This window comes from Pleurodeles waltl, chromosome 5 (genome assembly GCF_031143425.1).
Source record: "Pleurodeles waltl isolate 20211129_DDA chromosome 5, aPleWal1.hap1.20221129, whole genome shotgun sequence".
Taxonomy (NCBI): Eukaryota; Metazoa; Chordata; class Amphibia; order Caudata; family Salamandridae; genus Pleurodeles; species Pleurodeles waltl.
In genome coordinates, this window is record NC_090444.1 from 1,185,757,204 (window position 1) to 1,185,829,292 (window position 72,089).

Genomic DNA, 72,089 nt, shown 5'->3' on the forward strand with positions numbered 1-72,089 from the left:
TGGCCAAAGGCCATGGACAGTGTGAGGTTGGGTGGTTAGGTGCCCTGCAGCCAACTGCCACCACACATGGCAGAAGGCAGTGCACGGCAGTGGTTGGCTTAACATGTATTAATAAACATTACTTTACGTTAAAAAAAAAAACATTTTAAACATACAAAACCATAGAAATTCACCTGTTGTAGTTGGAGTTATCTCAAGTAAATAAAACTCGTGCCCTAATGTAACTATAACTGGTGTCTCCCCCATACACGGTTTTCTCATCAATCATTTTACTGCAAATGTTGTAGTGATAATATCAATGATGTCATAGAAATGTTTATGAGCGATGAAAAATGTGGGGTAATTAGCAATGCATGGCATGGGCACGAGTTATAGTTCAATTAGGACATGAGTTATAGTTACCTGAGATAACTTTAAATGCTCAGTTTTTTATGGTCTTGGGTGTGTAAAATCTGTTCATTCATTGAAAAAGACTTAAGGTTGAAATGCATCGCTCTTACGTACGCCACTGCACTGTAAGCTATTCCACTCTACGCCACTCCACTCCACTCTACTCTTCTACTGTCTGCCACTCCACTATACATGACTACACTATAATTGAATGCCATTCTACACTAGTCCATTGAATGCCATTTCACTCAAGTCCACTCTACTGCGTTGTATTCCACTCCACCACTGCCCCACTGTATGCCACTGCAGTCAATGCCACTCCACTGAATGCTATTCCACTCTACGCTATTACACTCTCAGCTATTTTAGTCTACGCCACTCCACTCTACACTATGCCACTGTGCACCACTACACTAATAAAATATACACAACTTCAGTCTTCACCACTGCAACTCTGCTGTATGGTATTCCACTCTACTGCACTCTACCCCACTCCACTGTACGCCACTTCATTCTACACTATTTCATTGGATGTCACTCCAATGTTTGCCAATCTACTGTCTATTACACTCTACTCCACTCCACTGTGTACCACTCCAATGTACACTCCTCCACTTTATGCTACCACACCATACGCTATTACGCTCTATGCCACTTCACTGTACAACACTCCATTGTACACCACTCTACTGTACGCCACTCCATTCTATGCCACTCCAGTCTATGCTACTCTACTGTACACCACCCCACGTTATTCCACTGTTTGCCACTCCACTCCACGCTACTCCACTCTGCACCACTCCAGTTTACTCTTCTCTACTCTATATAACTCTGCTTTACAAAACTGTATGCAACTCTACTAGACTCTACTCCACTCTATCCCTGTAAACTCCACCTGCCAAATGTCATGCAAACTCCTCAACTGGAGCCAAAGCTACAAGGAAATCAAATTAACATTTTAGTGGAAATGGCAGCTTGGGGGGGGGGCAAAGCTTGCCGTCAAGGATAATGATGGCACCCGTTTGAGGCTCTGAGGAAGGATGCGAGGCCAGAGCCGTTCTCTGGTTTCTTCATGCATGTGACCATTAAGACATCCGGGATACGCTGATCAGAAACCAAATAGGACACATAGCAAGAAAAAAATGTATTGGAACTATGATGATTAAGCCACAATACTAACTTTACGTCTACATTTAAGGCACATGCCTATAAGCAATTCCAAGACATTATTCACTTATGATGTGGATAGTCAATATATAAAGTAATGTTCATTCATTAGATAACACTTAAGCTCCAGATCCAAAATCCAATTGGCTTGATTCAATTCGGACTATCACAAATTGAAACTCCAGTGCAGTTCAGTCAATTTTAACCGGTTGCAAATCAGCCTCAGATCAGCCAACACATGTTTTGTCCTGGGAAATATCCCACCTACTTCGTCAGGGCTGGTAATCAATGAAATCCCAATAGAGTACATGTCTCTTTAAAAGTCTAAAGTAACTTAGTATCAGCACTCCCCAAGGGAAGTAAATCTCCATGTGCTGCGAGTACGCTGCGATAATATCTATTCAAAAAAATGACTTTTCCTCTGTGACACGCCATGAGGAAACAAAGTGTGCACTCCGAGTGGCTTAGTGCCTATGTATTCCCCGAAAGGAGGCACCAGTATCTCCCCCCTGAAGCCTGTGAACCTTCTTTAACAGGTACTTGCTGAGAACAGCTAAATATATTTAAATTCAGCATATTGTAGGGGCTCATCGAAGATCTGCTCCTTTGTTCTTGATTGTTTTGGGGAACACACCTCTCCCTGCTTCTAATGGACACATGGCGCATGCACGGAGGCATCATTTTGGTATCTATGCAGATGGTTTGTTAAGAGTCCTCCATTCACTTACACAAGCCTTTATAGTGGAGTCCCTCACTTTTGGAACTTGTGATTGTTAAAGTTGTCCAGTTAATCCTCGTGCCATCAGATAGACGGTTGCTGTTGAGAGAGCGTAATCTAAATATTATCTATTTTAGATGTGAAATGCTTATACTTAACAATGCTGCATTAATAGTCATAAAATATTATTCATTTGAATTGTATTCTAACGTATTTATAATAGAAGAAAATTATTGTACACATACTAATGTCAACTATAAGAAAATTGTTTGCATTTATCGAATATGTTAACACCTACGAAGATTGCATTTATTAGAATCCATAAGCCTTAAGTTAGCGTGAGCTGAAGAATTAGTTGTGTAACTCTCATATTAAAGCATATTTTTCTGTTTCTCCAGTGTGCTGACTCGCAAAAGGCCATGACCCAGCATGTGTTCTCTTCTTTGTTTTATGTAACAAACTTAGGTTTCTTCCCATCCGCATGCTAGCTGCTTTAGTATAAGTTTTATATGTTTTTGCAAAAAAATTTGAAACATCCAAGGACAATCTACCATGGAAAAGAGAACTTTTGACCCGAAGAACGTGCCAGAAAATGAAGTAACCCCGGATGTGCCACCTACGAAAGACGTAAATTATGAAGACCAATCAAAGTGTTATAAATGATCTCAGGGTGAAAATTGTATGGCCTAATGTATAATTTGATAGGTTAAAGATAGTGGGGTGTAGCGACTATCCAATACAATTTTGGGGGAAGGTATTGCGAAAAAGGGATAAAAACCCATGACACAGAAGACTCGAGGGAACTAGGTAGGGAATGATATCAATTGCATCCAGAAACTCTGTCACTCTGTTTGGTGATTTGAGACTTAAAATAAATTATCCATAGACTGCCCCATTACACTTCTCCTCCTTATGAGGGAAGTGTCCCCTATTCCTTAGACGAGATAGACTGACGGCGATCTAACTGATGTCCTGAAGATGAAGACTGATCCTGTATGCTGACTTGACCTGAGGAGGGTAATTATGACAATTGCCATCGTAATTTGTCTATATGCTTTTTCTTTCTAGGTACCAACTGCTGAACGTTTGGATAGAGTCCCTAGTTAGATGTTTTCTAAATTAGTGTTCTAAACTGTTTTGCATGAAGTCCAACATGCTAATGCTAATTAGTGGTTAGATTAGGTGTTCACTCTGACTGATGTAAACTGACATGACTGACATCGTGCTATGCTGAACTGAGACGTATATAATGTTCTATGTACTCTGATCTGTGTATATCATATGTTAGTGTTTTAATGTATGTCATCTTCGAATTATCAAAATCTTATCACTGTTGCCATATCGTGACTATGCTCTTTTTGCTTCTTGGTTTTGAGATTAATACATCTGCTATTAGATTGTAATCAATAGGGAATAAAATTCATAAAACTTCTAATAAAGGTGTGGTTATTTGTGACTAAAAGGTCATGGTTGCGCCGATAGTTTAACCAATGTCTAAAGTGAAGTATATTGTGGTGGTATATGTTGATAATATCATTGATATATTGCTTGACATATTGATCAGTTATCTCGTTCTACGGTGTCTCACCACTGGGTCAAAAGATTCATCGGCCTAAAACGAGTCCTAATGTGTATAAATTGACATAGAAGGACGCGTTATCACTGTCATTTGGTATAAAGAAGTTTACTGGAAAGGTTTAATGGCATGACCTGGGGGAAGTGGTGGAGGAATAATGTGAGGAAAAAAAGACGTGAATGGAGTTCACCCTGGCACTTACCTTAATATGACAGTGACAATAATTACTGTTCAATTAGCTTTTATAAATGGATCACATGTTCTCCACCTTTACGAATGACTTTACTGAGGTATGAGTCTAGCATATGTGAAGAACTTCTACATTTTATTTTTGGCCAGTTACATCTATATGTTAAATGTAAGCACATTAGACAACTGACAGATAGCGAGGCTTTTACAGCTGGCCCATCCAAGGAGCCCCACCCTTTCAATAATGCAGAATCTGAAGATATTTCCACAACAGCTATGGATACTTTACTTAAAGAACTTTTAGACATTAAGAATTCAATAACGTTGGTAAATAATGCGGAATCAGCGAATATAATAAGGGGTGAGGTAGCCAAATTTCATTCCAATATGCAGCTAGGAGAAGGTCACTTTGCTGAGGATGAATCACGAACTGATAAATTACCTGAGCATGGTCATAATGGTCCCTCCAACAGAAGACAATTGACATGGAAGATTGCAGTATGAGGGACAATATTAGAATTACTGGTCTTCCAGAACAGTTGGAGAAGAACAACATGTTACAATTTCTCACAACCCTGATTCCCAACTTGATGAAGCTTACTTTCTCGCCACAACTCAAATTCCAATGTGCTCATCAAGTACTTTCCAAATATTTTGCTCACAACTCCCAACCCCATCATATTCTAGCTTGCTGCCCTTGTCATCAACAGGATCGCCAAATCATATCGGCAGCAAGGAAACGTGGTCCATACAACTATGTGGTGCACAGATTATCTTTACTGCTGACTTTTTCTGCCCCTACTAACATCAAAAGGAAACAGTTCTTGGTCTTACGTCCTAGGTTAAAGAAAAGAGAAATTAAATATGCTCTTTTTGAACCGGCGAGTAAGATCATAATGTACCAAGGACAGGCTAAGGAGTCCTTTGATCCTCATGTTCTGGAGTCTTTTCTAAACAAACTAGAAGAAGATGATTCACGGATGGAGCATAAGTCTACACCCTCTTCAGCTTCTCATGAACTGAGTAGCAGTATCTCTTCAGATCCACTTGATCATGGCGGAATTAGAAACGGTGTCACGTAAATGGAATTCTCACAGTAAATTTAAAACTGGGAAGGGCTCACAACAAACAGATAAATCAAGATCACCACTGAAAACCTGATCATGTTCTTTATCAATATCGTTTTACAATAATGCCCTCTGCCTTGAATATATTTTTCTTCTCCTTCTTGCTTCATCTTTTTCTTCAACCCCTTTTACTTCACTCTTGACTTTCCACCCTTCTATTTCCTAATTCTGAAGGCTACTTTATTTTTTTTTGTATTTTGTAACCATTATCATGACGCACACTCTTTCATTGTTTTGTCACTGTTTTGTATGTAAAGTTTGAATAAAATTGGCTTGCCATGTACTCCTAATTAACACATGTTTAATGTACCAGTTTTTACACTGAATATTGACATTTTATCTTTGTCAGGCTGATGGTCTTGCATTCCTCCCTCTCATGCCTCCTTATATTCTCCACCCCAGTTAAATGTTTATAGGTTTGTACTTTATTGTGTGAACACTTGCTGTTAGACTTGTTTTTGATCATTATTTGTATATTTTGTCTTAGAACAAGCTTAACACCATGCCAATTTTTGAATTACTTTGACATTGGTCTTTATTGCTTCATATTCAATTTTGTATTTGTATTAACATTACTTTAAAGGTACATCTATTTACAATTTCATATTATTTATCATTCTTAACTCATATTCAATTTTGCAATGCATTCAATCAAAACCACTGAAAATTGTCTCTTTAAATGTACATGGTTTAATTCACTTTTTTAAAGAAAGAAATATTGACTTTTATTGGCCACAACAAACTGGATGTTGTTTTAATACAAGAAACATATCTCACCTCTATAGAAAGCTAAAAGTTAAAATGTTTATTGGGTAGGTCTAGTAATCCACACAAGCACTGCCCCCAAGTCTTCTGATGATACCCTAAGAAATGTGGAGTTGCTATTCTCTTTAAAAATCATCTACCCTACAAAATATTTCAAGCATGGGAAGATACTAAGAACGATATATTTTTGTCAAACTTCATATCCGTATATCAATATATGTCCCTACAGATTCTAAATGTACCTTCATATCCCAACTCAGTAGATTATTAGCAGTGTTTTCGGGACCACATGAATGCTGTTTGGAGGAGATTGGTATGTCACTTTCAACCCATTTATTGATAGATCTGGTAAACCCAATACTCATCATAATAAGGATAGATATATGCTAATGGATTTCATTAACAATTAGTCATTGCAGGAACGTTGGAGATCGTTGCACCCAAATGAAAGGGACTACACTTTTACTTCTTGTCCCTATTCAATACATACAAGAATTGATTATTTCTTGATCTCCTCTTCTTCTCTACAACTGGTGACACACACAAACATTGTTCCATGCAGTATGACGGATCATGACCTTATTTATATTAGCATTGACCTAGGGATTTCATGATCCCCAAAATCCCCTTGGAGACTCAATCTTTTATCATATAAATCTCCAGAAGAGAAACAGTAATTATGCTCATATGTGAAACATTTTTTAAAAGACAATGAACATCTGGTTTCTTATGCGCATACACTTCAGTGTGCTGGGAAGGCAGTACTGAGAAGATTGATAATGAGAGAGGCTGCACTTGCTAAAAAATATATAAACACTGCTAGAATTGATCTCGAGAAAGAAACCTTACGTCTTACTTCCACCTATTCTCAAACACAATGCCCAGTAGTGTTACTGAAGCTGTTATTGGCAAATTTCGCTCTTAATAATCTTTATACTTATCAGGCAGAAATATCCACACCATTACGACGCAAGAAGAGAGAAATTAATTAAAGGGAGAGGTCACAATCGATTAGGTATTTAGGGCAATTGACTCTTTGGCCTCTGGTAAAGCAGTGGGGTAAGATGGGCTTCTGACTGAATTCTATAAAATTACCAAAACCTTTACTGCACCAATATTGGTTTCTGTTTTCAATGAGGCTTTATGTCTGGGACAGTTAACTTCTGATTGTTTGCGGGCTCGTATAACGGTTATTCCTAATTCAGGTAAAGATCCTTTAGAATTTTCTAGCTATAGACCAATTTTGTAATAAACTCTTATGTTAAAATTTTAGCCAAAGTTCTGGCACATTGTCATTGTTCGAATATTCCTCCTTAATACACTCCTCTCAAGTTGGGTTTGTCCCAGGTTGCTCATCTACTAATTCTCTTCGCACCCTCTCGCATTTATTATGACAATTACTTAATGACAAAAAGAGGATGATATTTTTTCACTAGATGCGGAAAAAGCCTTCAGTAGAGTTGAATGGGTTTATTCATTCCGTACAAAGGAAAAGATAGCTTTTGGTAAAAACTTTCTCACCTTATGTAGAGGCTTGTATTACTCAACCAATGAGTCAGTCTCTTTCAGTGGATTTATGTCCCCATTTTTAGGTTGAGCTCGTAAGCGCTCTGACGTGTTGTAATCTATCTGTGGGCTTTTAACCACACCCACCACTATCACTTGTTTGTGTGCTTGCCTTTCAAAAATCCTTTGTTATCATTGGTAAATGATTTACATTTGTTTCTCGTTGGGGCAGTTTTGTTATCACCTTGGCCATCGACCCTGTTACATGGATAATTCCATGTTTGCCGAAATGTTTGATTGCGAGCAAACTTATTTTTCTTTTTGTATCTCTCCTTCATGCTCATGCTCATGGTGGCCCTGGCGCTTTGAATTGGCTTGCTTATGTCAAATGTTTTGCTTTTCAGTTTCAATTTATGTGGCAAGAAAAGTCCAGTTAGGAATTTACAGCGCTAATAGCTTCAACTCGAGGAAATGTGAGACCCATTGCATTGTAAATGCTTGTTTAACATTTACTGCTTTACCGGGCAAGGTTCTCTACTTCCCCACTACTGTTCCTATTGGCTTTGGAACCTGTAGCTGTATATATACAGTCTAATGCTGATATTAAGGGCATCAACACTACTGGTGGGGAAATTAAAGCCTTTTTCTTTGTATACAATATCCTTTTGGCTCATTCACACCCAAAATCATCATCAAATGCCTTAATCTCTCAAATATGTTCTACATTTGTTTTCTGGCTATAAAAATAGTTGGACTAAATGTGACGCCCTACCCAGTACTCCTGTTACTACTGTAACCTCTATCGATGGTCTTCCATTTAAATGGCTACACTCAAAATTAAAATATTTAGGGATTTTCCTTTATAGCAGCTATAAGGATATGATTACAGATAATTTAACTCCTCTAATTAAACAGACCTAAATAGCTGGTAGGGCGCAGATTATAAAAATAAATATAACTCCTGAACTCAATTACATTTTTGGATTGACTCCACTTTCCATCCGAGATCTTTCTTTAAATATTATTTCCCAGTTAGTGTTGGGTAGAGATAGACCTTGTTTAAGTGGTTCCAAATTACATTCCTCATTAATAAAAGGGGCTTACATCTTCTCCATATAGAATCTTATTGGATTGCGCAACAACTGGCCCATTCCTTCTATATGTTACTCACACATAGGGATACACCATTATGGGCTATATTGGAACGATCTATACTTCAATCTGACATGGAATTAGCAATCTATTATACAAAACATTTGAAATTTACAAATTCCACTAATCCTATCATTTATTCATTGCAGTTAGCATGGCAGAAGGCACATAAACTTATGAATACTCATATTCATCTTCTTTCTGAAGCCTCACTATGGAATAATGCAGATATCTTATATCAAAGGGCAGTCTTAACTTTTACCTTTTTTGCTCAATTATTAGACAGTGTAACAATTAAAGGACATAGAAGATATGCTGTCATTAGCACGTGTAAAAGTCTAGCTATTACATTTTGGCTCACAGTAGTCTTCACAGTATTTAGCCAGGAGGGACTAGAATGTAGCTTGTGTGGTTAAATCAGGTTTAGTAGGGTGCAGTGTCATGGGTGTAGGTCAAAGAAGCAGAGTTTGACTCTGCTGATCCCTCGGTAATTGTGGTCATTGCTTATTTAGTTAGGTCCCCCTGCTGCCAGTGTGTTGGGACAATTGCTAGAATACTGGTAATGAAGATTTAGATTGTGCCCCGAATAATGTTGTGAAGATTTATTGTGCCACAAGTTGCAGACTGAGCTAGTTGAATGAGAATAATCAGTGTATTGTTGTAATCACTTATAAAAGTCTTATCACCATGTGTTGATACCAGTGCAGATTATGACCTGCATTATTCTGAATTAAGTCTGCTTTTGATAAAGCAAAGTCTGTCTCATGCCATTGTATAACTTGGTTATACGTAAGAAAGTCATTGAGTACGGCTGCGTAGGCCATTTTATGGATGGGCTTGTTGGCTGATGGGTCACATAATAAATACTTTAGAATTATTTTTGTCTCTATTGATGTGGTAACCAATGGCATTAAAGCAGTATGCTGTATCCAGGTGCTTTAACCTTAAATGCAATTCTTATCTCAAACAGATTCGTAAAAGCAGGTTTTACGTTTCTAGGTTAATGTCGAGATTTGATAATACATTTAGTTCAACTGGATAAGTTTGACCTGAGGCCATGTGGGTCTTAGGACAGGCCTGGGAGATTGTGTTTTCCATCTGCCAGCTATGGCGTTGCTTGGCTACATCAAAAGAGCTGCGGAGGGTATTACTTGATGTGCTCGGAACTTGGTGGCAGTGTGTGTAAATTTGTTTTGGTTGTTTGCTGGGAGGTGGTGAATGAAGTGAGGTATTTTAAAGGTGGTAGGTTCTATCGTATCGAATGTTTTGGTGCAGTAATTTAACGGGATGTTGTTGTGGGTGTTATAATATGATTTTGTGTTCCCTTGACGAAAGGTAGTCATTTGGAAGTCTGTGGTGTTCACCAGTCCATGAAAAAGGTGGACAATGTGTTGGTTTGCTGGTTGGGGTCAAGATGATGTAAAGGGGAGTGTACTAGATTGCCGTGTGGAAGAATTTAAGAAGTGTTTTGTGTGATGGGGTCTTTTAGAATTCTGTAACTATTTAGTGAAGTTTGTGGATTTGTGTGTTTTCGTGTCTTTTGTGGCTCTTTATATTTATTGGAGGATTATTGTCCTACAGGAATGGAAGAATGGCTACAGCATGAGAAGATGATGAGTGAGATGTTGCACAGTTGCTAACAACTGTTTGTGAGGGATGATGTGGTGTTTCTGCTTGTGAGGTGTTGTCTGAACCTAGGTTGCACGCTTTTATAGCTGTCGCCAAATACAAACACAATTAAAGCTTTCTAGTCAAGTAAAAAAGCTAACTGTTGCTATGCCATAGCTATGCATACAATACAATGAGTGCACAAAGTTTGTGTTTTGTAAGGAATATTTGTGTCGCAGGTTTAATTGAAACACAATAATTTCCTGGCAATCCATTGGTAGTGAGAGATACAATAAATTGACTTAAACTGACAACCCATCCTGAATATACAAAACACGACTGGGTCTGGAACTGCATCTAGGACCATTTTCTAGTCCTGCTTTGGAATACCAGTTCAGGACAAAGGTATTCCAGTATCTGAAGAAGCATCAGGTAACACTATTATTGGTGTTATTGCGGCTATTGTAGTTTTACAATGCAAAGGGTTCTATAATCCCTGTATAAACACCAATATCTAATTCATATTTGATGACTTGTGAAACATCCAGTCGCCGATTATTAGTTATTATTGTTAAGTTCTAACATCAAAATGCCTGTGCCAGGCAACGAGGTGAACGGCAGATGAGGTCATGGAGCATAATTGAAGCAGCTGTTTAAAGCAACAAAAACGGAACATGACTTTTCTTTCCTCTATTCTGTTTTCTAGCTTTCTGTGACAAGCAGAGAGCATGTTTATTTTTTTGCACACCTTTAAAACAAAAAAGCTGGAATTTTTATGTATGTTTCTACACATTCTGAGCTACTGCAGCTTTTTTTTCTTTTTTTTTTAAGACTTCTCTTGAATTGTTTCTAATATCGGTTTGCAACAAATAACGAACAGATTTTTGGTGTGTTTAATTGTGCACTAGAGGTTTTATTATTATTCTTTATGTTTGCAATTATGCTTGGTCTTTCAAATGAAACAGCTACACATGAATGTTTTTAGTGATTTTTGGGAAAAGTGATGGTGTGACCATGTGTTATTTAAGATAAAGTACCCCCTAGGTTCATAATAAGGATATTGCAAGTCATCTCAGACTTCCATAAACTTATAAAGAAACTGCATCTTTGATCTTGTTCCTCTTCATGGTTATGGAATTCGTCAGTGACTGGCAGTATCCCTTTAATGAATGGCTGAGGGTACTTTATCCCTTATATACTCATAACCATTTTACATAGTGTAGGAGGCTGGTCTGGCTTATAGTGAGTACTTTGTGATACTTACACCCTGTGCCAGGTCCAGTTATCCCTTATTAGTAGAAAAGAGATGTTTCTAGCAGCTTCGGCTGATAGAAGGTAGCTATGGCAAATCAGCTTAGGCTGAACTAGGAGACATGCAAAGCTCCTAGTATACCACTTATATCATATGCACAATATCATAAGAAAACTCAATACTCAGATTTACTAAAAATAAAGGTACTTTATTTTTATGACAATAGGCCATAAGTATCTCAGAGAGTACCCTCAGTAAGAAGGTAAGTAATATACACAAGTTATATGTACACAAACCCAAAACAGGTAAGTAAGAGTTAGAAAAGTAATGCAAACAGTGTAGAATTACAATAGGATGCAATAGGCAAACATAGGTCTAGGGGCAACACAAACCATATACTCCAAAAGTGGAATGCGAATCACGAATGAGCCCCAGACCTATGGGAGCTTGTAGAGGGTCGCTGGGACTGTAAGAAAACAGTCAGGGTGTCCAAGATACCCCACCCCAAGACCCTGAAAAGTAGGAGTGAATTACACCTACTACCCCAAAAGAACACAATAGTCGTGATAGGGGGATTCTGCAAGAACCACAAACACCATCAAAGCACTGAAGATGGATTCCTGGACCTGAGGACCTGCAAGGCAAGGGGACCAAGTCCAAGAGTTGCGATAGTGTCCGGGGGGCAGGAGCCCAGGAAACCCCGGATGAAGGTGCAAGAAGGTTGCCTCTGGATTGAAGAAACCTAGGATTCTGCAACAACTAAAAGAGCTAGGAACTTCTCCTTTGGATGGAAGATGTCCCACGGTGTGCTGAAGATTGTAGAAGTGTTCCCATGCAGAAATACCCCAAACAAGCCGTGCTAGCTGCAAGGGTCGCGGTCAAGATTTTTGGGTGCTGCTGGAGACCAGGAAGGACCAGGATGTCGCCCCTTGGAAGGTGAGACAGAGGGGGTGCTCAGCAACTCAGAGAGCCCCCACAGAAGCAGGCAGCACCCGCAGAAGTACCGGAGCAGGCACTTAGAAGATTTGTGAACGGGAGCTGGCTCAGAGTCACAAAGGAGGGTCCCATGACGCCCGAGGCCAACTCAGAGGGTTGAGCACTGCAGGACGGAGTGCTGGGGACCCAGGCTAGGCTGTGCACGAAGGAAATCCTGGAAGAGTGCACAGGAACCGGAGCAGCTGCAAATCACGCAGTACACAGGTTTGCAGTCTAGCGTGGGGAGGCAAGGACTTACCTCCACCAAACTTGGACTGAAGGATCACTGGACTTAGAGGGACCACACTTGTCAGGATGAGAGGGGACTCAGAGGACCGGTGATGCAGTCTTTCGGTGCCTGCGTTAGCAGGGGGAAGATTCCGTCGACCCACGGGAGATTTCTTCTTGGCTTCCAGTGCAGGGTGAAGGCAGACGATCCCCAGAGCATGCACCACCAGGAAACACTTGAGAAAGCTGGCAGGATGAGGCGCTACAATGTTGCAGGTAGTCGTCTTGCTACTTCGTTGTGGTTTTGCAGGCGTCCTGGAGCAGTCAGCGGTCGATCCTTGGCAGAAGTCGAAGAGAGAAGTGCAGAGGAACTCTGATGAGCTCTTGCATTCGTTATCTGAAGAATTCCCCAGAGGAGAGACCCTCAATAGCCACAAAAGGAGGTTTGGCTACCAAGAAAGGAGGATTGGCTACCAAGAAAGGTAAGAGCCTATCAGAGGGGGTCTCTGATGTCACCTGCTGGCACTGGCCACTCAGAGCAGTCCAGTGTGCCCCCAACACCTCTGTTTCTAAGATGGCAGAGGTCTGGGACACACTGGAGGAGCTCTGGGCACCTCCCCTGGGAGGTACTGGTCAGGGGAGTGGTCACTCCCCTTTCCTTTGTCCAGTTTCGTGCCAGAGCAGGGCTGGGGGATCCCTGAACCGGTGTAGACTGCCTTATGCAGAGATGGGCACCATCTGTGCCCATCAAAGCATTTCCAGAGGCTGGGGGAGGCTACTCCTCCCCAGGCCTTCACACCTATTTCCAAAGGGAGAGGGTGTAACACCCTCTCTCAGAGGAAATCCTTTGTTCTGCCTTCCTGGGCCAGGGCTGCCTGGACCCCAGGAGGGCAGAATCCTGTCTGAGGGGTTGGCAGCAGCAGCAGCTGCAGTGGAAACCCCGGAAAGGCAGTTTGGCAGTACCTGGGTTCTGTGCTAGAGACCCAGGGGATCATGGAATTGTCACCCCAATACCAGAATGGTATTGGGTTGACAATTCCATGATCTTAGACATGTTACATGGCCATGTTCGGAGTTACCATTGTGACGCCATACATAGGTAGTGACCTATGTATAGTGCACGCGTGTAATGGTGTCCCCACACTCACAAAGTCCGGGGAATTTGCCCTGAACAATGTGGGGGCACCTTGGCTAGTGCCAAGGTGCCCACACACTAAGTAACTTGGCACCCAACCTTCACCAGGAGAAGGTTAGACATATAGATGACTTATAAGTTACTTATGTGCAGTGAAAAATGGCTGTGAAATAACGTGAACGTTTTTTCACTCAGGCTGCAGTGGCAGGCCTGTGTAAGAATTGTCTGAGCTCCCTATGGGTGGCAAAAGAAATGCTGCAGCCCATAGGGATCTCCTGGAACCCCAATACCCTGGGTACCTAAGTACCATATACAAGGGCATTATATGGGTGTACCAGTGTGCCAATGAGAATTGGTAAATTTACTCACTAGCCTACAGCGACAAATTTAGAAAGCAGAGATAGCATAAACACTGAGGTTCTGGTTAGCAGAGCCTCAGTGATACAGTTATGCACCACACAGGGAACACATACAGGGTACATACAATGAGCACTGGGGTCTAAAGGACTAAAGGACTAAAACAACATACATACAGTGAAAAATGGGGGTAACATGCCAGGCAAGATGGTACTTTCCTACACATAGTGCTTCCTAGAGCAGATTTTGCCTTTTAATGTGACTGTAAATAGGAGGTGCTACTTTTACACATCTTGTGGGTATCATCCTCCTTCTCATCTCCCTAATCCTTCTCTTCATCCTTCTCTTCATCATCCTCATCCTTCTTCTCATCCTCCTCCTTCTCATCATCCTCCTCTTCTACCTCATTCTCCTCCTCATCCCACTCCTCATCCTCTTCAGTGCTAAGTTATTATTGCTATTATTATTGATTTTGTTATCATCATAATTATAGTTAACAAAACGCAACTTGCCTTGAATGCTGATCATTAATTCTTTATTTCTTGTTTTACTTTCTCTTTTAGATCATTCAGTTACTTGCTGGTGGTCAGTTTGTAGGGTGAGTAGGAGTACACAACGCCACAGTATGCAACTCAACCTTTGGTGTGCAGTAGTTTTCTTACATTGTACATATGCAAATACACAATCATTTTCTTAGTGCGATCCGCTTGTTTAGCTGGGGGCCGCTAGGATTATTTGGAAGAAAAATAGGAAACTAGCAGACCATAAATGTTAAGGGGACAGCGAGAAAACAAAAGTGCAGGTGCTATAGAGGGGACTTTGCAAAGATGTATCTAGAATTGCCAAGTGTTATCTCAAGTTTAGCATTCTTTCCTAAACAATCACCAAATGTTGCATGTTATAACACTGCATAATATGAACACTTTCACACAATGATTACTAAGGCACCGTTGACAAATAATTGATGCGTATTATTGCTTAACTCAGTCCTACTCATGTTATTGACGTAAGAAAACAGACTGAATAGACCACACCGGGTTTCGAACACTGGAGCTAACACAGATACCTGAAGTAGATGGATTCATCATTAATCAGGATTTGTAGATTCAAAATGCTGTTGTGAGAGTGGTGAAAATCAGCCATGTGCATGCTGTGATGGATGTGCACTAGGCTCTCTTTTGAATGTCTTGGTTTGGATGTTTTGTGTATGATATATCTTGTGGAAAAGTGGGTTTTGGAACCACTTGATAGTGGATATTTGAGGTTTGTTGGGTGTGTGAAAGGTTTTTTGTCTAGCGTTGCCCTGCTGGATGGATTCATGACATGTTTCTTTGTGGTTGTTGATTTTGTGAGTCAAGGCTTACCTCCAGTAGTGGGCACCTGGGTTATATTGGTGGTGTTTGTACGCTGCTTCTTAAATGTACGTTCTGTGGCAGCTAAGAAGTCACCTAATAGTATGTCCAGAAATCTTCAGTTTTCATTAATTTCAAAGTATAATAGTAGTTGGGTTTATTATGAATCACAAAGGAAGAGTAAATCCACGAAAGTAAGTCTGTGAATTGTAGATGTATTCTTTGTTTTTAATTGTCTCCTTAAAAGCTTGCTCTGTCAGTGTTCATTAGCCCATTGTTTGTGGGGTGTGTAATTGATGGTTACCAGTTTTAATGAATTAAACAAGGGTCCTTCGAGACTCATGATGAGATTGTAACTGCCCAACTGGAAGATCTCATGCTTTGACTTGAAAGCACTGCCATCATGATTACACATCACTGGTAATTTGCAGTTTTGCCTTTCTCTTTTTTGATAAAACTCACGATCCACAATGAATTGGCCAATCAGTGTGTCTTTTTTTGAAAGCGAAATGTATTTGCTAAAAACCAAAGGTGTTTGCACAATGCTGTTGCTGTTTGGTTATCTCATTTCTGTTGGCAACCTGTATGCTGATTACACTTGACCCAGAGCCTTGGCATGTTGCCAGGTTGCAGCAACTTAAACTACTCTGCTAAGAGAAGCTGGCCAGGCCTTATCACATTGCAGCCCTACTCCGTAAACTAATGAGAGTGGATGTTGGCGTGATGATTGTGGTAAACTAATTAGCTATACACTTCTTGGCGTGCAGTGTAGCGCTCTACAGCCAGCCTGGAATTTTGCTATATTAATGTGCGTTCACATCTTCTTTACCTCTGCCGCCATCAGATGTGCAGCAAAAACTGCAACTTGCATGGTGCATCTGTCGTCTATCTTGAGAGAGTGCAAGGAATTTTACCGCCCTAGGTAAAGTGACGTTTCCCACACCCTTCCCCGACAGTGAAGCCACATTTGTTGCAGTGGTAGAATCTGCCTTATGCGCACTGAAGGCATGATAGGGTCCTGCCTAAACGTAACTTGCGGTAGAACAGCAGGCAGGACTAGAATGAGCAGATTTTAACGGAGAAATCAACTTTTTCGCTTGCATACGGCTTAAAGGTACATGTTCATATTCGGCACCCATGAAGCACCTCCCTATCAATGTGGTCCCCCTGCTCTCACCTTGGGCTCCTTGTGCCATACATTGCGCCGCTGTGATCGTCTAGGGATAATAACACCGTTCCCGTGCCCTCTCTCATTTGGGTGCTCCCAGACACCAAGCCTTTGCACTGTAATCAGAGTTACACCTTACAGGTGCTTTGGTCTTCCTTCTGAAGTGTTATCGCTGAAAACCCTCTTGGCGTCCACCCAAGGATGAAAGGTGCTCGAGAAATCCTAATTGTTATTGTAGTTTGCCCTTGGTGCTTAAAAGCAGAGCAAAAGAGCAAACCAGCTGATTGACTGCATAAGAGCGCCTTATGTACTTTGTGCTCTGTAAATCAGAAAGGATTCTTGAAACTTTCGCAGGGCGATCTGATGACTGTCATCACTGGGTAAGTTTGAGAAAATACCACTTTCCAAATTGCACCTTAATCAGGAACAAATAAATTAAAATTCTGCATGTTGGGGTCAAAAGAAATGAAAAAACCCTTCTCCCACCATCCCATGAAAGATGGATGCAAGACAGTTCTTTCTTGTATGGAACACAGTCTGCTCCTGATACTAATAGAATGAAGCAATGCGTTCTGTTTCCTCTATCCCCTTGGTAGAATTAATATCTGCTGTAGAAATCTCTACTTTGTAGAAATGTTATGCGTTTGAGTTTTTTTAGTTCCCCTTGAGCAATTGTTTTTTTTAATTCATTCAACTGCTGGTATAACCAGATATTCGAAAATCTTCGTTTGTAAATTGTTTAATTATCTTCAAATTGTGTTTGTCATATGACGTTTTTTTTATTTTGCAGTTTTGAGAAAGTTGCTTGTGTTTGCTCAGTATAGATAGGTGGAGGAAAAGGTAAGCGTGCTGAATAGGGCTGAATGCAAATTATCTTTGTTTCTTGATCATAGCTGGTGTCTTAGCAACATACACGAGTCATGTTGTATGTAGAATAACTGGATTTAGTTGTCACGTTTTCTTACGTTTGGCTGTATGCATCCCTCTTCTAAGATGCTCCTTTTTTGCCTATATAAATCTCTACAATAATGTTGGCAGAAATGAAACCGCAAAAGAACTGCTGCATGCATATGCTGCAATAGGATGTTAAATGAATACGATGCACATTTACACATATGGCCTAAAAGTAATAGTGAAATGTGTTCGGATTCAATTAATGACCTTCGTTTATGCATCGATCCTGTGTTGTATCCTGTCACGTGATAGCATATGTTCCACAAGGTGTCTCAGAAGGTGCATCATTTTGAACTCATCTAACATTTGATGTGGCCATGTTTGACATTCCTGTGATGTGCTGCTTCTCCCGTTTGCTGCACGTGGGGCTATGGCTCAAGGAACGCAGTTCATTTTCAGCAAGGTCCAAGCCTCCAAGTCTTTTTTATTTTTTTCTCGTTTTTTTTGTTTGTCGTGGTCACTGTTCACAGCAATACGTTTCCCTTCCTCTTTTTCCAAAGGCAGTTTCTATTTTAGTAGTCGAAAAGTTTGTCAACTTTTGTTGAAAATGATTTTCTTCAGACTGAGATGGGGAAATAACTAGTTGTGTAATAATAATATGGCATTCAAATACTTTGTTTTTTTATGTAATATGAAAGCTAGTTAGCTTTATTTGATAACTGAACGGAGATGTAACAACAAAACTATCATTATATATAACGATAACGGATAATGTGTTAACTACTAATATACCACATGTGCCTAGATTTATCACCAGACTTAAGTGATACTATATCGTGCTAACAGGGGCTTAACACCCCTTCCTTAATGTGAAAGACACTTAGATAACGTTAAGGAGCCACAGTAGACTAGTTTAAAATGTATAATGTGCCCGTTTAAAACTGTTGTATCTGAAGTTAAGGATTATTTTATTTAACCGTTTTCCATAAATCAGTGTGCCTTTACAAGAGCACATACCATGAATCACCTGGGTGGTAATCGAAAGTACAAATTAAAAAATATGTTAGCAAACATGACATTTGTGGCTGAGGCAAGAGAGAATTTAAGGCTGTGTGAAATTCATATAACATGGCATAGTTAATCAAAATCTTGGAAAAATTGAGAGAAATTGTCCATGATTACATAAAATGCAGAAGGAGAACTTAGAGCTATATCTTCGTACAAAATGCCCCCTTGCATCCATTTTGAACATGACAATTTTTGGGCAAAAACCACAAGCGCCGCAACCAACCGGTATGTTCCTTCTGGTCGTTCACCCAGTTTATGTGCACTTCCATAAAATGTTTGCTGTGAACTGCGTATAATTTATGTGATGTGGCATAATGGTGTAATTTCTGAAATTTTGCACAACAAGTGTAACAAGAAAGTATGTGAGATTATTCCAGCGTAAGAGAAATTTCACCCAGACCAAATAGAGTTGTCTTTTTAAGGGCTTCATGAAAGAGAGAGATTTGGGTCCAGACGGCACGTTAAAAAATAGTGGCTTGATAAGTCTCTTGTAGAATGTGCCACCTGCTGGCATTTGGCTCTGGCTTGGATTTTCATTTGCACTTTGTTAAATTGACTTGCTTACATCTATGTATTGCTTATCTGTTGCTTGTTATTAGATTTTAAGGGTCGGTAAGTTAAGCATTTACTAAGGAATTCAGACATCGCCAGAGTCTTGACGTTGCAATTCAGGATACATCTAACATGCTTCAGACTAATTTTGTATTTGGTTTAAAACCTGTTCACCAGAGGGTATTAGTGATAATTGACCTAACCAGCTTTGAAAATTGAATGTGATTATTAGTATCGATGAAATAAGCTTAGACACTGCCAATGATTATAATACATTTCTGCTTGATTGTTTTTAGTTTTAATGTGTGATGGCACCTGAACTATTTATGGCAAACATATTTTATACATGCTCTAAGCAGCTTTGGTTCAGTGTCCTTCAACAGTTGGCCTCTTTAGTTCCAGAACTGTAAGCCATTGGCTTGTGACATAGTCAATCATATCAGCCCAGGAGTACTTTAGTCTCACCTTCTTCCGATCGGCTGTTTCCAGCTGTGTTTGAAAGCATGAGGACTATTCCACATCTAAAAGTAAACTGTCATCACATGTTGAATTCTTACTCTCATGCATGCATTGTATAAACCAAGTCAAGGCCCTTTCTTAACTCTTGTGCACTGCAGCAGTCATATTTAAAGTGTTACGAGCTATCAAGGTTCAAACATAATGGCATTGCCATTGCTTGTTAAAAGTGGCCTGGTAGGTCGTTCAATTTATGATATGACGAATTGTGCAATTAAGCATTAGTAAAGTGTATTATAAAATTAATAATATGTTGATCTTGCAAAGGTAATTAGCTGATTAATCAAACTGAATCAATTATTTTTTATCACAAACATGAACTTTAGTCTCATTTATATAATTGTAACGTGTCTAATTACTCGAAGCATTATTTCCAATATGTAATATAAGATGGTCAGGTTGTGTAGGCTGTACCTCAAATTTGCTTGTCTATTTTACCTTATGTCATAGATGATGCTTTTGCATAGTGTAAAAGGCTTCACTATATTGATCCTTAAGTTCTACATGTCTACGTTAGCCCCACTATGTTTGCAACCTGTGATCTGAAGATTGCACAGAGGTTCCTGCAGCAGGCACCAGTTAACAGCCTTATGTAAGCACAAATTAGTTTTGAGTAGCAAATAGATCGTTGCTATTGTAAAATGAAATAGTGCATTTGAATGTATTGTTGCTGATGTGCTGTATCTCTCTTGGACAGGTGCAGCCAGGGCATGTCAGGAAGGGCCTGGCCTATTTTGACTAGAGGTATATGTGCGCATTTGATTAGTTTTGTATCTTTGCTCAGTATCAATTATTGCTCACAATCTTCTTTCCCTACTGCATTGAAAAATTCATGTGAAAACATTGAATTGTAAATGTTGCATAATTTGCTGGTTTATGCAATGGAGGTTAAAACAGCAGTTTAAAGTAGTTGGCAGGGTCCCCGGAAATAAGAGTTGTAAAAGTACACAAGTGTTTTGGGGAAGTGTGGTCAGTGAGCCATGACGGCAAATGAGGTAAATAGAAAAAATGGTTCAGGAGGGCCGAATATTAGCTCCCATTAGTGACTCTTAATGTAATATTTATCTTCTTAAGAGGATCTCAATATCCTATATAATGGGCATATGGGATATGAACAGATGGACAGGACTGGGTTGAAGAGGATTGTCTTTGTGATTCTTTTGCTGTAAAAAACTCATTTTAATAAAGATTACAAAGCTCAATACCAAGAATCAACGCTGCTACCATTCCACAACTAACCTGCTAGACCCTTGCATTATTTTCAAATTGAGGTCCAGAGACACCTCCATCAATACCTGGCATCCAGGAAACTCGTTTGTGATTGCGAAGTGTGATTTAGACATGTGGACAGGAGGAGGGCTGAAGTTATGAGTAATTTTTAGAAGAGCTACTCCGATCACTCAACAAAGATCACTTGGAAGTGCTTTAGTCAGTAACCAATCTTTGGCCATGACACAGTACACCACTGTATCCTCCTTGTCATTTTCTGAATCCGGCACTGCGCTGAACTGGATTAAACAATTTCTCACCAACTTAAGCTACAAAACGTGATTAAGATCAATCCCATTTCACCTCAAAATTATCTCTAGTGAATTACACAAGGGATCCTCGGTCGCCATTTCTATTCAGTGTTTACATATGTTCTGTTGACCTGCATACAATGCCTATCTTCTCTTCAAGAAGCAGAATATCATTTGAATCTGGTGTATACCATCTCTGACTGCCTCAGCTTCATTTCATTCTAAAAGGGGACCTACGCCTGTCGGAATGGAGCCAGAACTGAAGTCCTAGTAGTGGTCTCTGGCAGCAATTACTACTACTTTTTGGGCCTCCGCCTGCGGACACTGCCATGAAACCACCCCAAAAGATTGACAACATAAATGTCCCTTCCAAAAACAAACTCCTCCTTAGCCTAGATAAACACTGTTCTCAACAACTTAACATTTCAATTGTACATGCTGTGGGATGTCCTATTCCACTTTCACTGTCCTTATAGAGTGGCGCTTACTCAATCCTGAGTAATGTGCCACTTGAAATCCAAAGAAATCCAGCCTCGGGCACTGTCCCCTCTCCGAATTGTAAATGAAGTGCTCAATTTATATTTGAAATCTGGCCTTTCATTACACTTCATGCAGGAAACAGGGAATCTGGTAATCCAGGGAAACGTTGAATGTAAATGTATTTTTTTAAATCACATAGCAAGATCTCTCACAGCTCTGGTGCTTTGTTCACAAAAGATCCAAACAAACCCTGCTTCTGCATGGAATTGAAAGTTCCTCTTCAGAACTGAATTGGCTTTGAAAAACTATTAACCCTTCACACACAAACACACAAAGGTTCTCCAACATGCACTGATACATTGGGTGGCAAGGGAGTATCCATAGATTTAAATTTTTCGTGATCATTTAACATACCATTGCTATTCTCATCCTCAGGTTACTCCAGTAGACCTTGCTTGCTTTCAACAAACCTTCATAACAAATAAATAACACCATAGGATACATTGATAAAAAAAAACTTCAGAGCAATGCTGCACGTGAGAAACAGGTGTCATTTTGCATTAGACATTCGCACCTTGCCTTCTGAGCTTTAGCCACTTTAGATGACAAAATGTAGAGCCAGTTGAGATCAGTAAAGCTTAAAAGTATTCTTCCTTGAATGGATCTGGTTTAGAAAACATAGTGCAAATAGCAGATAATGAATCCGGTACTGTCCTTTCTTGTCTGACTGCTGCCACGCTACCAGTGGCGGCTCGCCGATAGCAGCGGATACTCACAGAGGTATCAGGTAACTGCGTCAAGGGCTTGTCTTTCTGTTTGGGGCTTTGGACAGTTTGACACGTTGCTGCTCGCTTTCGCAGCCGGGGCTTTATATGCTTTAATTGAGATAGTGGTATTCGAGCTCTTGAGCTGCTAAAGTAAATGATGTGTTAAATATTTATGTGTCTTACTGTCACAGATCACTGTGGCTTTATTGTCAAGAGGTGTAAGTGACCCCCAGGTGTGTTGGCAGCTGATCTTGCTATGACCTTCCATATCCTGCATCTATTTTATACGTGGGTGTGTCTGAAAGGGTTTTCTTGTTTGCTACACATGTTTCTGTTGTGGGCGCAGGTAGCCCCTAGATTTGAAAACCCCCAAATTCACCTTAACTCGTTCACAGGTTTATGAATTGGAGACGGTGTTAAAAATTCAATATCATGAGGCAATCTGCCCACAAGATAAGGCGCCCCAGAACATCTCAAAAGTACAGTCCACTAAATGATTGAGTTGTATATCAGGAATAAAATGTAAAAGATTTACTAGAAAAAATCAAAAGGTACCATCTAGAGACCATAAATGCAGAAAATATTCAGTCAATGCCATGAAGGCTCTCAGAACAGGGTATTACAGAATGATGTGCAAATCAAAATAACTCTAAATCCCTAATGAGCAGCAGAATCAATAGAGGAAGAGACAATATCCCAGGTAGCATCAAAATATCTTCTGGCTCAGCCCCCAAATCAGGGTTTGTATAGAAAATCTTCTCATAGACTAACATAGAAATTGCTAAGTCATCATTGAGTAAACAAAAGAAAAATATTCCTAGCTAATCAGAGCATAGTGTTATGCAAAATCATACTGCCTTAGCACCTAAACAGTATCCCACTAAATGAATATTAATTCTGCCCACCCTTTGCAAATGTCTTCTGGAGATGGCGGGACAAACTAATTACATGAACAAGAGTGAACTATTATGAATATTTAGGGTGTTCAGTGAGCTTGCAGAAGGTCCTTCAAGACAGAAATATTATTGTGACCGTACTGGAATGTTTTCATCAAGAACAGCAAGGACAAAGTCAATGGAAATACACAAACACGACTGCTTGACATGTGTTGCAGTCATAATGCACATTACACATCCAGAAGGAGACAATAGCTAGGAACCATAATCTATATGTCATTGCAAATTTGTTTCAGTAGCAATAGCATCATGTCAGTGGGTGCTCTAGAAGTAGCATTTCCCTCTTTAGGAATATTTGCTTTTTCTAAACTAAAAACTAGTAGGCAGAGTTACATCACAATCGGCATGCAGTTAGAACTTTACATATAATCTAACCTTTTCAGTTCCACCTAAAGCAGTGAGACATGTTGGCTATCAGTGGGCTTAGAGCTCGCCACATTGCTTAATATCGGTTGGTTTGTCACTCTCATTTGCTTGCTTCTTATTCACCATCATTTGTAGGCTTTCCTTCCGCTTCTTGTGTTTGTCCCTTCCCTGGAAAACTGACTCATTGCTTGTGTCTTTGCAAATGTTGTATTTTATCTTGTCACAGATGCTAACCAGTGACAAGCGAATTTTAAAAACTTTAAATGACTGTACAAGTATTTCAAAATATATCAGCCATTAGGAAAGCACAAATGAAGGATTTGATTGTAATTTAGAAGTGTGCTGGAAACAAAGATTTGATTACGATCAAATCAGATCAAGACACCATACTTGGTGGTGTGCAAATGGCAAATATTTACAGGAACCCAATTTCCACACTATATTGTTTGTACTCTACATAGTTCTACACCCCTTCCACTCTCTTGCTTAATTATTATTGCTCATTTGCTGCACTTGTTCTTTGGTTTACGCTTTTCACAATCTCTTTATACTTTCAGTGATATAACTTTGATGGCTGTGCCCCCCAACAGTCTGAAAATTGTTGCAGCACCACTATGGAGGTATGCTGTCCCTCGCATGCCTTCATCCCTACCTTATATGATTTCAGTAGGATTCTTCAATTCCTACTTAATGGTAACTTTGTATAACTTGTGATGTAGTTGTACATCTGTCACAGCGCACAATTCAGGTGAGGCCATAAAGTAGTCAGCATGCAAAAGAACTGCTTCACAACACTATCTAGGCCCTTAGTAAAGCAACCACATGCTCTGGATATTTTAGGACAGTCACAGTTTTTGTACAGCTTAGCTTGTGCCAAAATTATTTTCTGTACATGAAATACGTTCTGTTTTTTAAACAGCCAGTGGTCACGTGGACTGCAGTTAAAAAGATGGTTTTCCATCTCTGTCCCTGAATCATTCTTCCTCGCGCTCTCATATATATATATTATATATATATATATATATATATATATGTATATATATATATATATATATATATATATATAAAAATATATATAGCGCACCTCCCAGAATTTCGTGATTTCGTGATCACATAAGAACACAGTTGTTGTGCTTTCACCCATTAACTTTGTGTTGCAGGTTAGGTGATCTGTGGTGGGTTCTTAGAGGGACACAGGTCTACCCACCAAGGATCGTGGGTGCCAAATTTGCAGTGTATTATGTTAAGGCTGGGCGGTACTTCTACAACGAACGCCCACATGTAAGGTTAGCCTTTGGTTATGAAGACCACTATTTTGTTTCTCATTGTAATATTTGATTGTACATCTAATTTATCGCTTTGTATTCACTAGTAACCCTTCAAAGTATCTGTACTTCCTGAAGAAACATTAAAGTCATATCTGAATTGGGAGGTTTCATATTTCAAAACAGTCTAGTGTTCCAGATGTAGGCGCATTATAAATAGCTTCTTGGTGTAATTTGCCTTTGTGATTAAAGGGCCCTAAATACTCTTCTCTCACAACCCCATAATTAGGAAGGTTTTTGAAGTGTTGGAATTTAGGCAGGAAGTGGTACTTCCATCAGATTTATAGAAAAATAAAGACATGCGTACTTTTCTTTAACTGTCTATAATTCTAACAGGTCTTCTTGAGCTAAATAGGCGAACTAATTTCCAGCGAGATTTAAAACTCGGCTGTATGAACCAGTCCGGTGTTACCGTTCAGTGGAGGACTTTTAAAGGCAGTTTTATCTTATTTACGGAATGTCGGGGCAGCCAAGATCTTGAATTTGTGACTTGAGCCTAGTGAAAGATTTTTCACCTTAGTTCACAAAGAAAAATACCGAGCGGCCTTTATGGGAACGTATATCATATTGTAAAGTCCGGCCGTGTATCTTTTTCGGATGCAGATTAATGTTACATGCTGTGGATTAGAGACTTTTAACGTGAGTGTTGACAAGAGGGGGGCAAAGCTGTGGACCAAATGATGACTATATTAAAGACCCTCTTTAATGAAAAGGCCCTGCTATATCTGGGTGAACCAAGAAGACAAACACATGATGAAGAGTGAGTCAATTTTCAAAGCTGTCTTTAAAATGTCATTTCACTTCCTCCTTAGAACTCTCCACTTTGTAAAATCGCCTCTCCTATTTTGGCCATCTTCTCATTCCGCAGTGTTTGTGAGCATTGCAGCTGTGATCTTGCAGCAATTAGGCCACAGTCCAACCTGTTAAAATTGCAAAATGGCCCTAATGTCTACAGCTGCTTTCCTGGAATGCACTTTTGGTTTACATTAACCGTTTGGTCCAACATTTCTCTAAAGTTCCAGCCAGGGTGTACCCATGTAAACATTTCATAAGAAATCCTAGTGTTTCTGTCGCTCTTCGTCCATGCTCCTGCAAGGTTTATCACAGAATCCCCTATAACTGTAACTTTGAAATCTGCCAACCCTCATTCAGCACTTCTTCGATCCGAAAAAGAGCACTGAAATTGCAATTTTATGACTGCCCCAAAGCATTTATCGAATATTTATCAAGACATTCAGTTTGATCGGATAGTTGTCCCCTTCAGCTGCCACCACCCGCACCCACATCCAACACTATCCTGTATGGGCAAAGAAAAGAGATAACCCCATGAAATATGTATTATAAACAGGAAGTTTAATTTCCACAGTAAAATGTTAGTGCAGTTGTTGCTGGTGATTTGACATCATTATTAACCTCTGTGTTTCTGTTGAAAGAGCACCAAGTTGAAGTAGGCCCAAGACTTGCTCTAGTACAAAGAAAACAATGAGAGATGTATTTTTAAGAATCGAAAATAGAAGAAAAACAACTTTTGAAACATGTTTGTGCATGTTTTAATTGATTGACACTTGTGGGTATTTGTAAAGTGCAGTATCACCCCGGTGGGTGTCCTGGCGCTGTTGCTGGTGCTGAACTAGCCAGGCCTAGGGCTGGTGAGGGGTCTATTGAAAGAGCCGTGCCATCGGCTCCTAGCAGAACTCAGGAAAAGAACTGAAGAGATTGCGCTGCTGTGTAACTGCAGGTTGTTCCAGCCTTTGGGAGGGATGTAGGAGAAGGCTTCTGGTTAGGTGCAAACATGAGATGTGTCAAGTAGTAGGCTGAATGGAGGCGTCTGGTTGGTTTGTGGGCTTGCAAAGAAATGTTTGCACATAGTTGTTGCAGACGAAATGAAATCCTAATTTGTCAGTTTCGTGATACAGGTTACCTATAACAATGTGTTAACTGTTTGCATTAAATCAGTTACTCACAAGAAGTGAATGACAGGACCTAGGTGCTTGGTAGTACGGTCTGTTTCTTCTGCATTATGCCTGTATGTTGCAAAAGGGGTAGCTTCTGGCTGTGGAGACGTTCTCACAGAGCCATTGTGTAATGTGTATTGCCACACAGCAGCGAAAGTGCTGTCACTTCATTACTTCAATTAGTTCCCTTTATTTGTTGCACACTAGTCATCACACAGACCTGAGTAAAGAGAAGTTTTCCAGACTTATTTTTAAGAACTCTCACGCAACAATGGGTTGGCGTGGTGCGCATTTTTTGAGTCACGGTAGCTGCATTTACAGAGTATTTCCTTTTTATTGGGTTAATCCACTGCAAAAGACAAAATACTGAATAACCTAGCAGAGTAGTTAGAAAGTCAGGTCTAGAGCTGGCCTAAACCGCAGAAGTTAATCTGTGTATCAAGTAGTGAGTGGCAACACGTTATGTTGTTGCCAGGGCACTACATAAGAGGACTGATTGCAAGAAACCAACAAAAAGGCTCACAGGGTTAACACTCACTGCTGACATCTGCTGTGATCGGCATCTCATGATTAACTACCCTGACAAAATCATTTTCAGCTTCCATTCTTCTGAGGTTAGTAAATTGAGCGCTGTTACGTTTCCTAATGTTTCTACTTTTTTAGGAGTTTAACAATCAGTAGTGAAGTAGGTGCAGTAGCATGAGGGTCAAAGGGGTGAGGGGTTTGTTGCACCCTAATTATGCTGCCTTTTTGTTGGAAAGTGTTGTGAGGGGTTAGTCCTCACTGTGTAATACCCTCACAATACCCCAAAGATGGTCCTTGGATTCACACTAATAAATATCTAGCTCAGTCCTGGTAGTGTGGCAAAGAGCAGCCAGGCTTTACTCGGAGGAACATGTGTTAAGCATTTCAGAGCACCAACTTAGATGATAACTATTTGACACAACTAGAAAGAGATCCAACATCAGTTTATAAAAATAGAGCTTACTTTTATCCTAATTTAGACAATAAAATGAGCAGAATTGAATGAGTATAACCGGAGTTATAGATCATAGAAGCAAATTAGTAAATCTTAGCAGAACTGCCATTTGAGCGTTGCATTGAAGCCTATGGGAGAAATATCACTGGTTGCAACAACCAGCACCTGGGGGTCAAAATGCGAGCCAAAAGTAGAGGGCATCTGCAAGAAGCCCGGTTTTCTTACACTTTTCATTCACTTTAAGGGCACTGTGGCCATTTTCCTTGCTTGCATTTTTTGGGTCCAAGTTACCCATGCCTTGCCACTGCACATTGCAAAGCAGAAGTGCAATATGATACGCTACTTCAGAAACAAATTATTGTGTGTTACCATTAACTATAGTAACGGTTGGGGGGCGTGGCCAAGATGGCGGTGAGTGCGGTCGCTTGAATCAGAGCTCCGTTCCCGGCCCACAATTATCCTGTAATCCTCCTGTCTCCAGGCGTTGAAAACCTCCGAACCCACATGCTTCATGCTCAGTAACATCCCGAGACCCTGAAGACCTGAACAAACCGACGCAGCGGTTCGCCCAGGGCCCCGATGGTAAAGAGATGCGGACGCGCGCCAGCGAGGAGCCGAGCGACCCGATGATAGCGGCAGCTGCACCCTGCGCGCAGGTACGGAGCGATCCTAGCGCTGCGGGTGGGGACGGCGAGGAGCCACAGACGCACCCTCGCCTGCCATAGACGCCTGATCTAACGGGCTGCTTAAGACTCTGGATGAACATTAGGGCCTAGTCGCGAAGCACACGCATAGCGACGCGGCCCGAAGGAGATCTAACTGCGGACGAGAAAAAAGACCGCAGACCGAAGTTTCTGGAAACTGCTGTTTAATCACACCGAACGATCGCGTGCTAAGGAGTTGCCAGGTCGACAGGGAGGTACGGAGCTTAGAAACAAACGCGGTGGGCTAGCCATTCCTAACACGAAACGTACAACGGAGCTCAAAGGTGAAATCAAACTACGCTGTGCTATATTGAAGGAGTGTTTTGGGTGGGCCCAGAGGTCAAGTACTATGTAAAAGCATCCACCACACCCACCAATGAAAACTGGACTCAGTGACATTCCCTAGCCTTGCATACAGCCTGAGAGCAAAGCCGTTTCCCCCTCTCTTTTTTTCCTAACATAAAACGCGCAGATACGGGCACCGCAGCACGCAACCACGGATACACCCTCGCATGCCAGAGGCGCCCAATCTAACGGGCAGTTTAAGACTCCGGACGAACATTAGGGCCCAATCGCGGAACACGAGCATGACGAAGCGGCCCGATTGAGATCTAACTGCGGACGAGGAAAAGGCCGCAGACCGAAGCTCTTGGAACTGATGTTTAATTACACCGAATGATTGCGTGATAAAAAGAGGTCAGGTCGATGGAGAAGTACGGAGCCCAGCAATAACTGCGGAGCGCTAGCCATTCCCAACACGTAACGCACATCGGAGTTCAACGGGGTAATCAAACTACGCTGTGCCCTATTAAAGGAGTGTCTTGAGTGGGCTCGGAAATCAAGTACTAGGTAAAGGCATCTACCACACCCACCAACGAAAATTGGAATCCGTGACATTTCCTAGTCTTGCATACAGCCAGGGAGCAATGCCGTTTCTTCCTTTTCTCTTTTTCTAACATGAGATGCACAGATACGGGAATCACAGCGCGCAATCGCCAACTGCAAGTACCAGGCACACCTCACTTGTAAGGAGCAAAGCTGATTCTCCCCCAACATAAAACGCACAGACACGTGCGCTGCAACACGCAATCGTCAATTGTACACATCCGGTGCATACCTCTTGCGGAACGCACCAAGCTCCCACTGATGGGCACACAACAAATTCCGCCTAATCAGATACAAGAACCATATAAACTAACCACCTCAATCACAACGCAATACGAAGAGAGCTTAGAACAGGCGAAACCATGGTGAAACCAAAGCCACCGAGGGGCAAATCAGAGACCAGACTCGGAGACCCGCCAACGACGGAGAGCCCAGATCCACTGCATAAAGTGACTGAAACGCTAGCTGCTCACTCATTACAAATTGACAAGGTACTGCAGGCAATATTAGAAACTAAAACATCCCTGGAAGGAAAGATAGATGCAATGGCAGTGGAAGTCACTATCCTACGCACTGAACACCGGAAGCTAGCGGATAGAGTAACCACCGTCGAATCTACCCTAGAAACATCTCAACCAAATATAGAGGACATGAAAAACCGAATACAACAGCAGGAATCTGAGATAAAACAACTCCAAAGACGCGCGGAGGAGGCGGAAGGCCGTTCACGCCGTAATAACATTAGATTTATGGGATTCCCGGAGCGAATCGAACTCCCTAACGCAGAGTTATTTCTAGAGAGCTGGCTAAAAGATCACATATTACAGCAGGAGGCCTCCCCTTTTCTGACAGTGGAGCGGGCACACCGGATCCCGGGCAGTCCCGCACGCCCGGGAGCCCCTCCTTGCCCATTAATAGCCAGGCTGTTGAATTACCGTGATAGAGATCAAATCCTAAAGAGCTTCCGTGCGCTGGGACCCGTCGAAATTGAAAATGTAAAAGTCACAGCCTATCCGGACTATACAGCAGAGGTCCAGCGCAGACGTGCCACCTTTACTAAGGCAAAACAGGTACTACACGATAAGAACTTTCCATACTCCCTCATGTATCCTGCCAGACTACGAGTAGTGGATGGCGATAAAACTCACGTCTTCCCGTCCCCAGAGGATGTATGGACTTGGATCCACGCCAAGGGCTTGATAGACCCCACAGATGAACACCCAGAGCAAAAGGAATGGGTAACACAAAAAAAGCGTAAGAAAAGGAAATTGAAACCCAGAACCGGATCACGCCCTACTGAAAAGCAAGCATCGGACTGGCAAGCTCAAGCATTAAAGGACGTTAATAGGTTCTCGAGTATTCGAACACAGCACAACCGTGAATATGGTACCACGGACTCGGACTCGGTGGGGTCCCCGCAAAGCCTGCCCACATCCCCACTAATCTCGGGACCGGTGGTCACACCACGCACCGCAGACGACCTCTGAAAAGGTAACACACAGATGCAGCGATTAACCTACTCCGAAAGCCATAAACACTATGCGCCTGAAGCCGGCGTGCCTTCCGGCCTGAACGCGCCTAAATTGGAGAAGACGACACCCAAATGGGCAGGACCCCGTGGCCACCTTGGACCACATACCACAGCAGCCCCCTAACCCAGATGGGTTTCCGTATGGACACGAATCGGCTTGAAGCCACTCTTGCACCTGTTGTGCCTGGTTATTCACACTTTTTCCCCTTTTCCCCTTTCTTCTATATTCCTCTTACTCTTAACTCCTTAAGGTATGTATTAACCACACCACACTCGAGGGTTGATTGGATTTGGGGAGGTCGGGGGGGCGATGGGCGAGGGGACGCAGCAAATCCTACTTAAAAACATGCACCGCTAGTGATTCGTACACAAAACGTTTCAATGACATACAACATTGTAACCTGGAACATAAGAGGCCTGACTAACCCAACTAAAAGACGCAGAGTACATACATATCTCAGACGCCACAAAGTGCATATAGCTATACTACAGGAGACCCATGCCACTACACAAGAATTAAAGGAAATTAATAGACCTGGTCGGGCACTGTTTATGGAACTAAAATATCCAAATATGCAAAGGGAGTACTGATATGGATCGCACCAGGGATCCCATACACGGTCCAAGACACGTATATAGACACAGATGGCAGATATGTCTGCCTCACTGGAGAGTTGGATGGTAGACAGCTAGCCATAGCTGGTATATATGCCCCAAACTCGGGACAAGGGGAATTCTTGAGGGCCACATCCGCACAGATCTCACGGGACCCGTCCATACCAATTATCTGGGGAGGAGATTTTAACAGTGTACCGGACATCTCTATGGACAGATCACACCCGCCATTAATAAGCGCCCCTAGTAAACGGGTATCTGAGATGTTAAGGTCCTGGATAACAGAACGGAGGCTACACGATGCATGGAGAAGTCTCCATCCCGTTGATAGAGAATATTCCTTTTATTCACCCGTACACAACCTCCACACATGGATTGATTTACTATTATGCTCGCCCACATTAACACACTTAATACATAGCGCCAACTATCTGGCCAAAACCCTATCGGACCACTGCCCCCTAATCGTCACACTGAGATGGGGTATTCAACCATCACGAATACCCACTTGGCGCTTACAACCCATCTTGTTGCGCGACCCGCCATTCCGGGAAGAACTAGCTGACACCATAAAGTCATATTTCACAATTAATAGTCAAACAGCCACAACACGTGCAATCGAGTGGGATGGACACAAGGTGGTAGTCAGGGGCATGTGCAGCGGGGCTGCAGGAGGTATCAGGCGCACACTGCTCTCTGAGCTACACGATACCGAGGAGAAATTACGGAAGGCAGAATGCGAGGCGGCCTTAAATAGTACTGCTAACAATAACACGATCACACTCAAAAAACAATGGGGCGATGCCAAAACCCGCCTACGAAAATTCGACTATCGATACCATACGGCGCGATTACACGCTGAGGGCGATAGATCAAGTCGTATGCTGGCCTGGTTAGCGAAAGGGACCCAGCAGCATACTCCTATAAACGCCATCCGCCTAGATACTGGTGTGATAGTGAACACACAATCAGAAATAAACGACGCATTTAGGCAGTATTATGCAAGGTTATATCAGGCAGAACCTCCCCCACTCGCACCACAACTAGAAGATTTCTTCAGGACCTCCCACGTAAATCAATTAACGGCTGCACAAGCACTAGAGTTAGACAAACCCATCGAAAGTGACGAAATAAAACAAGCACTGCAACAGCTAGCCCACAATAAAGCACCAGGGGGAGACGGATTACCGATCGAGTACTATCAGACTTTCTCATCACAAACGCTCACTCCATATCTGACCATGCTACAGGAGGCATACGAAACAGGTCGTCTCCCAGACTCACAGCGCGAAGCTACGATTGTAGTCCTCCATAAAAAGGGCTGCGACCCACTGGATGTACGCTCTTACCGACCCCTATCACTTTTAAACACAGACTATAAAATATTAGGCAAGGTACTATCCAACCGACTTCTCCCAATAATTTCTTCCCTGGTACACCCAGACCAATCAGGATTTATACCAGGACGCAACACCTCTATCAACATCAGGAACCTATTGTGCCTGATCGCTGAAACTCCTGATACAGACTACTCCAGAGTTGCGGTTTCACTAGACGTTGAAAAAGCTTTCGACACACTGGGATGGCCATATCTGATGGCAACCTTGCAGTTACTGGGATTTGGTAAAGTGTTCACACGCTGGATATCTATCTTATATTCAGACCCCATAGCTAGAGTAAAAACGGGCACCATCACTTACGAAAAATTCAAGATCGGTAGAGGCACGCGACAGGGATGCTCCCTGTCACCACTTCTGTTCGCATTTGCCATAGAACCCCTCACGTCTAAATTGCGCAATGAAGCCACAAGATGGGGCATACCGGACGGCGTGGAACACCACATAGTGTCCTTATACGCAGACGATGCACTAATATACTTACGTAACCATACCCAATCCCTACCAATCCTGCTACAATTATTGAACTCATTCGGAGACATATCCGGCCTACGTGTTAACTGGGCCAAATCATGTCTATTCCCCATGCGCCGACTACCCGACACACAGACCCACATACTCACTGAGCATAATTTACAATGGACTTACAGCACTTTCAAATATCTAGGAGTGCACATATATCATGACGAATCTGACCTCAAGGAGGGCAATTTAGACCGGATGATTAGATCAATAAAAGGACTGCTGCCCTTTTGGTGTGCACTACCACTATCACCTATGGGTAGAATGGAATTAATCAAAATGATTATACTCCCTCGACTATCATATCTTTTCCCTGCCCTACCACTATGGCTTCCTAGCACTTTTTTCGCACAGCTGAACAAGCTGTTGATAGACTTGATATGGAGCACCGGACGTAAACATGTGGCTTTGGCTAAGATCTGCCTACCACTGGACAGAGGCGGGATGGGTGTACCACAATTTGAGCTCTACTACGCAGCTGCTCAGCTGCAATGGATCCTAATTTGGCTACAAGACCCCACTCACTCGGAAACCCACGCTGTGAGCACACAACTGGGTGGTTTAAACATATTGGAATGGCTCGTGGGACGTGTAGCCCTATCGCGACACAACAATATCCTGTTAAAACTGGCAGAAAGGGTGTGGCGGCGCTATGTGAACAGGGGACCCGGAAAACCACCATACTCGCCTAAGACCCCACTACTCGCCATCCCAGGGGTACATAGATTACATGGCCGTCTGTGTCTCTCTGATTGGGCCGATAAAGGCCTCCGGTTAGTGGGAGAATTATTCGCAGAGGGACAATTTCTCCCCTACGAGGCACTCGCGTCGACGTACACTCTGGGACAGGGCAGTTTTATTATGTACGGCGCTCTACAATCTCTAATACGCAACGCATGGGGACACGGTAGCAGGGAACCACTTCCATCACCTATTCTGCATGAGTTGCTATCGGACACCGGTACATCAACACGAATCTCAGGGATCCATAACGTGCTACGAGCTAACCCAGAAGAAGCACAACCACAAGCTAAGAACAAATGGGAAAAAGCACTTCACACACAATTCACAGCTCCAACATGGTCCATGGCCCTCACATCCACACGCGAGGTATCGCGCAACGCATGTTTCAGATACACCCAGCTCAACTACCTGCACCAGACGTACCTGACTCCACACCGAATCCATCACATGTACCCCCAAGCTAGTTCTGATTGTCCAAGGTGTGGTAACACAGAAGCTGATTTCTTGCACATAACCTGGAACTGCCCACCACTACTCCGAGTATGGCAAGACATCACACAACAAACTGCTACATGGCTGGGTATTCCCCTAGCACTTACCCCTGAGTCCTGCCTATTGGGTATCAGACACAAACGTAGCAAAGATAAACAAAAACACAGATGCGCAGATCTAGCATTTGTAATCCTCAAACGACTCATCGCCCCACAGTGGAAATCACCCAGCGCCCCAGATTCCCGCCACTGGAAAACTGATGTACAGCGTTGGGTCAATGCAGATATACAGGTGTTGCACACATTACGTGATGGTGGAGTGGTAGTCAAGCATGCTGATATATGGGACTCCGTAGCGGATCAACTACAGGAAAAAGATGATACACGACCTCCCTAGTCTTCTGGAAAAATACTGATCCGAGACACCACAACCAACATATTTCCCATACACAACTACCTAGACCTGAAACCTCATTCGAACACAGATGATAAGAATATAAACACACACCCTAGATATACAGCCGCGAAACTATATCCACAAAGGTACACTCCACCCACGACAAATGCATCCTGCTCGAAATCATTACCCTACGCACCGCTCGCCCCATAGACCTCCCCCCCACAGCGGACTTACCCCCTACATCAGACCACCAAACAACAGACTCGCGACCACTTATCAAACAGAGTATAATCTTCATACCTTTCTATTATCTATTTTTTTTTTTCTCTTTTTCTTTTTTCCCACTCTATTCTTATCTTTTATAAGTATTTTAGTAGTATCCGTTTTGTTTATGTTATAAATGCAATAAAAAGATTTAACAAAAAAAACTATAGTAACTGTTCACACATACAGTTCACACGTTGGAATACTGGCAGTGCAGTGACCTCAGGGCTGTTGACGTGTTTAGACTGACTGAGGCAGAGGTTTTGATTTTCTGCAAATGCTTAGGTTGGAATTTGTAAATGTTTTAGGGTCCTTTCAAGGAGGATGAAACAACAGCATTGACCTCAGACACTCTGTGGTACGGAAGTCTCCCCTGAAACTTTTCAGATTGTGACACCATTTTGTGTCCAGCAGCATTTGTCCAACGCTGATGCTAGTGGACTTTTAATTGAGCTGTTTCAGCCATTATGACAGTGTGCAACCAAACATACTGTCTGCAAAGAGACCAAACCAGATCCAGAATCAATCCAGATCATGGCAGCCATACTCATCCTCAACCTCCCACACAGAACTCACATTACACCACACTTAAGGGAACTAACTACAGTGGCTCCCAATACACAAACTTGCTCAATTCCTCACACACACATACATTCAAGGCACTATATAACGCAGACTCCCACCTACCTGAACAGTCACATCTCTTTCTGCTAACCAGCCAGACACTTTTGCTCCACAGGACTCCTACTCGCACACATTTTATGCACACGCAAAGCCAGAGGAGTAGGGTGAGCGATTGCATTGTACTGCAGTTTTTATATAGCACTTCATGTCCCTGATGGGGTCACTAACCACTCTAACACATATGCCTTATGTGAGGATCACACTGTCAGGTGCTCTGTGGAACTTACAGTGGGTTGCATCTGATAATTTTGGTTACGTAAATTTTCATTGCAATTTCTTTGTTGCGTTTGAACTGGTTGCATTTATTTTGGTTTTCTAACACTGCCCTTTCTATTTTTTTGTTCATTTCAATCTGAATTTTCTGTGCAATTTGAATTTCTAAGCTTTTCTCTTTTTTCCACATTTACTACTTCCTTGAAACAGAGGAATACCTCTTGAAACCAATTCCCCTTAGCCTGTGTATCATTCCCGAAGATCTGCACCGTTCCATACCTCTGTACAAACTCTCTATCTTTGTTACCACCTCAGTGTTGCTGTGCCCATCATTAACTCACTAGTAGAGGTTACTTCAGAGACTGTCATCACTGTCACCAGCTCTCTGCTATCTCCACAGTCTCCTGGTTATTGCCACTAGGTTCTCCGCTCCTTTTCTTGTTACATTATATAAAATGGGAGATGCTAGGTAGTGCAAAAGGACTTTGGTGTTCTTTTGTGTGTTCCTGTAGTTCTAAACACGGTGAAAAAAACTATACTGCAACCGGTTGCAGTTGTAGAGCTGCAATTTTAAGAGAGTAGGTTTTTATTTTTTGTCTCTGGTGTTTTCTCAAACCATGATTAATAATTTAGCGTTGATGTTAATGGGGCAAACGTCCCACATTGTAGAGGTGAATGCCTGTGATTAGACTTCTTGCAGACATTCTCTCATCACCTTTTGTGTGTTTGAGGTCTTTCTGCAGTCACCTGAACTTTTGATGGGGAGGCTCAGTACCTTAGACGTCTGAGCGGGTTATTCAAGGCGTATAGGGCAATCGCTGAGAACCTTCTGCTCCTAAAAAGGCGTGCTGTGAGGTGAACTGATAGAAGAAAATGACTGACCTGTGTTTGAGCCTGAGGCAATGGAAGGGAGAGGTAGTAACTGGTTTCACTCTGCAGCTAAAATTGATCTGAGTGGTTAAGACTTTTGTGAATCAAATTGGGCTTAAGTTATGGCATCCCGTATCCCCCCCCCCCAAAGGTGGATAAAAAGCAAGGTGTTTAAGATGTATTGCAAAATGCTAGTGGGATAGAAAGCTTATTTTTGGAACAAAGACATCCATATTGTATTCTTCAGGATACTTAAAAACGAAGGCTGCCTGCTTATTCAACATCATTAGATATTGCAATTGGCTGAGAACACAGAACGCAGGTTGTAAAACAGTAAAGTGAAACAGATTGATTGTACACAACCCTTTAATAGCTGTACAAAACTGGTCAAATCCTAACCTATATGAGGTTGACTTGAATTGTACTGTCATCTACGTAATAAGGTGACAACAAGCTATATCTGTTTTCAAGGTTCATGGTAAATTCTTTCAGATTTCTCGTACATACCTCCCAAAAGCTCCATTGTATACAATATTTCCCGGCAGGAAATAGACGCATCAATATTAAAGCCCCAAAAGAATTGCTCCTAGGTGAATAAACAGATGGCAGCAAACCACTACTGCCCTTGAAATATTGGTTGCTCTTCCTCCGATTAGTCTTTCTCGAATACAAATGTGCCCTTAAAGAAATATTTTCTGCTGTGTGTGCAAGGGAAGAAGAGCTGGGATCACTGATGCTTGAATTAGCTGGTGAGCAGGGCATGCCACACCATGCCAGCAGGATTTATAGACATTGCCAAATTAAAAATAACAAAAAGAGGCTGCAAAGAACCTTCTTCCCTTGCCATATAATCGGGGACGCTGGAATTTTGCTGCAGAGGAGGGTCAAATTATATCAGGGTTGACTAAATAATGCATCAAGAAAGGGCAAATTGTGCAACTTAATGGAACATTTTGTGGCTATTCTACTTTAATATTTTATCATATTTACAGGTTAACATTGTCTGGGTAAATGTTTCATCTCATTGGTATCCGTTTGCTAGCTAAATATAGCAATAAGCAGCTGAATGGGTGACCAGTTAACCTTTGCAAACATCTTCTTACTATGAGTTAATAGGTGTAGCAGCGTTTTAGTAACATTTGATGGGTTTGAGCTAGGAGTTTCTGTCAAATTCTATAAATTATAGAGAAGACGATTGATTATGTGGCAAGTCCTGAAAAACCATAACACTTTGAAAATCTAAGTGGCCATAGACTCACGTAATACCAGAGGTTTTGCGCGTAATGGTTTTTTAATCCTTGTCCTTTGGATATTTATTGGTACTGGAGTTAGTTTATTCATCGTGTTGATCTACCTATCTCCAACAAGGCTGTCTTTCAGTTGTTTGAGGGCTTTGCAGCAACATAAAGGTAGCTGAAACTACGAGACGTGAACAGTCACAGAAAGAGAGTGCATTACTGTTCATTTCTGGGCTAAATTATTATCTACAACTTGAAAATAGACTTTCAGTGTATGGTATATGGACATCCTGGTTTAGACTTAGGAGTTGTGTCTGTAGTTCTAACTTGCTTGCTAAGTTCTTTCATAACTACCAGTAAGCTCTCTATTTTCCAGAAGTAAATTATGCTCCCATGCCCTACACCAGTGATTCTTAACACTGGTCTGAGGACCCCTGGTGGTCCGCGACAGTGTTACAAAATTAAATATAATGAAATTAATAAAGTATGTACAAATAAAGAAGCAAAATTGAAAATGTGAAAAAAGTCTATGTTTGATTGCAAATAGACGTATTTCAACATTTAAACACTTCGTTTGATGTATATTTGTTTTTGTATTTTTATGTATTGTTTTAAAGTTAAAATCATAGAAATTGCTAAGGCTGGTGGTGTTCAGCTTCCAAAGATGACTCTGTGAGGGGGTCCCAGGATTCCAGGAATGGTTCAATGGGGGTACAGAGATGTCAAAAGGTTAAAAACAACTACCCTACACTGTAATAAAAAGCTGTAGGCCTTGCATCTCTATACCACTGTTGATGTACAGTGATTAACGTTTCCTCTTGTGAGCTGCACTCTGGGGTAACCACTGTCATGTACCTTCCATTTGGGATCTCTTGAAACTCATCACCTTTCAGAATGGTTTCTTTGTAAAGCTCCGTGCTGCATATCAAAGCCATGCTCCCACTACTAAGTACATAAATAAACAGATAGATAAAATTTACTCTTTACAGTTATTTTGGCTACAGTGCTGTTTGTACTACGGTTTGATTTGGCTGGTTCACTGTTTGACTTATGGAAATATGTACGATGAATGTGGAACTTTGTTCATTGTTGTATTTTCAAATAGAATGATAAGAAGGGTAAATAACTCTTCCTTTTCTGCCAAAACGTACATTTTCTTATTTTTTTCTCCTAAATAGTAACATCCCTTTGTGTAATACAATTGAATTGTAAGCTCCCTCTGTCACCCATGTCCCTTTTTTATGCTGCAAAAATCCTCTTGTGTATTCTCTTATGTTGGCAAGTTTGTAGGAAGAGCACAACTCACTGTATAACATGTTCATAGGACCCCCTAACATTGAAATTGCTGAAAGCTCATAATTCCATGCACTTTGCCGATAAACATGGCAATATTTGGGAAAACCTTGAGGGGTGTCATTAGGGACAAAGAGAGAATATGTACCTATTGATGTGCACTTAAATTAATGAGCAGTATTTTAGGGTGTGCATTAAAAAGGGTCACTGTGCAAATTTGACGCTTCCTGGAACAGTTAACTTTCTGTTATGATTATGTATTGCTCTTTTTTCTAATTATTTTCCTCTTCCATTTCTCGCACTTTTATCCCCTCACTTTCTTTTTGGAAAAAATATCACGTCTGTGTACACCTTAATATTTTAGTTTAGTTAATTTGTTCAGTACGTTGTACCCTCGTCTGTGTGCTATTTTGTGTAATTCATTAGGTTGTAAAATAAAACGTACAATGTTCGCTCATAAACAGATTGTCTCCCTTCTAAGAAGGAAAAGTTGATATAGTTGAGTTTGCTTTTCCTTTTAAACTAAAACGACCATGTGGTATTGACATGCCGACGTTTGAGCTGCGAGCCATGCAACGTTCGATTAGATGTTTTATATAGTGCTAGGATGAGAACTAAGTTACGTCAAAGCAGTTTGAAGCACTGTCAGAGTACATAAATGTCAAAACGGGGAGAATTCAGGCAGCCAGAGCCTCCCAAGACCTTCTGGTAACCCTCACAGACACCACCAGAAAGGTTCTGTAGGTATGTTCCCTGCAAGGACGAAGGATCACTCCTGTAAGGCAAACTTCGCTCTGTAGGCACTATAGTGCAGATGCCCTGACCTAGTTCCACGCAAGCGCTGCTAGAACCCTGACGGGTGCTTGAGCCTATTGTGGGAAATGGACCATACCGGGGCCCGAATGTGGTTCTTATCGGGGTTATTTCAGGGAGCCAGATTGCTCTACGCTTTTGATGAGTTGCATTGGCTATAATTTCACAGCTTCTAACGTGTTCTGGCTTTACTTGTAAGGAATACAGCTTATGACCCAAATGCAAGCAAACTTCTGGGCGCTGGGTCACTTTTCACGGGTAAACAAAAGAGCTGGCAATTTCAACGTGGAAATCATTCGTTCGTCTGCTGGTTGCCATCACACAAGATGAAGGCGATGGGCTGCAAAGGGCACTGTGTCCCGAGGGGACAGAAGGCATTCAAAAACATATTGAATGGCGATTTTATGGAGGTGAAACCAGGTAACAGATCTTTTCCCTTTTATCATGCGCGAGGGACCGGAACAATGGCTGCTGTTTACAGTCAGGGGCTCTGCCCTTCCCGAGCTCTGCCCTTCTTCAGATGCCTGCAGGTGACCAGATGGTGCGCTAGGCTTCAGTGCCCCCACACCCCTCTCCTTCTAAACGTTTGGGATTACTGTGGTTTCTCTTATATATAAACAAAAGGAAAAGCGAAAGGATCGTTCCGTGTCCCACGAGGGGCAGGAGTAGAAAAAGCGTGTATGGGCAGTACGCGCTTTAAATGGAAATATAAAAGTGCAGGCACTCGCTATTTAAAGTATCTCTTCGCCCCTGAGAAGTGGCGGTACTCTCCGTTTCAAATTGAAGAAGTGCAGGTACTCACTCAGTACCGGGCAGTAACTGCGTGCAGGTGAAGAAGTGCTTCCGTTTCCTCATTTAAGGCTGTGCATAAACGTTATTTTATAAAATGTACTAACTAACTAACGGGAGGGCCAGAAGTAAAAATACAACAAGGTGAAGAAAATTCACAAAATGTGCGCACTTTCCCTTTGGAAAGTGAGGGGCGCTAAAGGAACCTCATAGAAAGAAATTTGACTCCATTTGCTTTGTGGAGGTAAATTGTTCAAAAAAGGTTTAGCACTTTTTTGGGGGAAATCCAGTTCGTTTTTACTGATTAAATATCTCCTCACCAACGATGAAAACATCTGTGAATTTTGTGTATTTATCCAGTAAAAGTTACTCCCACCCCTACAATCACCCCTTGTCTGTGGCACTGTGTGCTGCTACCTGCTGTTTTGTGCAGTGAGAAACCAGTGTTATGGCATAAAATGGCGAGTGCGCAGTGCCTGTCTGCACAGGCACACGCTGGGAGGGGATATGGGTGGCTGGGTCGTCCCCTAAGGAGGGGCCCACCCCATGTCCACCAGACGAGAAAGGGAGGTTCTGGAGCAGGAGACACCACTGAGGCTAGTAATGATCTCACTCGAAGGATTTAATTGTGGATGAGCAGGAACAAATTTTAGCTACAGGTTAGGAAATCGGATGTATTTGTGTCTCTGTTAAGGCTGGGCATGAACACATGTAAAAAGAGCTGTAAATATGAAGGGCTCCTGCACATAAGCATGGGGAATGTTCTTTGTTTTAACTTGCCATTTTATGTTTTCATTAAAATGCAGCTGAGGGTTTACGTCCCCCAACCCAAAATGAGTGAAATGTTTTGTGCATATCCAAGGTGGGGTGGGCATGTTGTGGCAGGTTTAGACTGGTGCCACTTGGGGAGGCCTCAGTGATACTTGGCCACATGGCAGTAAAATGTCGGATGCACAGTGCCTGGTGCGCAGAAGGTCTGAGTTGGGGTGACTTGCACTAGCTAGGACAGTTAAACCTATTGTTGAGTGCTTATTTAGCCATTGTGAACTTTTCTTTGAATTGGCCATAGATAGGCTTCTCTGAGGATTCACACTTGACTTTTCTTACACTCATTTACTCTTTTCTTCTGCTTTACGCTGTTAAAGCAATATGTTACTAACTCTGCACAAATAGGTAGAACTTGTAGGCCACTCAGACTTAATACAGGTGTAAGTCCTTGAATGAGGTGCAGCTTCAGAACTTAAGTAAATTAACACAGACAATAAAAATGCAACAAGGCAAAAAAGCAAGCCAATCATAAGAATAAGTAGTTCAAAATGAAATCCACTCTAATTAAATTTAAATGTAACCTTTTGGTTAAAATGTGTCTGAACAGACAGCTAACACGGTCTGTAGTGAGACTGCAGAAATATAGGGGGTCATTACGACCCTGGCGGCTGGCGGTAAGGTGGCGGTAACACCGCCAACAGGCTGGTGGTGTTCTGCCAGCAATTATGACCGTGTCGGAATTGCCACGGCCATACCGCCGGCCCCTCCAATATACCGCCAGGATTCCGCCTGGCGGTCATAATCCCCAGGGCAGTGGTGCAAGCACCGCTGCCCTGGGGATTATGAGTCCCCGACCGCCAGCCTGTCCGTGGCAGTAAACACTGCCCTTGAAAGGCTGGCGGTAAGGGGACTTGGGGTGCCCCTCGGGGGCCCTGCACTGCCATGCACTTGGCATGGGTAGTGCAGGGGCCCCCAGGCATAGCCCCGTCGTGCATTTCACTGCCCGAATTTCGGGCAGTGAAATGCGCGACGGGTGCTACTGCACCTGCTGCACATCAGCATTGCCGCCGGCTCTATTACGAGCCGGCTGCAATGTTGATGTGACATTTCCGCTGGGCCAGCGGACGGTAACACTGTTACCGTCCGCTGGCCCAGTGGAAATGTCATAATAGGGAGACAGGAATACCGCTGGCAATGGCGGTATTCTGTCTCCCGCGGCCTCGGCGGTCTTTTTCCAAGACCGCCGAGGTCGTAATGACCCCCATAGTGTGAAAGGGATTATTGAAAAAATGTGGCAAATGAAATCAGAAGCCCTCCTGTGGTAAAGGTTTCTGTCATTATGCTGAAAACACCAAGGACTAAGGACTTGGGAGACCTTGGGTCACAATGCACTGGAAAACATGGTGAATGAATGGTTGGTGAGAGAGCTAGAAGTAGAGTGTGTTCCAGTACCAGTAGTAGGAGGGATTTAGAGCTCGTGTGCTTGCAGGTACATGAGGTTAACCTTCACTCTTGGAAGCTTCTTTATCAGCTTTGCCCTTAGCATGCTGCCTATACCACAGCTGCCACCTGCACACTCCACCAATGAGTGCTGATACTTTTTGTTTTGCCTTTTCTCACATGTGGTATGCACTACTCATATAGACCATTACAAAGAACATAAACTGTAGCTAAAGCAATGGCAAAGCCAACAGCTCTCGCCTATGAGACATATTAGTTTTGCCAGCGTTTATGTATAGAACTGTGCCTGCTGTGCAGCATGACAAAAAGCAAACGTTTTTTTTATATAAATAAAAGCAAGTGAGTAGGTTTGGGAGGGGATTTGGGGAGATGCAACACAAAAGGAGATAGCATGGAGCCAAAGTGAGAAACACATGGGTTAAAGAGAGCGTCATGGAACGTGGGTTGGGGAGAAGCACACAGGCAAGAGAGAGTTGTACGCTTGAGGGTGAGGGTAGAGAAACACACAGGTGACAAAGAGCAGGGTGAAGGCAGGGGAGTTAAGCACACAAGGGAGGCAGCCAGAAATCACATGTACTCCCACTGAGTCATTAAAAAATATTCCCTAAAAGTCAACAGTAGAAGCATAGAAGCTAACAATTGAAAGAGATAGTAAGGAAGCTATAGGACTCGGAAGCCGCCAGCAGGCCCTTGCCCCAACATCGGTCATACACAGACCGACACCTCATTTAGTTGGAAGAAGTATTTATTCATTTACTTTCATTAAATTCAAAAACATTAATCATTTTTATATATTGCTCCAATAAACTTTTCATTGCAAATCCAAAATTAATATCAAAAGAATTCATACAATTTACATCTGTAACCATAAATCATTTTTGACAGGACCCCTTCCGGTCCTGAACCACCTTTGGACCACACAGGAACTGGACGTCACCTGTCTCCCTAGGGGGGGCGGTACCCCTGCTTCCTGTGTTCCTTGCTCACATGTCCAGGGTTCCGCCCCCTCTCCAAACACCAATCTGCCAAAGGGTGTAACGGGGCGTCCCAGAGCATGAGCCCTGTGACCACCCCAGTGATCTGGGCTCCCTACCCCCAATTTGGTGTGTACATCCGCAGGTTGGTCCAGGACTTCAGGATCCTATCTCTATTGTTATACCGGGGCCCACCCTTGGGGACTCCTCTGTTGCTTCAGGTTACTTTAATACCTCTTCTCCCGACACGAGGGCGACCAGGGCCCCAAAGGTCCTTTGCCCTCCCCACCAGAAAACAAACTCCGAGAGAAGAACCACATATCAGCCATGAATTGATCCGTACCGGCATCCGATAAGTGAACCATGTCCCTGTGAAACATCTCAGGACCTTTTAGAAGTTTATGAGGGATATTCCATAATCTGCCTGGACCAGGGCAAAGTTTGGCCATCTCCACATTGAGGCTTCTAACCGACACATTGATTGTACGTGGTTTTATACCTGGGCCCCAGTTTCGGCGAGGCACCATGTGAGACCAGGCGATGGCTGCATTTAGGAATTGTTTAGCTATCTTTGTAATTTCCAGGAAAATAGTTTCCCTGAGTGCTTTCCGCCCCATGTGCACCAGGTCGTTGCTACCAGGTGAATAATGATGAGATCCGGGGACTGGCGCCCCGCACATCCACGGGCCAGGGCAACAAGTTGTTGCAGCTGTTTGATTCCTTTGCCGCCAACCCCGCACCAACGGAAGGCCACGTCTAAGCTTGCCGCCTGATTCGGTTTACAGAGCTGTTGCAACCGGTAGGCCGCCCGACGAACAAACGAATGCCCCGAGACCCAAACCACATGAGGAGCCATCTACTGTAATAAAAGAAAATTGCGTGAGAAACGGTATTGGACTTCCATACATAATGAAGATGAACCATCACGCCATTTCTGGTCTAATGTAACGTTTGTAACAGTTGTACGCCCATCTACCAATGGCTTTTACCTCTGACATGGGCAAACCTGCCCCTGCTGCCAAAGTAGCTGCCCCAATCCTAAATGAATGGGGGGAGTAACCCAGAGGTTCGACCCCCGCTGCCTGCAGTGTAACCTTCAAAACCACAGCGAATTGGTAGCGAGATAGGCAGTCCCCATTTGCATGAATGAATAGCGCAGTGGATTTGTCCAGAGGGCGGACTGTCAAGTAAGCTGCTAAATTGTTCACCGGACATATAAGTGAACCATGTGCTGCCCGGAGCGCAATCTGCGCACCCCTACCTAACTGATCCGTTTTGGACCGACGCAGCTGAATAGTTGTAGAATCTTTATTGAGTAGAACATCAGCCTACTGGAGTCGCCCGCATGGTCGCTCTTGGAGGCTTCTATCATTTCCCCAATGCGGAAGGCCCCATAAAAGGCCACAGAAAAGGCAGCTGAAAATAAGGCAGCCTCAAAAGGTGAAGATGTAACTGTGGTGACTGCGCCCAATAACTTTTCCAGTAAGTGGGGAGTTATGGGACGCCTAGTGTCTGACCTGGGACCAACTGTTCTAGACCACCCCACTAGCGCCTGCTTAATGACAAAGGAGTTTAACTGAGAGTCTTGATTCCTGAGTTTGGCAAAAAAACGAATGGCAGACAGGTTAGCTCTGACGCAAGACACATGTTTACCGTTACTCTTTAAATGCTGTAAAAATGAACAGATTTCTATCTGAAGAATTTAAGGATTTCAAGAACAGTCTATAATGTAAGAAGGCTCTTTTGTACGACACCCTTGTGCGGGTAGCTAAAGATGTCGCTACTAGGGCTGCGAGTGCGGGACACCAATCTTCCACAGTGATGTTGGGAACTCTGTCATCTTCTCCGACGCCTGTGGGTAGAACCTCAGAAAATCCTGCATCAATGATCGAGACAAGGCATCAGCCGCATTGTTATTTACCCCCGGAACATGCTTTGCCCGAAAGGCAATGTTGAGTTGCAAGCACCGTAACACCAAATGCTTAAATAGTCTGAGTACCCATCTGCAACTAGCTTTCTGTCTATTGATTGCCTATACTACCGCCATGTTGTCGGACCAAAAAACCACAGACCTGTCTCTTAATATGCGGCCACAGACAGAAACGGCGACAATGATGGGAAACAGTTCTAAAAAGGCTATATTTTTGGTGATTCCCAAGTTGCCCCACTCAGTTGGCCAGTCTGCCCTGCACCAGGAGGAAACGAGGATGGCACCAAACCCCACGCTACCTGCTGAGTCTGTGAATAAACCTAGGGTGGGGATAGCTACTGGAGGATGGGGCCAAATCACAGCCCCATTGAAGTCCTGTAAGAAAGTGTCCCAGACCTTCAAATCTTCCCTGACTTCTGCAGACAGCCTTGTGTGGTGGTGTTTTTTGGACAAACCTGGCTATCGATCTGGAGAAAGGGCGGGCCCTGGGGATAATCCTCAGAGCGAAATTCAATTGACCAACCAGGACCAGTAATTGATGAAGAGTGGCTTTGGTATGGGACAGGACAGCACTGATGGACCCTTTAAATGCCTGAAGTTTATCTAGGGGAAGGCGACACTCCCCCGCCACAGAGTCAATCTCAATGCCCCAAAACGTAATGCAAGTGGAAGGGCCCTCAGTTTTGTCTGGTGCTATTGGGACCCCGAATTCCTTGAACATAGCTGTTAGGGCATGCAGAGCCCAGAGGCATTTCTCGGACCAGGGGGGGACCAAAACTAGAAAATCATCCAAGCAATGTATCACATTTAAATGTCCGGTCCGCCTAGTGAAAATCCACTGTAACGCCGAGCTAAACTGTTCAAAATAACTGCAGGACACACTGCAGCCTATGGGCATACACTTATCGTAAAAATAATCTCCATTAAATTGGAATCCCAAGAGGTGGTAATCATCTGGGTGGACTGGCAGAAGCCGGAAAGCCGCTTCAATATCAGTTTTTGCTAACATCGCACCGCGCCCCAAAACCCTAAGTTTCTCCAGAGCCTGGTCGACAGTAGCATAGCGAACTGAACAAAGCACTGGGTGAATAGCCTCATTCACTGAAGAACCCAGAGGAGCCTACAAATTATGGATCAATCTGAACTGACCTGGTTCTTTCTTGGGTACTACCCCTAAGGGTGAACAAACAAAATCTTTGGAAGGGGGGAAAGGGAAAGGGCCCACCAATCTCCCAAGCGCACATTCCTTGCCAATCTTTTTAGCAACTACACCAGGGTTCATTATGGCAGACATAAGATTCTTGCAATGATCCAAAGGGGGGACGCAGGTGGTGGGAATTCTGAAGCCCTGAGAAAAACCTTTAATCAGCAAATCCGCTGAAACCTTAACCGGGTAAACCTTTAACCAAGGAAATAGTGCATCTACCTTTATGGAGGAAGGCAAGGTAAAACTAGATGTTACTCCCTTCTTTAACCTTATCCCTTGACTTCTTAAGGCACTTGAATTCGGGGTGGGAGGGATGCCCGCAAAAGGAACAAGTGTGTCTGAATTTGCACGACCCAGGGGGGCGGGAACATACCTTTCTGTTAAATGCCCAACATGAGCCATTTTTGTCGCTTGCATACTGAGTTCGAAAGGGCTTTTCACTAGGCAACTTGTTATTCACACATTCTAACCAAACATTTACCTCGGTCTGGCCCCAACCCAATCGCTGGGTCCTCAACCTTTGCCCACCTGAAATCCCTGTCGTATTCCAACCAAGCGTTCCCTCCATACATATGGTGGGCTTTTAGTATTTTGTTGGCATAGCAGATCATAGCAATACCTGCTTCGGGTTTCCTCTCTAGCATGACTGACATAAACACATTAAAACCAAACAACCAATTCGTAATACTTTCTTCAATCTTTGGCTTTTTATCACTAGATGATGAAGATTTTTCATCTTTGTCTTTTGTTTCTACATCACTTCTCTTTGCCCTGATGAGGCTGAAAATATCAACAAATTCCCCCTTCCATATTTTTTCCTTAATGTCCAGGGCCACATGTGCGGCTAACTTCCCTGGCCTAGACAGCAACGTGTCCATTCCCACCCCCTCAGTAGATGTAAGTGTTTTTGCGGTAATGGTGCCCTGTCCGGTAACCTTACCCTGCTCTTTTTCCAACGGAGTAGCCTGAAGCAGGGAGCCCGGTGCCTGGGTGACACAAGGGCTTGCGGTTGTCACCTGTAAAGGTGGAACATTACGCGCCGTTGCCAGTGCCTCGACCTGGTGCTTAAGTTCTAGAACCAAATTTTGCAAAGAAGCATTAGCCCAAGGAGTCGTAGGGGGAGGGGGGGCAGCATTTGCAGAAATATTGGTTAACATTTGTGAAACCGCCCTTAAAGCTTGTGTTGTTGGGTCCTGAGACGCTCCTGGGGGGGCTGGAGCGGCGTGCACCTTCTCCACGGCTGTGCCTGCCGCTGGTGCCAACACCTGAGACTGGGAAGATGATTGAATGGTTGACCCCATAGGGGGTGCTGCCAGGTGTGCTAGAGATCGCCGTATATCGGCCAACATAAATTCTACCCCTGGCGTTGATTCTGATGTAGCCATTTCCTCCCCTGAGCGAGGTGCAGGAATATTCACAGTGGGTGTCACATTCGCTGGGACAGGGGCCACTATTGTGACTGAACCAATCTGAGGGGTGGGTGTTGTAACTGTACCAACCATAGGGGGGGGCAGGGAGGGCTGGACTGTTGAGGCCTGCTTCTTATTTCCCCATTTCACTGGTGGAAAAGCAGCGCGCGGTGCCACATGTGTTCGCCACACGGATGGGAAGGGCCCTCCCCACTGTCCTCTCCCTCTGAAGGGGCGTTCCCCCCATCTGAGTCCCCATCACCTAATTTGGCCAAAACCAATTTTAAAGGTTGCGCCAACTCAGGATCACTTCCCTTCCTCTTGCCCACCCTAACCCTACTGGAAGCCATAGTGCTAGAGGCGGATACTGAACATCAGATACAAGTTAACCCTCACACTACACCAATACTAAAGGCCTCATGCAGTGTAACTAGTCACACCAGGAAACACGGGTTGCTGCAAATAAAATTACTGGTAAATAATGTAAATAACAATCCTGAAATCAAAATTGTAGCAATAGTACCCAATAATAACCACAGTGAATTGTAAATCAGGCACAAAAGGTGTAAAAGAAACACTGTTAATGACAAAACACACACTGGCAGATAAGTCAAACAATCTATGATTACAATTGTGCTAGAAAAACCAACATTTTTCACTCTGTGTGCTGCAGAAATAACACGGCCCCTAGCTGCTTTTAATAAGTAAGCCCACCAGTTTTAGCACAAAATATTGCCCCCCCAACATTGACCGGTAAACAGGTGTTTAAAACCCACGCTACAAAGCAGCTCAACAAGTCGCATACACATAGGTAAAGTTTCAATAAGCAATATTCGCGCTTGGTTAGACCTCGGTGGCTAAAATACTGCCACTGATGAAGTTTTACCCTACCCGGTGAGAGCGCGCACAGATACAAATCAACTCCTAAAAATGGAGCTCAGCCACCGTGCGCACCCTCACCTCGAGGCAGGCAGCCAACTCCCAAGGGAATCCCCGGTCAAATACGCTCATCAACCAAAACCTGCACGTCCCGGGTCTCAGACTCCTCGTGGCCGGTCTGCGTAATCAGCTCCTCGCCGCCGGCTCCACGCGGATGATCCACTCCTGGCCAGCTGCTCCCCAAAAGCCTCTCTCACCAAACGCGATCTTCAAATGAAAAAACAGCCAAAAAATCCCGAATCCGAGTCAACAAAGTGACTCCATCAGTCCGGGCCACCGCGCTGGAAAGAAGAAGGCCGAGCCATCTGGGGGGGTGCTTATAAGCCCTCCACTGGCGCGCGGCGCCCCAAACCGGAATGTCCACAATGTTGGCCCAACACGTCTCTCCAGGCGTTACTTCCGCCTACACGCCTCGCGAGGCGTACAGGCGGAAGTAATTGGCCAGCCCGCGCACAACTAGTGAGGAGGGTCCGGCCCCTGGCATCTCCGACCCCTAAGGGGCCGCGCTCCACCCATGTTGGGGGGGCGCTCTTCCATACTCCATGGAAGGGACAAACACAAGCTAGACAACTGCAGCAAGGAGAGCCATTGAAAAGAAAGCAAGCAAATAGGAGTGACAAGAAGCCAATGGTAATCAGTGGGTGGGCTGTAAGGCCAGGTAAGTTCTAGCGACAATATGGTCTGGTACGTCCAAGACCTCCCACCTCAACCATAACCACATCCTACACATCCCATTACTCCAAACTTGCTAGGTAAGAAAACACACATCTTGGGTTCTGGGGTCGTAAACCCCCAGCTGTGTTTTTATTAAACATACAAACACTTTTCAAAATATAATTTCAAAATATTTACATGCAGTCACCCATAATATTTACAGCTTAATTTACAAATGTCGGTGACTAGCCTTAACAGAGACGCTAATACATCTGATTTCCTAACACTATCTAAACATGTTCCTACACATCACAATTAATGCCCACGAGTGAGATCATGACTGGCAACAGCTGGTGTGGTACCAGACCACACTTTCCCTTATGGGAGGACCCAACACACCCACAACCCCACCTGGGGCACACTTAGTGTAGCGTGCCCACCAGGAAACCTTCCTCCCCCATCAGGGACATTGCTGGCCTAGTGCCCATTGCGCATGCGTGATAGTTGGCCAAAAGGACAAGATGCCCGTGATTGCTCGCAACCCACATGCCCCTGGATCCCCCATTATTCTCCCTGCCAGCACCTCTTGGAGGGCTGAAAAGAAAGTTATGTCATATTGTCCCTACCAATCATGACCTCACCAGCCACAGGGCAGCATATTTCCTCTACGGTCTGATACCCCCTCCCCCACCCCCCAGCCAGCGGCTCTACCAAGTGTGGTGAACCAACCAGTCTAAAATGTTCTATGTACCCATGGGCTATGAACGACAGCTTAGGCGATCTGAACAGCTTTGCTGTCTTCTTGGTAATTCACCTCACTGAGTCATTCAATGACCTAACAGACTTACCATCCCTCCACCGCAACCTTGGGATGATCTTAGGCCAAGCCCGAACAGCGTGAGGGAATTTCTTAGCCAGCCAACCAATCTCTGAAATGAGTACTCATATAGGTGCTTCCAACGAACATGCACCAAATCGTTGCTGCCCAAATGGAGAATGATGATACCAGGGGGCGTGTACCCCACAGGCAACATCGAATCCGACGAGGACCTCAGTTGCTTCAGCAGCAAACCTCTGTGACTGTAAAAGAATAGGCGGTAACCCAACTTCTGCGGCCTGGAGGCAAAACCCCCTGCAAAATAAACCTCCTTTGCTCACCGTGCGTAAGACTGGCGTAAGACCCATACTTCTGCGATCCTAGCTGCCTACGCATGGACAGGGACTATCAGGCACACCAGTCGATCACCCAACTCTCTACACATACCTGCATCAGCATGAGAAAAAAGGGAAGAGAGAGAAAAACAGGGTATCAGGCACAACCTTTATAATATGGGCAATCTCACATAGCTCTTGTAGCAGTTAGAGGACCATCTGCCAATACTTTGCACCACAGAGCCCGAGAGTCTCACTGCTGCCCCCGCAGTGGCAGCATCAATCCTAAAAGAGTGAGAGCCAAACTCTGAAGAATCATACCTGGCCGACAGCAGGGCCCCCTTGAGTATTCTGCAGAACTGATATCTGATAAAGGGAGTTCAGTCTGCATGCACTAGTAAGGCACCCCCGCACACCTTGCACCTCTTAAGCAAAGAATACCTCGAAATTATGGACAGGGTAGCATTCATTTCCTGGGGCCCTACTTAACCAGACATGGTCACCTCTACCGACCTGGTCCATCTTGGAGAGGGGAATGTTAATCACCAGGGCTCTAGTTCGATCCCACCACTGAATATCTGCCCCCTCCAATGCCCCCTCCAATGTTCCTCTTGTTTCTGGCTACAAACATGCTCACCCTCAGGGCCCCACAAAAGGCCAGGATAAATTCTGCCCTAAAGAGGCTGACCTCCCTTGGTGACCTACATATGGTTCCCATTGTTCCAAGGATTTTTGACAATTTGGCTGTATCAGTGGGGCACCTGGAATGCTTCTTGGTCCCCTCTAAATGCTGCCAACTTCTCAGTGCCCTTTGAACTAAGAAAGATTTGGTCCCATCAGTTTGCCCTAGCATCTTCGCAAAAAAGGAGGTTGCCGCAGTGTGTCACCTGGTGCAAGCCACCGACCGTCCCTCGACCCTTAGCGCCCCCATGAATGCATTGACTGAAGATGAAGTAAACCAATCCGCAGCCCCTGAGTGCCCCAAGAACTTGCAATAAGCGCTAAATGCCCCCTCATAATTCCACCTGGTCCTGGACGCTAAGCTGGCTACCACGATGTCCATAATCTTGGGCACCAAGCCTCCACAGATGATCCCGAAAAGGTGTAGGGTATTCTGCTGGTCCTGGATAATAGAACTTGAAAGCCTGCATCTTGAAATGAGACAATGCACCAGTGGTGTTGTTAAATATGCCAGGGGCTTGTTTTGCTTTGAAAAATATAATCAATTTTAAACACAGCAGTACAATTTTCCTGAATAACCTCAGACTCATTTTGCACTTCGCTGCTTGCTGATTGATAAAGTCCACCACTGTCATATTATCAGACCAGAACACAATGGACTGCTCTGGCCAAATTGACAGAGCCACAAAGATTGGGAACAGTTCCAGGAAACTTATGTTAGTAACCAACCCAGACTGCAACCACTCCCTGGGCCATGGATGTGCACACCATGCTGTCCCAAAAATGGTGCTAAACCCTTTACTACCTGCTGCATTGGTGAAATGCCCCATTTTTTAATTCTACCTGAGTTGCCTGGCCACACCACTGTCCCATTAAAGTCATGCAGGAATGACTCTCAGATCCTCATATCCTGTTTCATCTCACAAGATAGTCTGATGTGATAATGCTTTTCCTCCAAGCGCGACATGACTTGGGCAATGGACTGGGAGAAGGGTCAACCCATGAAAATAATTCACAGAGCAAAATCCATCTGCTCAACTAAGACTTGCAGCTGGTGCAATGTGGCCTGCTTAGCTCTCAGACATGCTTGCAGAACATGGGAAAAGGCATTGACCTTTCCAAGAGGAAGCCTAGAGACGTCTGCCATGCCCAGTGACTTGCCCTGCACTAGTGGGACCCCAAACTCTCCCATTAAATCCTGAAAAGTGTGCAAGGGGTTGGTGCACTGCTCTGTACTAAAGAGCCCTAGAAAGAGGAATTCATCTTGGTAGTGCAACACCCAACGTTGTCCTGACCTCAGCCTGAAAACCCATTCAAGGAACATGCTGAACTTCTTAAAGTAGGAGCATGACACAGAGCAGCCTACATGCATACACTTGTCAAAGTAAAAGGCACCCTCAAATTGAAAGTCTAGCAGAAGAAAATCCTGTGGAAGGACCGGGAGTAAGCGAAAAGTGGACTGAATGTCGAATTTTGCCAACAGGGTCCCTGGTCCCAGCTCTTGCAACATCTGAATCGCCTGATCAAGGGAAGCATCCATAACTGAGCATAACGCTCCATCAATAGCCTTATTCACTCACTGACCTCTGGGAGCAGATAGGTTGTGTATTAATCTAAACTCACCCGGCTCTTTCTTGGGAGTCATACCCAGAGGGAAGCAAATTAAACCATCCAGCGGGGCTGCGCTGAATGAACCCTCTACTCTACCCAGACTTAGCTTTTCAGAATCTTTGCCTTGGCCACCTTGGGATTGGACTTGAGAGACTGCTGGTTTGTACAATAGGGGTAGCCCACGTAACCCTCTGCTGGAACCCTGAAACCTTCCTTAAAACCCTCGTACAAAATCTGAGCTTCCATATGATTGTTGTAAGTTTTAAGCAAGGGAACCATCACTGTTAGGTTAACTGTGAGGGAGCTCTGTCAAAGCAGAAGTGTTCATTCCTGCATTTTGGCACCCTTTTCCTTTGACTTCCTAAAGCACTTGGATTCTGGGTGGGATGCTAAGCCATGAGAGGATCAACAGTGTTTGAATTCACTGCTGGTCGGGTACATGTATGCCTGTTGAAGTCTCAACAGGCCCCTTTCTTCATCCCAGCGACTTGACTGCCGGGGGACCCAGATCCTGCATGAAAGGGCTGGCTGGTGGCGGACTCAGCACGCTTCATATAACATAGCCAAATCATAACTTCTATCTGGTCCCATGCAAGGGTGGGCCTAGTAGCCTTAATCCTCCTGAACTCCTTATCATAATCTTTTGTGGCCAACCCCCCTCATACTCGTCATAGGCACACATAATCCTATTTTGATAGTTTGATAGCATGCAAGTTGGGGACCCAAATCATTAAACCACTCAATCAGAATGGCTTGGTAAGTTGAGAAGCCTCTAGCCCAGTTCACTAACATTTCCTCCCCTTCTTCTTGTATGGCCAATGGCCACAATCCCTAGATTGCAAACAATCTTTGCAATGTTTAGCTTCCTCTCTTTCAGACTTATCCACAAGGAACTCAAAAATATCAACATACGCCCCTCCACATTTTTTCTTTAACTTCCATAGAAACGTGCCTGCCTAACTGTTGATTTTCAGACCACACATGCCCTAAACCAGCCACTGGTAATGGGGTCGCCGTACCTGAAGTCACTGATCTCTGTGCAGAGGGAGCCATCACCGTCACTGTAGCTCCCCTGGCATATTGCCCCCAAAAGCAGTGGTATGTGCTTTAGGTAACATGCCTGGGGCTGAGAGTCCCCCCCCCCTGCTTCCCCACCCGAGACCCTGGCACTAGAGCAACCCTGAGTCGTCACACCTGACTCCCTGAAGGGGCTGCTGCCACCACCGGGGGCATACCTCTGGGCCCTGCTGCAGCCCCCAAATCCACTGCATTCTCCTGGCCTGCTTGGACCCCTCCACCAACACATAAGTGAGCCACCAAATGCCTTACCCTCTCCAAATCATTATCATCTTTGGTACCCGCCAAGCCACCCCCCCCCCCCCCCCCCCCCCTTTACAGGGGCAGATAGCATTCCCATCTGGGAGACCAAAGTCAACACATTTACCAAGCTAGCCGGCAAATCCAACTGGGAGGTCTCCCCTCCTCCAGGTGTAACCACAATAACATACACCTATTACCATTCTGTACAGTGCTACCAGCCGCTGCTGGGTTCATTGACTGCTGTGACATTGCTCTGAGCTACAACCTGGCCTGAGGATGCGGCCTGGTCACTCGGGACCGGAGTCAGACCCATCAAACCTCCCTCCATAAGGGGGTGACCTGCCCCCCCTGCCGCACTAGGGATGCCTGCTGCCTGTCCCACCAAATCTAGCTTATGCTTGCCCTGCAGCCACGCTCTCTTCAGGACTGGGGGAATTGCCTCCCTGGCAGGCACGTCTGCTCTTTGAGGCCTCTCCTCCTGATCCACGGGCACCCCTATGTACTGCACCTTTAGGGATGCTATCGTCTGATCCATTGCATCCATTCTCCACATCAAAGCCTCAAGCAGCACCTCCATACTAGAGTGCTTGGTACCCTTGAGCGCACCCCCAGACATAGTTAAATCCCAGGCACAACTGAAAAACAATCGAAAGCGAACTAAATCAGGCCAAAAACACTAGACTTCACTTCTCAAGATCCGCTCAACCAGCCTTAATGCAGAACCAGTTGCACTTTCCCAGCGAACTCTGGTAGTGTCTTACAAATTAGCCCAGCTGCCTTGCAGTGAAAAGCACAGATACTACTTTTCAAATGAGGACAGAGAATACCTTACATAGGAACACAGTTACTTTCTATGGAAAGCACCTCAACTACAGGACACCTATAGCACCAATCGGACACCCCACCAGATAGAGTGCATGCAACCTGCCCCACAACCCGCCAAGCAAGTGCCCCTCCTTCCCCCCACAAATATGGGCCTACCAATTTCCAAAATTAAAGGCAAAGAGACTGACCAAAATGTTCCAAATTAGCAAACCCCTGTTTCACCAAACAAGCTTGCCATGAGCCAAAACATCTGCCCCAACAATGCCTCTTCACCTGCAGCACAAGCAGTCCCCAGCCCGAGCCGCCACCAAGTAAAACTCAGGTATGGTGAGCAGTGCTCGAACCCATATGGCCCCCGGGCAGGAGACAGCTGTGCTGCTGTTGCCTGATGCAGAGTGAAAAACGGAGCACTGAACCTGCAAAGAAAGAGAAAAAACTAAAAACAAAGAAAATATTTTCTGCGCGCTGGGTGAGGGAGCAGCAGAAATCTTTGTATGTGAGGCAGCGAGTGGGAGTGAGAAACCCACTCCCTTCCTTGCATCCCCTTTCATGGGAGAGGCCTGAGCGCGCATCTCGGAGGCGCAAGCCAAAAGCGCCTCAAATGTCACTGGATTGTGACAGCACCTCATCCAATCGCCGCCCACCTTACTGCAGTGCGGCAGCCTCCCTGAGTTTTTTCCTGGCGGGATCTGCCATATGTGCGGGGAGCCTTAGCCATGTGTCTTTACAGCAGACAGCTGAGCTGTTTTGAAAGCTCGAACTAAAATGGGAAGCATTCCACTCTCACCTTAGGGATAAACTACATGCAAAGTCTCCTATTTTATACTAGGAGATTAGGAATTCTTTCCTTCAGGGTGAAAATTTGGGAAAATAACAGTTTATTTCTAGTTGTGCAGATCAAAAAACAGGAGAACTTTCATCTACTCTGAATGGATGTAAACAGTGCAGGAAGAAATTTGTGGCCTGTCAGAATGTCCTGGTCATACTTTTAGAAAAGAGAAAGGCACATTTTACAGAGCCAATGGTAAAGCGCCCCCCCCCAAGATGGGGGAGCACGGCCCCTTAGAAATCGGGGCCGCCGTGGCCCAAACCCTCCGCACTAGTTGTGCGTCGGGCTGGCCAGGGTACTTCCGCCCTCGCACCTCACGAGGTGTGAGGGTACACAAGGGCGAAGTTGGTTTGTTCCAGAACCAGCTGCCGCATTCCGGTTGGGGGGGCTATTTAAGCTCCCCCCCAAAGAGGCTCGGCCTTGTTTCTGGCGCAGCGGAGTGGAAGTCCTGGGATCCACCATTGTCCCACCCACCCACTCCCTTGTTTTAAGGTTGGAGAAGAAGCACTAAAGTAACCATAACAAACAGAGAGGTCCCCAAGGCTGGGGCCCCGGGACTACACCAGAAGTAGGATCCTGAAGTCCTCAACCAACCTGCAGATGTACACACCAGCTTAGAGGGTAGGGAGCCCAGATCTCTGTGGTGGTCATGGGGCTCCCGCTCCTGGCCGCCCCGTTATACCCCCTTGGCAGATTTATGTTTGGGGAGGTGACGGAACCCTGAGCATGAGGACAAGGAACGGTGAAGTCGGGGGAGCCGCCCCCCTCCCCCTGAGGGATACAGGTTAGGTACAGTTCACCTGTGTGGTCCAAAGGAGGTTCAGGACAGGAAGGGATCCTGTCACATTGATTTATGTTTATTGAATACATCTTATTGAAATGGTTATTATAAATAATTGTAAATATGCTTTGAAGATTATTTTTGAAGTGAATTATTACTGACTGTTTTATGAAGTAATTGGTAAAAAGTTATAAATAAACTTCTTCCAACAAATGAGTTTGTCGGTCTGCGTGTAGCAGGTGTTAGGGTGAGGGCTTTCTGGTGGTCTCCGAGTTCTATAGCAATGTAGCCAGCTCATCATGCACGATCAGAAACCAGCAACTTGCACGGCTTTGGAGTTTGTATTTGGACTCATTGGCCACTGCACATATAGCTTGACTTGGTGTAAGCACTTCATAGATCCAGCCATACGCATTGTTTTTATTTTTCTAGGTCAGTTCTCGTACGGCACACACTATGCACAGTAAGGACCTACAAAAGGAGGGATGTAAGGCAGAATATTGAATAGCAAAAATGTTGTGTCCCAAATTTTGTCCACAAAAATTTTGTTTCATTGCTTGTGAATTTTCCCTTATTAACTCCAATGAGATTATAGTTTTGTAAAGAATATTTAGGACACAATAATTTTGTGTCAGACGTTATTTAGTCTGTGATATCCTGGTAGGGCTTTCATAGACTTGTGTCCTCCTCTGACCTTCTATGCATAATAAGGGCCAACGTATGACTCGTATGGAACTCACTCTTTCTTCGTCCTGTCCGACCAATGCACTAAGGACTAACAAATCGCACTTAAGGCATGTACAGATTCTTGTTTCTTCTTTTGACATGCTATGCGCTATAGAAAGCGACGTTCATACATATAGCACTCAAAGTCCCATTTCTTCCTCTGGCCGCTGCTCACAAACAGGTACTTATCTAAGGCAGTTAACAGTAGATCCCCCTTCAGCATGGAAGGGTTTTATTAGTGCAAAACGAAGCATCATAAGTTTTCCAATAGACTTTTGAGGACATTTTAAGTAAACATGGGCTCTGTTGTGCCTTGTACAATTTGCCGTATTTTGCTAGGGCTGTTGCTGTCAGCTTGTCATGCTGCTCTGCATTCATGGACACCTGAAGCCAGAGGGAGGTGAGAGAGAGGCAGGTATGCCTTTGGGTAGGTGTTGGCTTGCACTAGTCTTCAAGGCCAACCGAGGCAGCAATGCTTTTAGGAATGTACACCTGTGAGTACATCATATGGGAGTGTGTGTTTGTGTATTTGCATCTCTGAAACCCAGATCAAAGGTCCCCGGTTTGTTGCTATAGCAAACCTCGAGGCGGTGAGGAAAGGGAAAGGGGCCTCCGCGCTTACCTACCCTGGCCTTTGAACCCGGCCATTGTTTGCAGGTTTTCACTAAAAACCTAGCTACAGCTCCCTGTTTGGTTTGGGCGCCTTTCCTTGTCCGAACTTCTCCCGTGAAAGAATGTGTATCGAAGTCTACTTTCTGAACACTCCGGGCATTATGTAACTCAGAAAGGAGCAACAAACAGAAGAATCGTCAAATATTGAAACCGAGAGCTAATCTTTCATCGGCACAGCCGCAAAGAATTGAGCCTGCTTTGTCCCAAGGCAAGGCCTGTTACCATGAGGCTAGCGCTCGTGCAAGGCTGGAGGTTCTGCAACACCAGAGGTGAGCGTAATCCGAGTGCTGGCTTAAACCCTTGACAAATATTGACAAGCTGGAGCAGAAGAACAAAAATAGACTACTTAAGACATCAACTACCTGTCTGAAATCTCTGCATCCTGCTTCCTCCTCCCCAGGTCAGGCTTTTTGAAAGGGAGACAAGGTGTGTTTGTCTTGTCACTGAAGAGGAAGAACCTGCCATTTCAGTGGGCGTTTGTGTTCCTGTAGATTTATAGGTCGAATGCAGCAGTTTGTGGGCGCCAGTGAGAGAAGGCAGAGGGATTCAAGTGACAAATCCCAAGCAAACTGAGTGGTATGAGAAGCAAACAAATGTGAAGGATTGCTGTAAAGTGCACAGGAAACATGAGGCAGGGCAAGACTGTGGTTGGGGAAGATCTGAATGAGGCCGGCAGCAGTCTGCTCATGTACTCCCACGTGTGTGATGAGGCAAAGAGAACTGCTGGTCCCAGAATACACAGGGCTGTTGGCTAAAAGTTGAAGGCTTGAATTGTGGCCCTCTCGCAACTGAGTGCTTTTGACTGACTAAATCATGGTCAGAGTGATGCTACTATTATATTCACACCTACCTTTGACCGTATGTTTCAAAACAATGTTTCATGGCTATCGGTTTTGCTTATGCCTGGTTTCCAGTAGATTTGGGCAAGCCAACACATTAACAGGTAGAACCAGTGGCCTGGCTTGGCTCTAAGTGGTCATGCACAAGCTGAGCCATGAAAGCATTTGGCGTGTAAATCGTACAAAAAACGTCATATAAAAAAATATAAAGACTCTTCACAACTAAAAGAAATTCATTTATTTTACATGCGGAAGCGTTTCACCTTCATACATGAGATCATATCACTGCATTGAGAGGCATTTATTAAAAGTGATGGTTTTTAAACATGAAGGTGGAAACATTAATGCCCTCCCTTCCCTAATGACAATGCCATTTGAGAACTAAAAAAACAAATTAGGTGTCATGTGCACCCTATGTGTGGCCTAGTTTCTTCTTAGACATGGAGCAAATTTATAATATATTAAATCAAACGCAAGAGTTTCTCTTTTTGTACAGCACACAGACTCAAGTTGCTTTCATGAGCAATAATGAATAAAACTAGCATTGGCAAAGCCAGTAGGTCTGGCTTATGAATGCACTGCCAAGTCAGACCTAAAACTCAATGTGCATTGACTTCCCTCCTCCAGTCTGTGCTACTGCCTGAGAGAAATATCATAAATTATCTAGTTATCAAAGATACTTAAATAGCGTTGCAATGGCATGTGTGTGCCCTCTAAACGTTCAAGTTCAGGCAGCTGGATAAATAAAGAAAATGGTTACACCTGTGTGAAGGGCATGCACTTTTTTGTGGAAGCACACAATTTCTGTCCAATCAAAATAGTATCCCAACATGGCGGCGGAGCCAAATGGCCTCTCCTGTTGATACTCACATAAAATTGCCTTGGACAGTTACACTGCCAAGCCAGACCATAAAAAGGATGTATGGTGAAATAAAATATTCCTTTTGGATCACACAATTTAGTCACTCAATGGAAGCTGGGATTGATCTCAGGTTTTTGGGGTGACATTGTGAAATCCGACCATAAGATGGTTATCTCTTTCAATTTCCTCTTTTACATCAAATGCTAATGCTTGGTCTTTAATTCTTGGCACCAGAAGTTTCATGAAAGTTCAGTCTGTTTTGGGATCGAGGGTTCAAAAGTGGAGCTTTCAGTGGATCGCCCTTTTCTAATTTGCAGAGTAAACCCTACATAGAAGCGTACTAGATTGAGTTCCTGCTACACCCTGCTCGCTGGTCACTTTCTGCTAGACCCGTTTTATTTTTTATCTAACAGCACAGTGTATGGCGGGACTTGTAGTCATAAAAGTAAAATGGGGGGAGGGGGAGAGCAAGCTCTAAATCCATTTATCCAGAGAGATGTTGGCATAAGAGCCAAGCCTTTTTTAAGGAAATCACCAGGTGACACAGGGGCACTTAGGAGGAATGGGGTGGAGTCTATAACATACATTCAAGGGAGTGTATATATTCTTTTAGAAGCTGAAGGAGTGAGAAAGCGTGTCCAACTCCTGTCAGCATTTATTTTTGACATGTTGTAGGTTTGCTGTTCACATGTAGCGTCCATAGTCTGTGCATGCGCGTCTTGCTTCTTTCTTTCGCGTATGGTCCGAACGACCCTAATCAGGCGGAGGCCATCTTATTGGCCAGGAATGCAGAGGCCAGGCCCGAGGGGACCAGTGCATCACTCAAAGAGGGCGACTTTGATAACGCATTTATGGTTGTCATTGCGCTGCAGGTAGGGAGCAATAAGAAAGGGAAGATCCCTCCGCATAAAACAGTAAAAATACTTACCCGTTGGGAGGTGGTGCTTTATAGCTGCCATTAACCAGTTCAGGTCCTGCCGGCCAGCACGGCTTCTGTCCCATGCCATCAAACAGAAAAGCAAACGATTGGAAGCCCCTCGGGACATACTGTGCGGCCAGAAGGGGGGCTTGTTGTAGCAGCTTTCCCAGTACAAAAAGAAAGAATTGATGTAAATTGTCCGGCCGTAGACACGCAGTCTTCTCCTGACAGCGCAACCACCCTTGAGACATGAGATCAGACCTCACTCTATTAAGCGCACTTAGCTGGAAGCCTCCCATTAGGCACTGAGTTAACAGAAGAAAGTCCCGTTCCCCGCATTTAAACACCCCACCTTATCACAACTCAATTTCCATGGGTGATGGAAGTTGACTGCCGGTGGCAGGGCGAAGCCCGGCCCGATGATCTCATTTTCATGTGTTAATGAGGGTGAGCGTGGCTTGAGGGGAGTTTCTTTTCACGAGGACGTCTGTTTGGTTATGCACAGGCCGCCCCCTCATGCTTCTCCGCATGGTTCTGTCTACACCCAAGTGGTGGTCTGAATGGGAGACCCGCCGCTCCTGTCTGGCTCACCACAGGCCCAGGCCTTCCCCTGCTCAGCGGGGGCAGCCCTGGTCTGTAATTAGGGGGGCCATCAGCCTGCTGTTTGCTTCGAATTGAACTTCTGTCACCTTTTGCTCATTGCTGTGCGGAAAGCCACTTTCTTCGCAGGTCATGCTGGCAGAAATTTGGAAGGAATGCTTGGCATCTTTGCAGGGCAGATGCAAATGTGTGTACATCTCTCGCTATCCTGTGGGCAAGGGGCAATCGTTTACCCACACTGCCACTTGAGAGAGCGTGTCTCCTTATCTTTGTAAATGCATAAATACCGGGCTGATTTTTTTACTTACGTGACGGAAATCTTGTGAAACGAGATATTTCATGCTTAATGTGCCAAACATGGAAACGATTCTTTACATATCAGAGAAGTAAATTGGCTAGTATGGAACTGAAAATGGCTGCAGCAGTTACGGAATTCACATTTTCTCACTACAAACACTGATGTACACAGAAACAAAGTAAACCCACAGTATCAAATGCTAAATACAAATTTAACGTTTACAATATCAAAAAAAGCTATTTTGATAAAGTGGTCATGGCTCCTAGTTTTTGAAAACTGGGGACTCGAGAAATATATATTGTGAATCCAGTGGAAAAGGGCTCAGGTCAAGCAAGAATGCTATGGATGCGGAACCATTGTGAACAATAACCATATTTGCAGACTACTTAAATGATTTTGATAACCACAATAAAAATATCTCCACTGCTGCTTAACTTTTTAGGATTAATATGGGGAAAATGTTATAAAATCTCATATTTGTTTTGTTAGGGGGAATGGAGTCTCACATAAAAAGAGAAGAAATACCCATCAATAAAAATGGAGAATTGTATTGTAATTTTATTCATATTGCACTTCTTGCACCCGATGAAGATAAAGTATTTTGCAGATGGGTAGCATGCATACATTATATTGCTGTTTGAAGCATTACTATGTTTGCCTGCCTTCCTATCTCCATCGCACTTCTACTTTGGTAGATGACTGAGAATTGACTGAAACCGTTTTATTGACATTTTTATATCTGACGAAAAGTAAACGTTTCCTTCTCATGAATATTTGTTTCATAGTCCCTAGCTGGTCTTACACTTCAATTCTTTTTTTGGAGATGAATTACAATTGAGCAGGAGCTGAACCTTTCTTTATCTCTTGACCTTCTAAATTTGACTCAAGTCAATAGCATTTTTTTTGGGGGGGGGGGGGCTGGGGGCAGGTCAAACAAAAATAAAGGCTGACCATTCCCGCTGGTGCTCCCATAGCTACGGCCCTTCACAGCTATATACCAATATTTAAGGTACATAGCTGTGGAGTTAAGTACGGTTAACCAGTGCTTACCAGTGATTTCTTATCTTCAGAATATTTCTGTATTAGAGTTGTAATTTATATGCCATTGGCTCAGTGGTGTTCCAGTCTGGGTCACGAGTCATAAGAATGTACAGAGATAACTATGGAACATTGGAAGAAGAGAGCTTGTAAGATGGTGCTGAAGCTGTGGTGCATGTTGGTGGAATAAATAAAGATTTAAAGACAACCCTGTCTCCTGGATTAATCTTAACAAGTAGATATTCTGCTCACAATATTTTTTGAATGTCAATATTTAAAGCTCCATATTCTGGTGCAATACTTGCTCTCAGGCACTGAACGCAACATTGAGAAAATGCTTTCACTTATTGCTACCCTGACATGTTGGATCTAGCCACGGTAGAAGGGATGGGATGGAGAGGAGTCAATGAGTGATATTCACTCCCCTCACGTGCATTTATTTTTTTAAATACTAAATGGTGACTGGTATTCATTATTTTTTTCTATTGTGTCAGGCCTGTGTTACTTATGGACTAAGGTCCCAAATCTCTGACGTATAACATTTGCCTTTAGCATACTTTGCTATTGTATAATATTATGCTCTTGTTTTTTAATAAATACTTTTTATTGATTTCCAGTTGAAAACATCATAATAACACATGTAGCACATACAATCGCACCATCGTCCCACGCACCCTGGTGTAACTCTCTGTCCATATGTGGTCCATCATATCAGGGGATTAACCACATATTCCATAGTATTCCATCCACTTGACCTATATCTGGGAAATGTTATGCTCATGTTTTACTATTCATTTATATTCTTTCTAATAGCATGCCAATATTCTTCGTACATGCTGCATGTCTGAGTTAGGTACACCCAGCATTGCCATTTTTATTAAACTATATATGACACAAATAGAAGGAATCAATAGGACCTATATTCTTACTACAGTTTTGCATTCTATTGTTCTCACGTGCTTAATAATAAAAACACCTTTTTCACACATTTTTGTGAGAACGTATACATATAGGGTAGGCTTCCTTTCTAAGAGCAGGGAGGACCAATAACTACACTGAGCAATATTTCCAAGGACGTTCTGCATCTTTCCCGGAACTAGTTTAGTACAATTTGTTGGGTATCTCAGTTCAAACTGTATTCAGATTTGGGCCAGATATGCAGTTTTGGAACCTCATCTGTCCTAGTGCCAGATTACTATCTACTGCCACAGATCTGATATGTACTGGGGAGCAGGTTTTTCCAAACACAGAATTCGCTGGAGCAGGTGACTCAAACCCAGAATCCATTAAAGCAGGCAGTGAGTATAAACTCTAGTGAATCCACTAGTTTGAAATTTCTATCTTGGAACGTCTCAAGGGTCAGAGCTAAACCAGGGGATAAAGGCTGGGGAATATTTATTTGATCAGCATCACATCATCTTGCTCCAGGAAACATGGGCAACCAAACCTATTTTCAGAGCAGGATACATCACGTTTGCCTTAAATGCAAAGCCCTCTAGGGCAGGGAGGGCATCAGGAGGACTGTTGATGTGGTTAAGAATGGTTCTCTTTAGCAATATGTAAAGAATCCCAGACAAAAGCAGAGACATTCTGGGCATAATAATAAATACTGGCCGTAGGAAAGGGATAGGGCAAATTGCGATATTTTTTATCTACTTACGGTTTGTAGCCTCTACGGCGTATTCAGGCACAGTAGAGATTTTGTTTGCCCTGATTGATAAGATTGAGTCAAAATATATAAAAATCATTGCAGGTGATTGTAAAACTCGCATTCCTCTAGGACTGGAACACTGGGCTGAGGAAGATACACTGAGTGAAGACAGGAGATTGTCTCTTGCACCAATTGAACATATGTCCATGTTTTCTAAACGCTCTGTCCAAATTGTTGATTTAATGGTGTCCCATGATCTAAAAGTAGTAAATGGGTTTACTCCGTCAGATGATCCTCCCCAACCAACGTTTAAGAGAGGGCGGTGCATTAGTAATAACGACTGTCTCGTCCTAGATCACCAGTTATGGCCTTTTTTGATGGATATGCAGGACATCTTGAGTCCGGGCAGCGATAACAATGCACTGAGTGCTCTTCTTAACAGAGAACCCTTTTTGAGCATCAACCTCCCAGTCAATAAACAAATAAATGTAATGGAGTCAACTAACAACAGGAGAGGGATAAGATGGCAGAGGCTTGCAGTTAACATCAAAGTTCAAATTCAAATTTACAAAGCCTTTGTAAAAAAACTCGCCCCGCACAGACAACAGAAGAATGTCAATTTAAATCTAGTGAGCACTCACTGTCAACTCATGGAGTCACTTTATCCTCTTTTTACGAAAGAGGTTGGAAGGAGATGCTATGAACAAAGAGTTTTGGGGTGGTATACCAATAAGTGTTGGCAAGCTAAAACTAGACTCCTAAAAGCCATCAAAAGGGATGACACAGGCCATATGTGTGGCTAGAAACAAATAGAAGACCATCATGACACAAGCAAAAAGAGACTAAGAGAAGACACAATGGGATGAAATGGTAGATGCTCTGTGAAAAAGGAAGGCTAAGGGCTTTTGGAAGCTTGTAGTGGAGGGGTCCGGTGTCACAGGGAATCATCTGGAAACTGTGGTAACACCAGAGGCCTGGACAGCTCATTTTGGAGAACTCTACATGGCCTGGTACAAGGAGGTACCGGGGAGTGATATACCCTACCTGACAGCCCCCCTAAGTACAGATATGGGCCTGAGCAACAGGGAAACCCAGGAACAGATAGAGCAGCAGGGAACTGAAAGCCATTCGCCCCATTCAATTCATATATCAGGGACTATTAGAGATAATCTCTTAGTGTTTAGTAAGGAAAGGACATCCTTGGCAATAAAGCAAATAAAGGCAGAAAAAGACTGAGGCACGGATGGTATCCCTAGTGAGCTATTTCACTCCCAAATTGAGATTTGGACATCCTACCTAAACACTGTGGGGAATGCAATAGTGAGTAAAAAGGAGGTTCCACTTTCATGTAAGGGAGACATCACAGTACCGATTTATAAAAAGGGTAGGAGAAAAATTCCATCTAATTATAGTCCAATCAGCTAGTTAGACAATAGCCAAAAGATCGTTTGTCGGCAGGTGCTGATGAGACTGCAATCCCGGATGTCTGATGAAATATGTGACCTTTAAGCGGGATCATCGTTACGTTGCCTTCATTGATTTAAGGGCGGGGTTTGACCTGGTACCTAGAGAAAGCCTCTGGAGGGTATTTGATTCTCATGGCATTCCCGCAGATCTGTTGAGAATTTTGCAGGTCCTGCATACTGACACATATGCTCAGGTTAGGTGGAATGAGGGAAGGGACCTCACTCAAAGGATTCCAATTAAGTGTGCAGTCCGACAAGGTTGTGTTTAGCTCCCACTCTCTTTACCCTGTATCTAAAGGGGGCTATGAACTGGCTTGAAAACTGTGGGCATGACGCTCCAAAATCTGCCGGTGTTAGTACGCCTATGTTTGCCGATGACACCCTTCTTATTTTCAGAACACCCTTAGGCCTCCAAACACTTCTGGAGAGGTTTTCTCAATTGTGTGCACTAAGAGTCTTAGAGGTGAACCCCTCATCATCCAAGTTCATGACCATGAGCCCGCACAAGTCTCTTAAGGGTAGGATGAGACTTGATGGAGTGCTACTGGAACAACTTAATTGTTTTGATTACTTGAGTGTAAGACTTGCGCTGCAAACTTGTTGTTGGTTCCCCAGGTAAGGAAGAGCAGGGCTGCCCTTCTCCAGAGATCCTCTGGAATAGGTAGAAATACAAGGTTACCTCTAAAGGTCCTGTATGTCCGTCCCTTGAGGTTTACAAATGTACTGCTGTTGCTGGAGCTCTGTATAGTGCCGAAGTCTGGAGATGCACTGATGTGTCTGCACTTACTGTTACGGAAAATACATTTCTTAAGTCATTGTTTTCCCTTCCCCAGAGTGATCCCCTTATTTCCCTCCATTTGGACCTTTCTTTGCACAGAATAGACCATGTTATTCATTTAAATTATTGCCCTACTGGGTTTGTCTGTGGTCCTCAGAGGAACTGGGCCCCTGAAAGGAAGCATTAATTGATTACATTGCTGTGTACAAAAACGTACAAACCCCATGGTTGAACAGAATCTAGCTCTAAAGCAAAGAAATAGGGATGCCAGAAGTCTGGGATACATCCGTCCTTCTAAAGAAAAGTATTCTTCTTAAATTAAAACAGATTTATTGGGAGTACCAGATGTGACAAACCTGGAACAATGAAATTGGGGGTAGTCTAAGTAAAGCATTCCCATCATATAAATGGTATAATGGGTTTGAACTGTACCTGGATAGGATTATTCCCTTATATGCTAAACATTGTATGTGAAGTTCAGATTTGGCATCTTGCCCCTGCTCTCATCTACAAGCAAATGGGATAGGCAAGGCTATGTGTCCCCAAACAGCCCGTTTTAATTGACTATTCTAGAATCCGAAGATCACTTCCTATTCTTTTGCTCAGCCTATGCTATTCCTAGGAGGAGCTGGATTATTCCATTATGTAAACATTAGGCATAATTCGTTTAGAGGCAGCAAGGAGAATTGTAAAATATGATAGTAGTGAATATATTGTTTATGCTGTCTGCAGGTATCCTTTGTGTGCATGGAGGATTCGAAAAAAGAAGCTGGCAGGGTAAGGAGAAGTAAGTAAAAGCTAAAATCAGAAATATTTTACAGCAGTTGTTTTTAAATGACATTTATCCGGAACATTTTATCGTTCTTGGTAATAATGGTGTGGTTTTTCCTTTTACTTATTGAATGTTTTATTGATTATGTAAATACTGCTTTTATGGTTTTTGAAAACCGAAATAAAGTAGAGCTGGGTTATGTAGGGAATATGTACAAGCTAACATAATGCTCATTTTTTCATTTTTTAAACTCCCTTCATGTTTGCTATTGCAAATGTATTTGTGATTTTGCTACTTTATCCTACTTATATTCTGTTCAAGGCTGCCACATAATGAAATTCTACGGTATCCTTATCTATAGGCCTTTTGTGTGTGCTGATTGCAGGAGTTCACTGATGGGAGTCACTATAAACATACAGAGTCTTTGGCAGGATGGATTGTTTATCCCTGTAAGGCAACTTCCTTAAGTAGTCTGAGGGTGGGACTAATGGGAGAGCTGTTTTCCCCTAACTTAATATGACTGAAGGGATCTACCGGGCGTGACCAAAATGTTTTGCATACATTATTAGGATGGAAATGAGGCATTAAACCCAATGTTGAGAGAATAATTTCCACTTTTATCCCCGTCCAATCTCACAAAGGCCTACTGAATGTAGGTGTTACTTAATAGCATATCTTTTCCACATGCTCTCCAAATTCCATTCCTTTAGGGAGCTCCCATATTCATTATATTTGCTTAAGAAAGCAGGGGGGTCATAGCATTTGGGTAGCATGTGGTGTTCTGTGCTGTAGAGGCTCTTCTTTATAATGCAAGATGTGCCTTTGGAAGCTGGATCTTTATATCTTCAAAACAAAACAAAATTCTTGGTAAACTTCTTCTTGGGGACTGGAGGTTACTGGTTCCTGTCTTTGTATGTGAACAAGGCAATCGAAGCAGAAGGCCTATAACTCAACCACCGGGAGATATATATTTTGCAGAGTGCACAACATACACTCTAAATTCTGTGTACACGATTTGTTTCACTCTTTTAGCAATGGAAATATTTTTGTTGGGTACTGTGATGTCACTGAAAGAGACCTGAGCGTTTTAGTTCAATCAGTATCAGACATTGCATTTTCATATCTCTGTACACTCTCTCTCTTTCTTATGGGACTCATCAAATCCAACTGAAACAAATACATTTTCCAGGTCCACACCCGAGAGACTATCAAGTGTAACTATCACATTTGTAGAATTCAGGCAAGATGGAGCCACGAGCAGTAGTCGTGGGGTTAAAAAAAGTTCTAGGCTGTGATGATTATTTATGTAGCTTTTCGCACTGGAGGCATTTATAAAGCATGAACTTTGCCACAAAAGGCATCCAAGCACTTGTACCTAGCCACAAGGGGTGTAACCAACTTGTCAGGAGACTGAGACATGCAGGTACATTTACAATGAGACCTGAGGGCAGTAAGTCCCTACACACCCAGAAAGGATCAGACATCTATCATTAATGTGAGGAAAGAGAGCAGAGGGAAAGAATACATTTCTGAATAGTGAAATAAATGTAGAGATTAGTTTCAAGACCATTCCTGAACTGTGCCGACGAAGGAGCAAATCTGGGGTGAGTTTGTTCCTGTATTGTGGTCACTATGCAGAGAAATCCTGTTGCCTTATGCTTTCAGTGTGAGTACTTGGGACTTCCCTCTTGGACAGGGAAATGCTTGCAGTAGTGCAGACATAAGCAGATGTGTTCCGTATAAAAAACAGGCAGTAGGAATTACTGAAGTGGAGTGACTTAGAGATCACACTATATGCGGTGAAGTAGAAGAGGAAGTCATTTCAAATTTTTTAAGGTAGGGAAGAAATGCTGAAACATTTTTGGGAATGTGATTAGTCAAGCTGTTGTGTGAAAAATTGCTTTGTGTGCCACCGAAGGCTCTGGGAGATCTGTGAACAGAGCTTTTCCTCCATCAGTGTGTGATGAGAATACGACCTAGATCGTGAACAGGATATTTTTAGAAAAAAGGGAAGGCTTCAGTTCGCTCACTCATGTAAGGAGGAATCTTTCTATTTGTGGGTTTTTTCTTGAACCTGTTTTTGAAGGACAGGAAGGGGTCAATGAAAAAGCTCAGGACGAACGATTGGGTAAAGAGTCATTTAAGTTCATGTTGCCCTCCTCTTTATGAATTAGGGGCTCAGGCCTCCTCCATGTTTGAGGACAAACTCACTTGTTACTAGATTTGGGATCGCATACTCTGCACACATCCACATCTGCATGATGTTGATGTTGGCTTTATCAAGTTCAATTGCGTCATCTGCCAAAGACACATCAAGGCATAGTTTTGGGCTGTGTGCATATCTGTGAATACCAGTGCTAGATGACTGAGTAACAGTCCCGGTGGCTCCATGATAGGATAACTTTCATGACAGAGAGAAAAGATCCCTGTCAAACCTATAGACTGCAATTGGTGGCCATATGAAATTGCACAATATGTGCAAAGGAGTATTTTATGTGTTTTGTGTAAAACCGTGAGAACACCCATGCATCGTAAAATCATAAAATAAAATATTGTTTTGCTTGACAATGCGTGGTATTGAAGTGTCAGGGAACTCTAACATGTATATTAATCAATGGATTCTGGCACCATTAGCTGAGGGGCTTATTTTCTTGAAGTTTTGTAAACTTGATTAAAGTTCACATGCCTAGTAAATTGAAGTAGGATTAGGCACCACCGTTTGCATTGAGTGACTCGTATCAAACAACAGACAATTGTACTGACAATCTAGTCCAAACTACTGACAGGAACAGTTGCACTTGGTGGATAGTGGAAACGAGTGTTCAAAATTGCTCATCTCCGGGATAGCCTATTTAGGGCCGGATTACAACTTTGGCAGAGGAGGTTAATCCGTCCCAAATGTGACGGATATCCCGCCCGCCGTATTACTAGTCCATTATATCCTATGGAACTCGTAATACAGCGTGTGGGATATCCGTCGCATTTGGGACGGATTAACCCCCTCCGCCAAAGTTGTAATCAGGCCCTTGGTCTTACTCCTGCAGTTGTGACCACAATCCAGTTTGATGCTGTTCTTGGTTTCTCTTTCTGATTGCAAGTGTCTTCACTCCCAGAAAAGGTACTGTAATAATGACCTCTGCAATTTCTGCTTTTCTTCTGTTGAGCAACATGAGTATTTTTTCATTTGGCTGACATTTCTAAAACCTTCCCATAATTATGTAATATACTAAGACAATAAGTGAAAGCAGAAATTCAGTCATATTTATTAAAGATAAAATACCATGATTCCTGGTTTAAGTACTTCAACATATATGCATTAAACTCAACCTTTTCTTTTACACACTAAATTAATTATTGTATCAAAATAGCTAGCAGTTTCTGTCAAATAACTCAGCTCACATATTTAGTTATATTTTTGGGAGTATTTTCTT